The 72,089-nt window shown below is 46.2% G+C and overlaps 3 protein-coding genes across 3 annotated transcripts in view; 1 reads left to right on the forward strand and 2 right to left on the reverse strand.

Annotated features, from left to right (window-relative positions):
- Positions 1 to 32,039: 32,039 nt before the first annotated feature.
- Positions 32,040 to 42,764, reverse strand: LOC144729829 (opsin-3-like). Its single transcript, XM_078610344.1, has 5 exons — positions 41,921 to 42,764; positions 38,333 to 38,495; positions 36,467 to 36,792; positions 34,554 to 34,715; positions 32,040 to 32,318 (listed from the first exon to the last, which is right to left on the reverse strand). The coding sequence occupies exons 1-5, from the start codon at positions 42,128 to 42,130 to the stop codon at positions 32,040 to 32,042; spliced, it is 1,140 nt and encodes a 379-aa protein (XP_078466470.1). The 5' UTR covers positions 42,131 to 42,764.
- Positions 42,765 to 45,239: 2,475 nt separating this feature from the next.
- LOC144729619 (heterogeneous nuclear ribonucleoprotein L-like) lies at positions 45,240 to 59,838 on the reverse strand. Its single transcript, XM_078610017.1, has 14 exons — positions 59,675 to 59,838; positions 57,450 to 57,568; positions 56,549 to 56,789; positions 55,488 to 55,575; positions 55,277 to 55,371; positions 55,077 to 55,149; positions 52,522 to 52,596; positions 52,307 to 52,351; positions 51,659 to 51,951; positions 49,862 to 49,983; positions 49,150 to 49,351; positions 47,156 to 47,213; positions 46,592 to 46,687; positions 45,240 to 45,506 (listed from the first exon to the last, which is right to left on the reverse strand). Exons 1-14 carry the CDS (start codon positions 59,744 to 59,746, stop codon positions 45,430 to 45,432), a joined length of 1,656 nt encoding a protein of 551 aa, XP_078466143.1. The 5' UTR covers positions 59,747 to 59,838; the 3' UTR covers positions 45,240 to 45,429.
- A 4,753-nt stretch (positions 59,839 to 64,591) lies between these two features.
- Positions 64,592 to 72,089, forward strand: part of MRPS5 (mitochondrial ribosomal protein S5) — an 8,567-nt gene continuing 1,069 nt past the window's right edge. The window contains exons 1-9 of the mRNA XM_078610018.1: positions 64,592 to 64,694; positions 65,737 to 65,871; positions 67,295 to 67,420; positions 68,727 to 68,960; positions 69,086 to 69,120; positions 69,362 to 69,452; positions 69,906 to 69,952; positions 70,386 to 70,443; positions 71,377 to 71,439. Of these exons, the coding sequence (XP_078466144.1) occupies positions 64,592 to 64,694; positions 65,737 to 65,871; positions 67,295 to 67,420; positions 68,727 to 68,960; positions 69,086 to 69,120; positions 69,362 to 69,452; positions 69,906 to 69,952; positions 70,386 to 70,443; positions 71,377 to 71,439 (892 nt within the window). The remainder of the gene's footprint in view (positions 64,695 to 65,736; positions 65,872 to 67,294; positions 67,421 to 68,726; positions 68,961 to 69,085; positions 69,121 to 69,361; positions 69,453 to 69,905; positions 69,953 to 70,385; positions 70,444 to 71,376; positions 71,440 to 72,089) is intronic.

Genomic DNA, 72,089 nt, shown 5'->3' on the forward strand with positions numbered 1-72,089 from the left:
CCTTGCATCGCACGCGCACACACGAACGCGCACGCATGCACAAAAGGTGAGCGAGTGTCTTCCAACGAGGTTAAGCAAATGAACAAATAATTAATTAGGTTTTCCTATTTTTCTATAATTATCATTAGGATTCGCAGTGCGCGAGTCATTCTGAAGCACCACAGCCCATATCTGTTCGTGTGTCCATGTGGGTATGCTGCTGGTCACCCGCCCCATCGTGTGCCGTGCCAGCCTTCATGGAGGTGCTCGCCAACAGCACTTGCCCCGACAGCCTGTTAAACCCAATGCAAGCCTGGGTCACGCCGAAAAAAAAAAATCACGCCACCCATTCCGGACCACGGCAGCAGCCTCACTCGACGCCACAAAATACCAAAAGGGAAGGCGGAGGAGACGGAAGCGAGAGTCTGGACTACGGCCGATGTCCAAAAAAATATATAAAAATTTAAGAGAAAATCCAAACGTTGTCAACCTTCCACGCCGCCGGTGTCTCGACGGAACATCAACTGACACGTGGTCCGGGGCTTGGCCGACGGCGGCCACCTGATGCCACAAATGGCGCCGTCAAATAACACTGGTCAATAAAAAAAACGTTTTTTTTCTGGCCTGGACTTTTGCAGCTGTTTGACTAATTTCAGGGTGCCGATTCCAAATCTGATCTCAGATTTGCTCTATCACATCTCATTTTTATGCTATCGGCATACCCCATTTTCATTGATTTTACCCGAAATTAAAGCTGTAACTTATGATTGCAAGTTGTTGCGAGTCAGTGACTGCTTTAGTGTTAAAATATGGTGCTGTATTTTTAGGATAGTGTGTTTATAATATCATTTTATGTAGATATCCACATTTATTTAATATTTTTCTTCTGCAGTTTTTATTAAAAATGCAATATTTGATATCTCAAAAACCTGATGTGATAGACAAAAACCGATGCCAGATTTGGAATCGGCACCCCTAAATTACCTGCAAACCGTTGGAATACCTTATGCCAGAAAAAGTGTGTTGACCAGTGTATTCGGCCGCCTGCGAGTGACGTGGCACCGAATCCCAAACAGTCGACCGCGTCGTGAACACTCCCGCCGCTGCCGCTGCTGCTACCTTCACCCCCTTTAAAAACAGGTGGAATGGACGGGAACAGACAATTGAGTGGCTAACAAATTAAACATTACATGTTTAATCTGCTGCCATTAATCGTTACAAAATAAGAAGTATGTTAAGGCTATACGGAGGAATTGTTGCCTTTGTATATACACACACACACCAGTGCTGACACATACAGCATGTATATATACACACACACAGCAGTGTTGACACGTACAGCATGTATATATACACACACACACAGCATGTACTGGGAGGAACCACTTGGTTCCACCAGCCCACAGAGGATTATTGTGTCCGTCCGTCGTGCATCCAAAAATGGGAGGGGTGGGGCTGGGTGGGGAGGGGCTGGCTGGTCACCCCGTGGTGCCCTTATAAAACTCAACGTTTAACCTACTCACGCCGGCTTTTGCCCGCCATCACAGTCGGGCATATTTGCGGAATACACCACGCCGCCGTTGACCCTGGCCATTGACCGAGCAACTCAACGTTCCTACCAGCTCCCTCCGCAGGAATGTGTTATATACACACACACAGCATGTATATACACACACACACCAGTGTTGACACACAGCATGTATACACACACACCAGTGTTGACACGTACTGCATGTATATACACACACACACCAGTGTTGCCACGTACAGCGTGTATATACACACACACACACACCAGTGTTGCCACGTACAGCGTGTATATACACACACACACACACACCAGTGTTGACACGTACAGCGTGTATATACACACACACACACACACCAGTGTTGACACGTACAGCGTGTATATACACACACACACACACCAGTGTTGACACGTACAGCATACACACACACACACACCAGTGTTGACACGTACAGCATGTATACACACACACACGTGTTGACACGTACAGCATGTATATACACACACACACCAGTGTTGACACGTACAGCATGTATATACACACACACACCAGTGTTGACACGTACAGCATGTATACACACACACACACACACCAGTGTTGACACGTACAGCGTGCCCCAGGTAGTCATTAATGGTTGACTCGACCGAGGGGGAGGCCCAGAACAGGATCAGCTACCACGTGCTTCTGATGTTACCAATGACCAGTAAAAGACAAAGATCCCCCAGACAGCCTTAAACACACCGTTGGGGCAAGTGCCGTTGGCGAGCACCTGTGAAGGCTGGCACCGCCACACGAGGGGGTATGGGTGGCCAGCACCACACCCGGTCGCCTTTGTCTCCCTAGTGGCTCTGTTTACATATCGCAGCAAGTCCTCGTTTGCAGCAGAGTTGACCTAGGAAAGGGCCCGGGAGTTGAGAAATCTGACGTCACATCAAAATGCGCAACTTTTAATAAATATATACAAACACGTTCTACTTAATTAAATATACTTTTTATTAAATGTTTTCTCCTACATCAGAGTGCAGCGCCACATTAAATGCGCACTACAATGACAATAGTTAAGCGTTTTGAAGCACGTTTTATTTTTTTGTGGGGGGGGGGGGCAGAGCTGTGACGTCATTTGAGCGGGGGTCTGACTTTTTGTGACACCGTGTGACGACGGGGGGCGTCAAAAATCGCGTGACGTAATTTATGGACGGTCCCTTAAGACTGTTGGCGAGCACCTATGAAGGCCGGAACGACACACAAGGGGGTAGTGGGAGGCCAGCACCACGCTCGACCGCCTTTATCCCTCTAGTGGCGATGTTTGAGGCCGAGTCGACCGAGGGGACGCCCATGACCGGTTCAGATAATCGTCACCGGTGTTGGCCGTGAGTGGGAATCTAACGCGGGTCAACGGGTTCGTAGCGAGGCGCGCTAACCGCTGCACCACCGCTCCCGTCCCTCGGGCACACGAACACACACACACTGCCAGGGTGTTTTGTCCAGCCGCCTTTAAAAAACCATAAAATAAGATAATCCGCGTAGTCCATTTCCACCGCAAGGATTGAGAGCGTGCCTTTCTGCAAGGCCCCCTAATAATGTTTGGCAGACCTCAAATGCTCCATCTCAAGGTGCTCCAGGAAATATATAGGGGGCGTTCGAGCGGCGCGCACTCATCGAGTGTCAAGCGGTTTTTATTACATTTAATTTGTTCTCCCAACCCCCAACACCCGAAGGTAACAAGCCCTTCTTCCCTTATCTCGCCCGACCAAAGTGAGTGTACCGTGGGCATCTCACGAGAGGGCTCTTCAATATCACCAATCGGTGCAGGTGATAGATAACCTGATAATAGGAGAGCGCACCATCAAACATTCATTTTCGTCGAGTCGATTTTTTTTATTTATTTTTTTATCTCCCCACCCCCCCACCACCCACCCAAACCCATCCCTTCCCTTCCCCCCACCGCTCCGTGGCTCGCTCACGCGTCTCGAGCAGAGTCACCAATGAAACAATGTCGGCTTTTCATCACGGTGCTTTCAGGGCGAGGTCCTGGCCCTGGAAAATATGTCAGGCTTGCCGTCATCTTCAATAATCACCTTGGGTTCCGTTCGCTCTCTGCGAGTTGCCAAGGACAGCAAAAGATGCTGGGGGTGGGGGGGGGTGTGGGGGATAGGGGGAGGTGCTCGAACAAAAGACTAAACGGTCACACGGCGCGTATTTTCAAATACTGGAGTGCTTGAACAAAAATGTTACACTTCCGAGAATTTGCAACAATACCGATAGTTCCGTGTAAGTGTTAACATTTTTTTGAAGCAACCTGTATTTTTCAAAAAAACACACGGATCTCTAACTTAATTATTTCCAAAAAAGGCGTTGCTCATGTGGATGATAGAGAGTGAGAGAGAGAGAAATAAAATCAGAGACGTCCTTATTTCGCTCAAGAAATTCGCTTCTCCCCCCCCCCTTTCCAAGGAGCATTATTGCGCGCGCACGTGCCGATGCATTTTTTTGAAGAAGAAGGAAAAAAAAGGATGCAAACCCTCCCCAGTGCGTAAATCGTCTTCCTTGTTTATTTTCAATTACGAGTGGAAATTACCTTCCATAAACATGCCACTTATTTTGGGGCCGATCATTTTGTGCTGCGTTCGTCTTTTCTTTTTAAATCCACGTTTATTGCCACCCCAAAATCAAGACGATGCTAATCAACTAATTAGTAGAGTTTTATTTTTTAAGCACGTCGCGGAAGCTGGAAAAGTAATATATATATAGACGGAGCTTACGTATACCAACGCTTAAATATTTAATGCAATAAGAAAAAAATAATCACCACAATCGACGCCACGCTTATATATATATTCAACCCAAGCGCGCACGCTATTAGAAGATAAGGCGTTACTTTATTACGGAAAACAGATTCTGCGTTATTCCACGTAAACTATTATATTAACCGTGACATATCTGACAAATCGACGCCAGACAACTTCATTTGTTTAAAACGCGTAGTGGACTTTCGCTACCAATATCATCCATAAGAGTTTTTTTGGGTTAGATCGCGTAAATATATAAATGTTCTGTCGTTAAACCCGACACCACCTGACACAGCCAACTAGTAAGGGTTGTCAAGTAAACAGAACGTGGCTAATTCGTTACTAGTACAGCACAGTACTCAGATTGTAAATGTTGTGGCTTGGTACTCCAACACACCGGTGTGCTGTACTCGTGACGAATTGGCATGTTCTGTTTACGTGACAACCCTTACTAGTTGGCCGTGTCGGGTGGTGGCGGGTTTAACGACACAACATTAACAAATTCGCGTTGCATAACCTAAACAAAACGTATTGTAACCCCCTCCGCGCATGCAATCCTCATCGGCAACAGCATCATCGTTATCATAACGAGTGCTCCATTTGCCATGATCTACGTGCCAACATGCAACTGGAATGAAGAAAATAATTTGCAGCCCTGCCAAACAAAAACACGTTTCACCCTGTGACTAATATGCTCGAGAAATAGGCCATTAAAACATTACGCAATGACAAAGATCCCCCTTATAGCCTTTAACAGACTGTTGGGGCAAGAGCTATTCGCGAGCACCTATGAAATGGCCAGTACGGCACACGAGGGAGTGGGTGGTCAGCACCACGCCCGTCCGCCTTTGTCTCCCCGGTGGCGTTGTTTCCACACCGCACCGACTCGACCCGGTTTACCGGTTCGGATAACCGTCACCTGGGTGTTGACGGCCGTGGAACAGGTATCGAACTCTGGACGCCCGACTCGTGCTAACCGCTGCACCACCGCTCACCGCTGCACCACCGCACGCACAAACACTCACTTCTCGCTGAGCACCGTCGCCTCTCGCACCACCACGCACCTCCTCTGCCACCCACGGTGCATTCATTCCTTCGGTTGGTACTCAGACGTTCGTTCCGACCCACCAATTCCACCCCTCCTAAGGTGAATAAAATTAACGCTTTAGCGTTAGAAATCAATAGTGCTTGCTTAAATCGCATGCAGGAACAGTAAAAATGTTGAAATTTCAAACCACTGCCTAAACCTGGTCAGAGGCAAGGCACCACCCCATCGAGCACAAGCTTCAAATGTGACGTTGCCTTTTGTAATCAGGAGCAACGGAAAAAAATCCGCGGGCGAACTTCAATTCGTGCCGGAAAATCTGAGACTTGGTCGTGGCCACATTTCCTTGAAAATGTCCTACGTCGGTGCAGTGCCACGTGGCGGCCGCCATAGCCCGCGGCCTCGGCGTGCCCTCGGGAAGATTCCTGTGGGAGGTGGTGATGGTGGTGGGGGGGGGGAACGCCGGACGATTGCTGGCACACCGGCAGGTGCCGCGGCGTATGTTGCATAATGCTGCATTATAACGTAATGGCCTCTGATAAATCGAGTCGCAAGCTCAGATGGGGTGGGTGGGTGGGGGGACATTTATGCCAGCGGGCGAGCATGCTCGCTTAGTTAATGGCGCTGTTACTTAGAGTATGACAGTCCCAGAGAGTATTCGCAGCTGGGATGTAACCGGTAGAATAATGTTAAACATATAAAAGATCCACCAGGCCGGCCGACCTCTCGGATATAAAATAAAATAAAAAGGCGTGGCATGGGAGGAATTTGTCAAGCGGTCGTAAATTGTCGACTTATCTCGCCATACTGCACGGGGCGACGTTGCTTAATGGAGAAATGCATTATTGCGCGGGGGATAGCGCGGGCGGTGTGAGGCTTGGACGAGCAGCCAATGGGGGGTTGGGGGGGCTGCTCACGTGTCAGTTGGCCACGCGGGTTGCCGCATCTCGCGAAGCGAATCGAGTTGGCGGCGACGTCACAAAGAGCGGGACCCAAATCCGTCGGCGGCGTCGAGGCCGTCCACCCGCCCCTCACGTGCTTGGGTTTAGAAAAATGGTCACACGGGTTGGAAATTGCTCGCGAGCAAATAAGAAAAATTATAAATCGGAATATTTATTTATACCGGGAGGAATCCGATGAGCTGTCAAGCGATTTTTTCATAGCCTGACAGCGAGCCGTCCTATCCACAGAGAGGAACGCGCGGCTCGTTAAAAAAAAATAACAAATCTGTCGGATATAAGCACCCTCTGTCACATGTACCTAGACTTGCGTGGTGGGACAAAACAATACCAATCTGTGTTTTTGTAGAGCTTTATTACACATACATCTGGATATACAAAATCCACCCCCCCCCCCACTGTCCGACTTTGGCAAATAATAAAATTAAACAGAGAGAGCCACAGACAACAGATGTCGCCCTCAACGTTGATGACAAATAATTTTTTGTGCCCCCCCACGTAACATTCAGTTCACTGGTGAATCTGTAAACAAAGTGGTACCCATCTTAGTTAATTCATCCTAGGAGGAATGATGGGGCCGAGTCAGCCCCCGATCGGGATTCTTTTTTTGCATCAACTCTCGCACCTCCTATTAGCGCGCTTGGTTGGCTAAGTGCATCCATACAACATTCATCCATACACCCATACAACATACGTGGCATTCTTCGGATTCAGAATCGAGCTACCCTAACGCAGACACTCGCTGGTCGGATATTGGGTTGTTATTGCTGTTGTTGTTGTTGTTGTAGACATGACCATACAAATAACAGCGACAGCCACCGAGGTCCACTGCACTTAGCAATGCTTCACTCACGAGCCGTGCAGTGAAGGTGCAGTGCGCGGTGCCGTGATGCATTAGCTAATCTTCTACTCTATAAAGATGCCACGTGGCTAGAAAGCATCTCCGATTGATCAATGCCTCTCTGCTAGTCCCCTCTTTATCATCAGCTAATGGCAGTGGCTCTTAAAGGAAAGCTCTGTACCTTACGGGGGACGGGGTGGGGGGTGGGAGAAACTCCCCAAAAACAGCTCCCGGGGAGGTTTGAAAATTGTTCACAGCCAAATAAAAAGAAATGCGATTTTATCAGCGTCCGTTGATTTATATTGGTCTTGCTGGTTTGCTGGTGGTGGTGGTGGCGAGGGAGGTGATGAGTTGGATTTTTTTCTGCACCCAAAACCTCCATCCCCCCCCACACACCCACCCAAGATTAATTTTCTATTGTGTTTTGCATTGAGGTCTCTACAATGCGGGACCGACCTGTGTGTATCCGCACCTCCTATCAGCACGTGTTTATCCGCATCTCCCATCAGCGCGGTTGGCTGCGATGCGGTAGCGAATGAAGCTCAACATACGTACAAACTTCCGTCTTCAGGTGGAACCGTCACAGCACGCTAGCTGTATCAAGCGTGCTGTGACGGTTCCACCTGAAGACGGAAGCTTATGTTGCCTCCGAAACGTCGTGATTTTTATTTTATTTTACTTTTATTAATTAAAATAATTTTACCTACGTGACTTTACCGAAAAAAAACCCAAGAATAGGAATCCTTGCAGTCACGAAAGCTTAAAATCTAGAAATACGTACAAACGTCTGATATTTCAAAAAAAAAATGTTACACGTTACTAAATGTTAACGGTTGCAAGATCATCAAAAAGGTGTTGTATTTTGGTCGTGTAGTTCAATCTGTTAAATTAAAATCGAATTGCTGGTTGTGCAAACGTTTGCTCTGAAAGCAGTGTTCTTCATTGCAAGGCCCGCAGGCCATCGACGGGCCCCTAGTGGCCTTTAGTGCGGCCCCTGGCGTGGGCCCCCCTCCGACAATTGACAAAGAGTGAAGACGCCTCCCATCATCATCATCATCGTGCTGCTGGCAAGCCGAACAATGCTTTCAAAATGTGTGGCAGCCCTCACCACTGATGAGGTCTTATCTGGGAAAGTGGGCCCCCCGGTGAAAATTAGTGAAGAGCACTGGTATAAAAGGACTGAGCAATCAGGCACGCTTGTTATAAAAGACAGCAGGAGCCAGTGGTGAAAGCCCACGATGATTTACCTCCTTCAACGGTTGCTCGAAATATCCATTCCTTTAAAACAAAGGAGCTGAACATCGTCATTTACGCGACAATGCATTTTTTTTTTACCGTCAACGCAAATTGTCGCCCAAGTGTGCGTCTCGCATTGCCGTGTGTTGTAACTTTCGCTCACGATTAGCGTGGCTGAGTAGACTGGGAAAATGCATGGATTATGACGATCGATAACATTGGTCACACTTTTTCTGGCATAAGGTATTCCAACGGTTTTAATGTAATTTTGGGGTGCCGAGTCCAAATCTGGCATCATTTTTTTCCATCACATCATGTTGCGATCTCAAATATTGCATTTTCAATTAAAACTGCAGAAGAAAAATATTAAACAAACGTGGATATCTACATAAAATGATATTATAAAACACACCATCCTAAAAATACAGCATTATATTTTAACACTAAAGCAGTCACCGACTCGCAACAACTTGCAATCATAAGTGACAGAGTTAATTTCGGGTAAAATCAATTAAAATGGGGTATGCCGATAGCATAAAAATAAGATGTGACAGAGCAAATCTGAGATCAGATTTGGATTCAGCACCCTGAAATTAGTCTAAAACAGCTGAAAAATTCCAGGCCAGAAAAAAGTTTTTTTTTTGTTGACCAGTGTAATTGATAACTATTTCGGAGATCGTGGGTGGGTGGGTGGCTGGGTGAATTTAGAACCAGGGTATATCCCCCGCAGCTAGAACGCACGGGCCCAGTGGCAAATACTCGGGGTTTTAAAAAAAAATCGATGCAGTAAGGAGCCATTACTAATGAGACGTTCCACACTCAAGAGCAAAAGCCCACATTTACCACCGACTCAAGACCACTCGGTGTGTAATGCAAGAGCCGTTTTCAGCCTAACGATGAATGTTCGCGTGTCTGCGTGCGTTATATGCATTAATGTGTAGGCGTGTTGTACACGGGTACCCTCTATGCGTGTGCGTTTGCTTATTGTTATGCGTGCGTGTGATCGTCAGGTCGTGATCTATCCACTGCTGAATGAAGGTCTGCAATCACATCCATCGTGGTATCGCGATGCAACAATACATCTAGTACCTGTGCAAGAGCTTAGGTGGGGGAGGGGGGTGGTAGTGGTTGAGTAGGCGTGGCTTTGTACAAGTGGGCGGGGTTGGCTAGCGGAGGAGCTGCCGAATCGCGCCGCGTGTCCAAAAAGGCAACTTGAGGACAATGGTGGGCAGACAACATCAGGAGGTTCATACTCTTAGTTCTTTCGGTAAAGTCAAGTAGGTAAAAAATGAAATTAAAATTAATAAAAATAAAATAATAATCACGACGTTTCGGAGGCAACACAAGTCTCCGTCATCAGGTGGGACCGTCACATCTTTATGCAGCAAATCTGGCTGTGACGGTCCCACCTGATGACAGAGACTTGTGTTGCCTCCGAAACGTCGTGATTTTTATTTTATTTTATTTTTATTAATTTTAATTTCATTTTATACCTACGTGACTTTACCGAAAGAACTAAGAGTATGAATCCTTGCAGTCACGAAAGCTTCAAATCTAGAACATCAGGGGGCATGGAGCGCTACGTCAACCTGCTATGGCAAATGGCCCACAGTTTGTTGAAGAGAGTGTGATGAACTACGATTCTTCTGCCTGAACACACAACAACACCACAACCTCTGGTCAGGCCAATGCGATCTCCGTCTGTGATCCAATTCTAAGTTGCAATCCCAAGTTACCCGCTGGGAAGAGCAACGGATCAGATTTGTCCAAATTAGGCGCAAGCCAATTTTTTTTTCTCAAATGGTAAATTGGTAAACTTACTGCCGGTGACAATTTAACCAAAAACGGTTCGTGCGCATCACGTGACTTCGTGTCATCATCCGCTGCAATCTCGCGTGGACACATCCGTGATACCCTCAACGCACACGCTCAGACCAATCCATCGAATTGTGTTTTTTTTTTGGGGGGGGGTACCCTATAGCACGAGCACAGCCGCACACCAAACATCCGGGTGGGGAGAGCGAATCGCAGAGTAACACGGGCTACGCAGCGCCACTGGAGACGCGCAGATTACCTCTGCCAAAAAAAAAGCACTGTCGGGAAATCCAACAGCTTCCCAAGCCACCGACAACCTATTGGCGACCCAACATCACAGTCCACCGGCGCGCGCTCCACTCTCGTGCCCCCCCTCTCCCCCGCTTTCCCTGCTCTCCCACCCCTAACCCCGGGAGCAGATCAAAAACTATAGCCCTTGCCTTTTATTTTTGGGGGGGGGGGGCTCCGCAGGCGATGAATCGATGAGTCAAACTCAAAGCTCGAACCTTACGGACCAAATCGGTCGTTGAGCTTCCAGACTCTTCAGCTCGTTGTGTCGAGCACTCTTAACGATGATAGCTCACGCGCCGCCAAAAACGGAATGAGGATGGTGTGACTCTCGGCCTTGGCAGAAGAAACAAAAACACTTGCGCATTTCAATAAGAGCCCAGATTGCATTTCAATCTTTAGGTTATTTTTAAAACGCAACGCACATTAAGGTCGATCGCTTTTGAAGATTGTTTCATTATTCATTTTATACGTGTCCCGTTCTTCCCCCATTCCGAAATCAGATTAAAGCTTTGCAGTTGTTCCTGTTCTGCAAGAGAATAAATAAGGGACGTGTTTTAATTTGCTGGGATGTGGGAAGTGTTAACAAAATGACATCGAATAGCGATGTGCACTCCACACAAAAACCCCCGTATAGCCTTAACAGACTGTTGGGGCCAGTGCTGTTAGCAAGCACCTATGAAGGCCGGCACGGCACACGAGGGGGTGGGTGGCCAACACCACGCCCGGCCGCTTTCGTCTCTCCAGTGGCGATGTTTATACATCCCACCACGTACTCATTTGAGACCGAATCGACTTAGGAGAGGCCCAGAACCGAATCAGATAATCGTCACCGGTGTTGACCGTGAGCGGGAATCAAACCCGGATTGCCAGGTTCATAATCACAGCGCGTTAACCGCTACACTCCCGCTCCCTACTACACACAAACACACTCACACACCTGTACACAGATATAGAAGGTAACGCATACTCCCAAATCAAGGTGCATTACGTGGCGCAGGTTTGATGTCTGAATAAGCCACAAGACAAAAAAAAGATTGGTCGTAAAAAAAAGCTTTAAAATACCCGCATATCTGGGAAGCGTGTCAACTTGTTCATTCGCATTCCTTTGAAGTCAACGATTTTTTTTAGATAAATAAATTCCACAACCACTATTAACGCACCCATGCAACATGTTCCTATTATCACCGAGAGCGTAACCTAACATTCATGTCTATTTAAACATCAGATCATTAGAACATAATTCGAGGAAGATTCGTTTATAATAAATAGGAGGCTCGAGTATAAAAAGGGTTTTTTATTTATTTCCAAAACTCGTGAATTATCCTGGCTATCCACTGCTGGATGAGGGCCTCCTACCTAGGCCACGCGGGGTTTGTTTGGACATAATTCTAGATTTGAAGCTTTCGTGACTGCAAGGAATCGTCTTCTAAGGTTTTTTTCGGTAAAGTCACGTAGAAAGTAAAATAAAAAAAAATATTTTATTTTACTTTCTACGTGACTTTACCGAAAAAACCTAAGAAGTTGTTTGGACATACTTCACCACACCGCTGGTCCGTGTGGGGTGGTGAAGTGGGCGAGCGTAGACGAAGCATAGCACAGTACAACTATCAATGTTGCGGTACTGCCCCCGCTGGACAACGTGCCACATTAGATCCTGTTCCAATATTAAATCGTCGTTGGAAATTCATTTGACAACAGATTGAGAAAGCCCGCAAAAATCACTCGTAAATTTGGATAACGCTTAACAGTAAATGACTTCCCCCCCCCCACACACGGCGAAAACTTGGCAGGACCCTCCTGAAAAAAAAGTCACGAGACTCCGTGAGGTTTGCCCGAGGGAGACCAGTGTAATAAACAAACCAATAAAAAGCAAAGCGAAGGATGCCGATGTAGATGCAGAGGAACGACTTCAAATTCCACATTGGAGGCGGCCAAAGCCAGATAACCACGTCAAGGAGGAGCGGCGTGGCATCGCTGCGATGGTCTCCTTTGTGTTTGTGAATCGGGTCCGTGGGTCAGCTTTGAACAATCGTACGGGGGGGGGGGGGCGCAACGATTCAGCGTCGGTTCCCAAACAGAACATCCCATCGACGCTGCAAATGATCGGCCCCGAATAACATCCTCCATCTAAGCACGTGCTGGGTGCCGTGTGCGGAGCAACTGGACGGTCACAAGTTCAAAGCCCCCATTGCAAGGGTATATAGATATATTTATTTAAAAACTAAAAATTAAAACAGATCATTGAGATGTCAAGGAGTGTCTGTTCTACAGAGACACCGCGACCTCCGCTGCACGATTGTGGAATTTTCACCACGAACTCTGGGTCCATGAACGACAAATGGAGCAGCCCAATGCGTCCTCGAACGCAGAATCGCTTCGACAATCTCGGGTGCGATTATTGCTGCAGATGCACAGGCAGCTTAGCAGGTGGTGGCAGTAGCGAGTACACTGCGCCACCAATCTGGAGAGCTTGCGTGTGATTCCCATCCACAGCTGACATCAGTGGTAAGCAAATATCCCCCCCCGCCACACACACACACACAAAGCAAGGTATGTAATGCAACGTTACCGTTATTTTTAGGTTTTTTCGGTAAAGTCACGTAGGTAAAAAATTTAAATTAATAAAAGTAAAATAAAAATAAAATAAAAAAATCACGACGTTTCGGAGGCAACACAAGCTTCCGTCTTCAGGTGGAACCGTGTTGCCTCCGAAACGTCGTGATTTTTTATTTTATTTTACTTTTATTAATTTTAATGTTTTACCTACGTGACTTTACCGAAAAAACCTAAAAATATGAATCCTTGCAGTCACGAAAGCTTCAAATCTAGAGTTATTTATTTATTTATGTGTGTGACCGCGAGCAGGTGCAAAGTGTTACTGCCCGACAGTTAAATTACACCCCAACCACTCGTTTTCTTTCGGGATCCTTTATCGCGGGGGGCGCGCAGGGACCAACAGATGCAATGTAAATCAGAGGGCCCCATTTTTGGGTTTTTATCTCGGGCTCGGGATTCAATTGTCCGCCGCCCTACCACGTCGATCGCCAACACAAAAGGACACAGATTCCCCCACTAGTCCAGATGTATTGAACGCAGGGAGGGTGGGCGGGTGCGGTAAGAGAGAACGCATCTATTGAGGCCGGCACGACACACAACAACAGTGGACTTTGCAACCAGAGCCACACACCTGGCCGCCTTCGTCTGCCAAGCGCCGACGGATCACGAAATAAACTGCACCAGGTCCTTTCGTTTCTTTTTAAAGCCGGAGTTAATTTCGACGAGTACTCTTAGGTTTTTTTCGGTAAAGTCACGTAGGTAAAATAAAATAATAAATAATTTATGATTTTATTTTATTTCTATTATTACTTTTATTAACTTTTAATTTTATTTTTTACCTACGTGACTTTCCCGAAAAAACCTAAGAGTATGAATCATTGCAGTCACGACAGCTTCAAATCTAGAATGAATAAATATAGACGAGGTCTAGGACATGTTCAGATTTCTCCCGTTTACCGAATTACTCATAGCTGTACATTACAACAAAATAACGGCAATTGTTTGAAAATTCCATTAAGCTTCTTTCGTAAAATGGATTTTTGGGGATTGCCGTTGAATGATCCCATTGAAGCAGTCGGTTCACGAGTACGTGGCACGGTCGGAGATGGCGCACCAGTCACAAACTGGACTCTCGTTAATTTTCCCCATTTATGGGGAAAGTGTTCATAACTCTAAATGGTAGTGACCAGTCTACGAATATTAATAATAAAACACTTCACAGCCCACCGTCAATGCACTGATGGACGACGGCTTCCCCGATTTAACGCTTTCGTGACTGCAGGGATTCATCTTCTTGGTTCTTTCGGTAAAGTCACGTAGAATGGAAATAATAAAATAATAAAAATAAAACATTTAATAATTCTCACGACGTTTCGGCCACAACGCAAGCAGCCGTCCTCAGATGGAGAACAGGTCTGTCGAGAAGAGGTCTGACAGACCTGTTCTCCACCTGAAGACGGCTGCTTGCGTTGTGGCCGAAACGTCGTGAGAATTATTGCATTATGTTTTGTTTTTATTATTTTATTATTTCCATTCTACGTGACTTTACCGAAAGAACCAAGAAGATGGCTTCCCCATGCCACGCTATCATATGGATTGTTCGACCCATTATTCGCCGTACCCTCGAATAACAAAGGAATCGGTAAATGAAAGCACATGTAGTGGGTATTTTGGGCGGGGAGGAACTTTAATATAAGCGACGGGGACAGCCCTAGTATTGGGCAAATATTCTTACTCCCACTTCAAACATTGTGGCCTAGAGGCTTTTGGGGGAGACTTACTGGGTGCCAATGATGAAGGGTGGATTTAAACAAAAACAAAAACCGCCAGTCTTTGAAACAAGATGGGCCTTCATTAAACTTTCATGGTTCTCACACCGAGCAAACCAAAAAAAAACTTGGACAGACACCAATTGTGTACACGTGAGTCATTCACAAGGGTGTGGATAGAGCCCAAGTGGGCTCTGGTCATGGCACGGTTCAGGAAAGGGGCCGAGTTTGTATACGCGCTGGTCTCTTTACAACAATGCCTCCCCCCTCTCTCAAAATGTACTCGGGCGTTTTTGTTACCGAATCTCTATGGGGGGGGGGGGGGGGGGAGAAACAAATTGCATGCGTGGATACGCGCAACACTCTTTAGCTAATAGGTGTTCGTGGATCTCTGAATGCCGGGCCCTTGGGTGAACGCGGATGAAGTTTAAAAATGATAAAAACACAACACTGGGTGGCACAACATTATCTGGTTGATCGAAGTGGTGTAGTAACAACGTTATCAGTCTAGGGGGTGCGGTAATGGTTCACGGTGGGGAGGAGGGGGACCACAATATCTGATTTGTCTCGCACGGTCGCACTTAGGGATATTTATTATTATACATCGCGGACTCTTGCCTAAAAATCACGTCATCGTTACGCTCACGGTCTCGAACATTTAACGCTGTTAGGGGGCGCTACGTCTTGGCAAAATGCAGCCACGACAGCGCGGCAATAGTAGCTCGTTGCAATATAATTGGCGCGTCTCAGTGAAATTCACATCGCAGAAACGGAGTTCTATGTTCAATGTTATTTTACTCAATGTACACGGTGGTTGTCAAAGGGGGCCCAAATTCGTAGATTTGTCCAGCAGAGAGGGGGGGGGGCAAGGCACCCCCCTGCCCCCCCCACGCTGATTACGCAACCAGTTGATCGCAAAGACGCCGGGCACTGTCAAGGAGTAATGCGATCGATCGGCCAAGCAAGAGGCGGTGGGGGTGGATGGTCCAAGCAAACGGCTACGATCTCACGTGGCCACTGCTGTTAGCCGTGAGAGTCAGGAATCGAATTCAGGTCACCGCTGCATGCAAGTGGGTCTGCGAGAGTTCCAAAAACACGTGTTTGTCTCACTTACTACGACACTTGGAGTCCAAATCAGGATACAATTATGTGTGGGGGGGGGGGGGAGTTGAGATCCAATAATGGTGAAGTAACGTCACGGGCTAAGTAATGGACTTTTGTAAAACAATAATCTCCGTGTGCCCCTTCAAGACCGATGGAGCAAGAGCTGTCAGCGAGCACCTACGACAGGCTGGCACGGCGCACGAGGCGAGTGGCCAGCACCGCGCCCGGCCGCCTTTGTCTCCCCAGTGCCGACAGTTTGCACACCGCACCAGGTACTCATTTGAGACCGACTCGACCTGTGGAAGGGGAGGCCCAGATATTGGGTCACGAGCAAGAACCCAACGCAAGCTGCGGGATTTCGCAGCGCCGTACGCCAACCACGACACCACTGGCTTCACGTGCGCGCGTGTGTGTGTATGTATGTGTGCGCGCGCACACACACAGCAGAATTGAATAATGTAAAGAATTAGTGACCGGTCAAGTGTTGGTGGTAGTAGTAGTAATAATAGTATAAGGGTACGCGGGGTAGGGGAGGGTGTGGAAAGAGAGAGTGGGGGGGGGGGTAGACAATAAAAGCAGACTTCAGCTCAGGTTAATACAAGGGGAGATAAAGAACCCCACTAGCCTGAGAATTGAGGTCACAAGTGTCCCCAGGAATGGACACGCAACATCAATTGAAAAGCCCTCTAATCGAAATCGCTTGGCATCCTCACGGGCGGGCGGACGGACGGACGGGCGGGCGGGCGGGCGGACGGGCGGGCGGGCTCTTCATTCCATCAGGCACAGAATAACGCACGCGTCCCAGAGCCCACCTCGGCTCCGTGGCTCCGTGTTTCATCCCCCCCACCACCACCATCACCACCACTCGCGATGTCGCGTTTCATTCCTACCCCACCCCCCTCCCCCCCATGACGCAGCTTTCGTTCCTCGCCTCGCATAGCGCCGCATGTCATTCCTCGCCCCCACCCCACTCCCCCACGACGCCGCGTTTCATTCCTAGCCGCCCCCCCCCCCCGAAACAACTTTCGTTCCTCACCCCCGCATAGCGCCGCGTTTCATTCCTCGCGACGCCGCGTTTCATTCCTCGCTTCTAACGGGACGAACGCCGTTTCAAAGGAGAGACGTCACCGAGGAACGCGACGAGCAGAATCTCGAATTAATTTACATTTTAAAAAATATACACAAGCGACGATATTTGCACCCGAGGTTGGTGCAATATCCTGCGAGGAAGGGTGGCCTCAAATCCACTCGTTAATTCATCCCCCCCCCCCCCCCCCCTTTGGGTTTAAAAACTACCACCTCGACAGCACGGCGATAAATTCCTATCAACCACTCCGTTCATCATTCGTATCGTCTCGTCATCATTTCCCACCGGTCAACGGGGATTTAGATTTTTTTTCGTGTTAGCGATAATGTAAGACGACCTTCCGTGGGGGAAATATAAACAAAAAAATATTCCAGTACCAAAGTGCCCCGCACCCTCCTCCTACCCCGATCCCCCTCCCCCATCCTCCTCGCCCCCCCATGCGTACATCGAAGAGATAACTCATCTCTGGTGGCATCACCTTAGGACCCGGGTGGTGGAAATTCCACATTCCTGATCATAGAATAACCACTGCTCCCTAAAAACACAAAGAGAGAACGCGAGAGAGCCGGAATGATGATTGACATCAGAGCGCGTGTATCAACGAGAAATCTTTTTTTAAAGCCAGGGCAGGAGGACAAACCGGCTCCATCGTCTTGCAATAGACAGAGAAGGGCCGAGTTAGGGAGGTCAAAACGATTTCTCCGACTGCTGTACCTTTGCGAGATGGGAAATTGCTGGGCACATTTCTGTAGCCTAAACTGCATGCGGCGTTTTATGGGTTTGCGAGAGAAGAAAATTGCTGCGAGTTAAAAAGGCAAGAGACAACGCGTCTGGGGAGGCGGGATTATTCATCTGGCAATGTTTTATTTTCGAATATTATGAATGGATTTTTTTTTGGGTTGTGAATTTACCTTTGCAGGTATAGTTTGGGTGCCAACGGGCGGGAATGGTGAACATGTAATTAGAATGTTGTTCGTTGGCCACGTTCACCCACGTGGTTGCGGCGAGCGTTAAAACCCCCGACGGGAGATTCCCGTCGTGGCAGCCGAGCGACGCAGCCCTCCTCCGTATGGAGACGGAATTTTTGGTTTCTTTAAAAGGGAGTCACCAATGAATGACACGTGAAGTTCCACAAACCCTCCAACGTGGACGTCAGAGACGGTGGAATGAATATTAAAAAAAACATTACTCATATCTTCTTGGTTCTTTCGGTAAAGTCACGTAAAAGGGAAGATATGATTAATACCGTCCTGCTTGCGTTGTGGCCAAAACGTCGTGAGAATTATTTTATTATGTTTTATTTTTATTATTTTATTATTTCCCTTCTACGTGACTTTACCGAAAGAACCAAGAAGATGAATCCCTGCAGTCACGAAAGCTTTAAATTAAAAATTACTCATTTCGTTGGCTTTGTGCATACCGCTTAGTTTTTTTTACAAAAACTTTGAAGAATGTATAAAGAGAAAATAAAATATTTAAGAAGCCAAACATGTATATACAAAATCATAATAAAATGTGCGTTTAAAAATACAAGCTGGCCACTGTGAAACTGGAGAACTCGATTCACAAATCGCAAAATACCAAAGAAGTGTCGTCAACCTCGACCCCATCATCCCTGCTGGGTTGATAAAATAGGTACCCCCCTCCCCCCGCACCCTTTGCGAAAGGGGAATTGAAAGGTGAACGTCGTACGGACAGACTGGCCCTCGCCATACGAACGTGGAGTCGACCACCGCTACCCCGGGCTTGCCGGTTTAGACAATAATAATAATACAATTTATAACGCGCGCAAATTTGCGGACGTAACGGCCGCAACTCAGAGGCGCGGAGCCAAGCTCAGAGTCGCTCGAAAGCACGTGGTTGTAGAGGTGAGTTTTTAAGTCTCTCTTGAAGGAGGCGATTGAGGTGATGCTGCGAATGTGCAGAGGGATGATGGCGTTCCAGACTGTTGGGGCTGCCACCGAGAATCGGCGCGTAGACATGACCATCCTGGATCTTGGTATCAAGAGGAGGTCGTGAGTCATCTGCCGTGTGCCGAGCTGCAAGTTGTCAATAATGAAGAAAGGTACGGCGGGCAGGCAGCTGTGAAGGCATTGTGGCAATCACTGCCCCAACCGCTCTGTTGAACATCTCCACGCTTAGAGATCGTTACCTTTTGTAAATTGCCTCGCCAAAGTAAATTTACCAAAAAGTGGGGAAATGCACGTTAGGCGTTTGTCACGACCGCTGTGACGACGACGACAATAATACGGTCCATCTTCTTGGTTATTTCGGTAAAGTCACGTAGAAGGGAAATAATAAAATAATAAAAATAAAACATAATAAAATAATTCTCACGACGTTTCAGCCACAACGCAAGCAGCCGTCCTCAGGTGAAGAACAGGTCTGTCGGAAAGACAGCGTCTGAATGAACACCACCAGCTTAAATATACGCTACCAAGCTTGGTGGTGTTCATTCAGACGCTGTCTTTCCGACAGACCTGTTCTTCACCTGAGGACGGTTGCTTGCGTTGTGGCCGAAACGTCGTGAGAATGTTTTTATTATGTTTTATTTTTATTATTTATTATTTCCCTTCTACGTGACTTTACCGAAAGAACCAAGAAGATGAATCCCTGCAGTCACGAAAGCTTTAAATCGAAAAATAACACTGTCATTACACAACGGCGAGACACACAAAAAGCTTCCGAACAAAGACCACGCATTTTTAAATCCTTTATATTAAGTTCACTTGCTTGCACGCTTAAAAAAAAAATTAACCCGTAAAAACAAAGTTTCTCACTATAAATCATTTATATGCGTGGCGGCTACAGTCCTCTCGTCCTCTGGCTTGAGATGGCTGCCACATATGGGTCAGATGATTGCATTGCACCATTAAGCAATTGGTAATTAAATATAATATTTTTGTCCTAAAAAGTGTAAAATTTTAGAAAAAAAATTCACGAACATTAATTGTCACGCACAACGAGTCTGTGTGGAAAATGTCAGCTCGATTGGATCACGGGAAGTGGGTTAAAAAACGACCGAAAGATTTGCACGGTCGTAACCAAGCAAGCGAACTTAATATAAAGGATTTAAAAAGAGCTTTTTAATTTTGATAGTCATTCCAGAATTCTGGTCGCCCAGTTTTGGTGACCCGTCCCAATCGGACATCTGTGGAGAGCTTCGTAGGCTCAATGGATTCCTCCAGCCGAACTGAAGTTTCTGTATGAAATGGACACATCACAGCGATACCATCGGCGGGTCGCGTGTGGTGGGGTAAAATGTGGGTACTCACAACGCTTCTAGGGCGTCTGGTCAGCGTGGACTGGTCGGCCGATCAAACACACTCTCTCTCGAGAGAGAGGGGGGTTACCTGGAGCTCTCTGGCGAAGACCTTTCTACCGAGAGTGGCATTGCAAGAAAATGAAAGCTGCACATTATATAATATTACGACTTAATTTTATTTAAAAAAAAAAGGAATATCCTGATCTTCTTTGGGTCACACATCTACAGGTGTGACTTCATTCACGTTCTGCTCAGCTGCTCAGCGCGGGTTGATCAAGGCAAGTGCCGATGATCACCTCGCCACTGATGTCAGCCGTCGCTGGCATTGAAATTCGCATTGCCGAGGTTCATAGCGCAGTGCGCTAACCGCTGCACCACGAATCACTCCCCTTGCCACAACCTATAGAGCCTAACAAATCATTGCTTTGGTGTGGTGGCTAAAATGTGATAAATTTTCAGCTTCTACCGTCTATAACAAAGAAACAAATCTCAAATTAATTCATATAACGGTTAATTTAATGCACTTTTTAGAGCACGCATCAGCACACCCCCGTGCAGTTATCTAAATGTGTTTTAAATTAATTAGCCATTTGCTCTGCTTAAACTGTAAAAAGGATGATCCTAATTGAATGCGTAATATAGCCAGGCCGGAATTACTCCGATCACCTGGAAATGAGAGAGTCATTAGTGCAATCGTGCAAAATGTGACGCGTCAGCCCAAAAAAAAAAAAGCGCTGACCCTTGCAAGGTTGTGCGAGACATCGTGCACAGTAGTTGTGGCCGACTGCCTGCCTGCCCTTCCCTGCATTGCGGATGACAAAGCAGGAAAGAGTCGGGGCTCTCACACTGGGTCCGACACTGGCGCGTCGTGCAGTGTTATACTGCCCTCTGCAGACAGCCTAACATCGCACCGTCAACAACAATAACTAATCTATGTTTTGACTTAAAGCTTTCGTGACTGCAGGAATTCATATTTGTGGGTCTTTCGGTAAAGTCGCGTAGATAGGTTCAAAGAAAATAACAAAAAAAACTACGACGTTTCGATCGCAACACAAGCGGTCGTAAATTTCGATTTAAAGCTTTCGTGACTGCAGGGATTCATCTTCTTGGTTCTTTCGGTAAAGTCACGTAGAAGGGAAATAATAAAATAATAAAAATGAAACATTAAATAATTCTCACGACGTTTCGGCCACAACGCAAGCAGCCGTCCTCAGGTGAAGACCAGGTCTGTCGAGGAGACAGCGTCAGAAGACAAGCGGTCGTCTTCAGGAAAACGTGGTTCTCTTTTGTTTCAGAAGGGACCTGTCCCCCCACGCCCCTACTGTACGTGTTTGGCAGGGGGCGGGGGCGAGTTTCATAGCTCATTGGATTTCTCCAGGACTAAAACAAACAATGATGATTCTGGTGAGGTATCTTATGGCGAGCGCGTGCATCACCCGAACCTAAGCCGCTCCACTCCGGCAGAACTTCCAGCATCCACAAACAGCGCGTTGCCTTGCTAGCCGAGATGAGGGCCCACTTTTCACGAACTTTTGTTTTTATTTGACCAGGTAAGGCCCACCACCGAGCTGTATGGCTCTTTTTCAGGAGGCCATCTGGCCATCAGTGGGCTTATCAAATCACGTGCAAATTTATAGCAGCAGCTAAATTCTATTAAAAACGCGTAACGCTTATTCGAAATGGTGTGTGCTGAACTATCTGCCTGGTTCTTTCGGTAAAGTCACGTAGAATGGAAATAATAAAAAATAAAACAACAAAATAATTCTCACGACGTTTCGGCCACAACGCAAGTAGCCGTCCTCAGGTTGAGAACAGGTCTGTCGAGTCTGAACTCGTCACGAATTGGCATGTTCTGTTTACGTGGTGGCGAGTTTAACGACACATTTATATTTTCGCGATCTAACGAAAAAAAAAAAGCTGTGTTATGGATGATATTGATCGCGAAAGCCGACGTGTTAAACTGATGTAGTTTTATTAAGTAAGTAACGATTCAATGAGGATCATCAACAAGTCAATTTTTTACACTCATGATACGTGTGCGTGTGTGAGAGAGAGACTCGATTATAATTGATGTGCATTACATGCAAGCAATATTCCAATGTGATGTTTAGGATGATGTAGCGAACAAGACTGTACACATGAAACGAACAATACAAACAAATTGGCTTACACACACGAGACTACAATTATTTATTTCTTGAAAAGAAACGTGCTTCCGACTTGTGGGAAACCATCTAAAAAAAATCACTGGGGAGGAAGCACATTTACAACATTCCCATTAGTTTTGAAGCTTACACGTGACCAAGCGGAGGGAGTATCTCACCAGGATAAAGAAGTGTGGCCTGTACGGTGGTGTTGGTCGCACGAAGCACCGATTAATTTGGAGTCAAACGGGTCGCGGTTTCCATGGGATATCTACCAAGGGACTAAACGATGCATCATCGGGCTTAACCGTAACTTGACGTTCGCCAAATCTGCAGATGCCCCACAAAGCCTTCTGATCAAGTCCCAACAACAGAATTACTTGGACATTTATAAGAAGAATAAAACACACGTTTGTAAAAATAGCTAATAAGCATATAAAACATTACGACGATGAATGTAATGCCGCAGCTGACGAACAAGGCTGCCATGGGAGGTACAAAAAAACCCACTATTTATTAAACCTTCAGAAAGAATGAAAACGCAATAATGCTCGTCTGCATTATTGAAGATAACAAATGACCACGCTCTCAGCACTTCACAGGAGAGAGAGAGAAAAAAAATCCCTCAATTTATTATAGCATAAAATAGTTGTGGATCGGCACAATTACGAAACGCCCCGGTCGCGTTCCATGTATTCTTTGCGTCATTACCCAAGCAGTCGTAAAGCAGAACGAACGTGGGTGACTCAAAGCGTTTTAAGACCCCCAGGACAGCCCCCCCCCCTCCTTCTCAAAACAATCTTGGTTGTCAGTTCGACTGTGCCCCCCCCCCCTCTTCCCTCCACTTTGGAGGCAAGCGGCGCGGCTCTGCAAGACACACCGTGATCGGGTTATACATGGCGAGATGTTAACTACCTCGCCTGGTATACAGGAGGGCCATAGGCGCGATCCCGACGCCTGTAGATTTGGATCCTCTCCCCGTGGTCGTGTTGATTTTTCTCCGAGGCCTCCGGTTCCCCCCCCCCCCACCACATTAAGAATATTTGGCTGCTCTACATGTCAACGTGATAAGCCACTCGATTGAGTTATTTTTTTTTTGGCCAGTTCGCTTCTGAGAATAAGAGCCGAATCGCTCAGTGGGCCTTACCTGGTAAAATGAAAGTAGTTTAGGCGATTCTAGATTTGAAGCTTTCGTGACTGCAAGGATTCATATTCTTAGGGTTTTTTCGGTAAAGTCACGTAGATAAACAAATTAACATTTATAAAAGTGAAATAAAAATAAAATAAAAATCACGACGTTTCGGAGGCAACACAAGCTTCCGTCTTCAGGTGGAACCGTCACAGCACGCTTGCTGTATCAAGTAAATGAGAGATTCCAAGAGGTGTATATATACGGGGTAGTATCTCTTGGAATCTCTCATTTACTTGATACAGCAAGCGTGCTGTGACGGTTCCACCTGAATACGGAAAGCTTGTGTTGCCTCCGAAACGTCGTGATTTTTATTTTATTTTACTTTTATTAATTTTAAGTTTAATTTTTTACCTAAGAATAGTTTAGGTGATATATTTTTACACGATTTTTAGGTACAACCTCGATTTAAAAAAAAAAAACACGTTTGCTGACCATGCCGAAGCCTCACAATTGATGTGCGCAATTAAGGAGGTGGATTTAAAATTGGCAATTTAAAAGCCGACTGTTTCACAGGTCATAGAACGTCACGCAGCGTTGGCCGTGTTTATTTATTTATTTATGAAGACATCACCCCCCACCCTCCCCCAATATTTTTTTTAAGTCACCGTGTTTTACCACCTGGCATTGTAGTGGGGGGAAAAAAAATCTATTTTCTAATTATAGGTCGAAGGAGATGGGGGGGGATAAGACATTGCACATCGCGCGCGTGAACATGCGGGCAATCCAAAGCTCCATCTTAATTACAGCCCTGATTAATAGTCCTAAATCATCCCGTGTATACGACGTGCTAATAAAGCCGTTTGTTTTATCTCTTGTAAAATACTGATCTCATTTTTTTTGTTGTTACCTATATATAAAAAAAAGACGGGGATTGCAAAGAACGCGAGTGCACTCCCCATTTTTTGGGGTAAATAAATCATTCATGGGCAAAGGAGACATTTTTGGGGGTGGGGGCATGGGGGGGGGGAGTTGATTGTAGTGGTTGGTTCATCTTCAGGGAGATTTAATTCAATAAATCCACAACCCACCAGCACACCTATACTGAAAAATATACACACACACACAAAGTCAATGATCCCCCTTCCTCTATAACCTCAGACTGTTGGGGCAAGTGCTGTTAGTGCAGTGACACCTATCAAGGCTGGCCACGGGCACACGAGAGGGTGGGTGGCCAGCACCACGCCCGGCCGCCTTTGTCTCCCTACCAAAGACAGATCCCCCCCTATCGCCTTAACAAAATATTGGGGAAAGTGCCGTTAGCGAGTAGCAGCACCTATGAAGGCAGGCCACGGCACACGAGAGGGTGGGTGGCCAGCACGACGCCCGGCCGCCTTTGTCTCCCTACCACACGCATTACCCGCTTTAGAGCTACGTAGGCGATAAGCTAAAGCCAAAGAGAGTTCGCGCGCACATCGATGATGACTCGTCCGTAAATTCCTTTCGTGATCACAAAAAAAACATTTGCCAAGCCATTGCCACGCGAAATTGAACCGGGTTGCCTTGAATAAGAAAATAAAACCCGTTGAACGACGATAAACACGACGACTGCTTTGAGTGGGTTTGGTGGGAGAACAAACAAGCGATTTGCAGCACGGCAAAACGTTAATGCGTTTCCCTGAAGCGCTCAGCGATGCCATCTGCGGAGTACGCTCCGCACAGCAGGGGTAGCAGGAGGAAGGGCGGGGGGGGTTAACACACAGCAGAGGGTAACGATTGTCGCTGCGAAGCTTTGCTTTCGCGATTGCAATTATTGTGCGCGGACACCCTCGGCGCTTACCGGCGCCCCTCCGTGCAAAAAAATCGAATGCTCGAACACGCCCTTGCCGATGGTTCAGAAAGGTAACGGTGATAAATGCACTGTGATGTAGAAGTTTTCGTGACTGCATGAATCCATACTCTTTGGTTCTTTCGGTAAAGTCGCGTAGGTGTAAAATAAATCTAGATTGAACCACCTCTACGGGGAGGATTTCCACATATCTGTTAGAGCTTTTAACAGACAACGGGACAAGAAGGCTCAGGTGCATTGACAAATGTTGACACTCCGACAGATGCTCCTGCTGTTGTGGAGTGACTCATGCAGCCAGCTATGGCTGCAGAGTTTGGTAATACATGTTGTTTACGTCGTTTATTGTGAAAATTCGGTCACAGTTCCTATGATCACTGTTTCATTGCTTTTATGGCTTTATTTTGGTAATTTTTTAAAAGTTTTTCGGTTTGGCCATGTTTGTTTGTTGTAGTACAGAGTTAGACTGATGGCCTTAATCTAAGTTGTCTTGTGGTTGTTGTTTGAGTTGCATCCCACTGGGATTTTTGCACACAGTGTTGGTGTACGGTGCTTTTTCTGCAATATTTTGCTGTCTTTTCTTGGATTTTCTGTTTGCACATAGTCACTTTAAGATGTTTCTTGTTCATGTTTTTGTTTTTTTGTTTGTTGCGGTTGCACCCGATTCAAGAGCCGAATGGCTCACAGGGCTATACCTAATCAATGAAACTTGAAGCTAATTGTTTATTGCTGGGGTTGTTTCCACCTGATGACGGGCACTTGTGTTGCGCCCGAAACGTGATGATTTAATTTATTTTATATCTACGTGACTTTACCGAAAGAACCAAAGAGGATGTTGAAGTTGTGCACGGAAGAAATACGTTGAAAAAAAACACACACGCACACAAATGTCGTATTTCACGATAATGGTTTTGTCCATGAGGTTTTTGAGGGGGGTTTGATCGCGTAAATACAAGCGTGTCTTCTTGGTTCTTTCGGTAAAGTCACGTAGAATCGAGAAGACAGAGTCTCTTCTCGACAGACCTGTTCTCCACCGGAGGACGGCCGCTTGCGCTTGTGGCCGAAACGTCGTGAGAATAATTTTATTATGTTTTATTTTTATTATTTTATTATTTCCATTCTACGTGACTTTACCGAAAGAACCAAGAAGATGAATCCCTGCAGTCACGAAAGCTTTAAATCGAAATTTACAAGCGTGTCGTTAACCCCTGCCACCATCCGACACAGTCAACGACTCGGGTTTGTCACGTAAACAGAACGTGCCAATTCGCGACTCGTACAGCACGCCGATGTGTATTGGAGAGGAAACCCACAACATTTACAAGATTGTAAATGCACTCGGATTCATTTGCTCTCCAACACACCGGTGTGCTGTACTCGTAACGAATTGGCGTGTTCTGTTTACGTGACAAACCTTACTAATTGGTCGTGTCGGGTGGTGGCGGATACCACGACACATTTATATTTACGCGATCTAACCCCCCCCCCCCAAATAAAACAGTGTTATGGATGAGATTGTTCGCAAAAGCCTACTGCGTGTTATATTAAACCAACAACATTAACAACTCGAGTACGACGTTTTTTGCCGCTAATTACAACCAGCATCATCAGGCGGACAGCCCGAATTGTGGAAAAATCCTCCTCCGGTTTCGGTCTTAAATTGACAGCAGATAAACGAGATGCTCGTCACTGGTGAGATGATCACGTGTGAAGACCAGAGGGGGAGGGGTGGGGGGGTTAATGTATTCATATAAATTACGATGGATATTATTTTCCAGTGATTTTTGTTCGCAACTTGGGAATTCCGCCGCAGTTCCTGGCAGCAGCACGTCGCGTTTCAAACCCGACGTTCACAACGCGTTCGCTAGAAACTACTAAAGCATTCCACTTTAAATGCCCTTTTTCGTTTCCACGGCATCGTGCCGTGCTTCCAATTGGCATTTGCAAGGCCGCATGAGAGCCGCTGTTACTCCGAAGCGGGCTGTCGGTATGACCGCGATCTTCAATCTCGAAGGCAGTTCACCAAATACAAAAAAAAGTTCATTTCAGGATACCGTTCCACCGGAGTGGATATACGTGCTAGTTTGCACGCGTGTCAGGGGCTATAGCACACGTGGCTATCGTTCACGTTTAAGCATTACACCTTCATTGCCTTTATATATTTTTTTTTACACAAATGGTCAGAGAATAAATATCACTTGTCACCGATTGTTTTTTAAATCCTTTATATCAAGTTCACTTGCTTGCGCGCTTACGACCGTGCAAATCTTTCAGTCGTTTTTTAACCCACTTCCCGTGATCCAATAGAGCTGGCATTTTGCACAGACTCGTTGTGCGTGACAATTTATTTTCGTGAAAATTGTTTTCAAAAATTTTCCACTTTTTAGGAATTTTTTTTTTATATTTCATTTAAAATACCAATGTGATAAAAAATGAAACTCTTACTCAAGAAAAAACAGAAATGAATAATAAAATAAAACCGATGCCACGCATATAAAGGATTTATAGTGAAAAACTTTGTTTTTACGGGTTATTTTTTTTTTTGCCTTGGGGCCGGGAATTGGCAGAGGGAGCGCCGAAAGAAAGGGGGTTGGGGTGGAAGGAAAAAAAACGCCCGCCTGCTCTCGACAAGCCACGTCAATCGTTGCGCATCTGGACCAGGAGTGCAACGACCTCGATTCAGCTCTGCAAATCGGACGACGAGCTTACGTGCATCTAATGGTCGCACGCGTTTCGTTCAAAGCACGATCAATTGAAGGAATTAAGGGCCGGCTTCTCAATAATACAAACAAGAGAGGCATGTCGTCCGTGAGGCGGAAGGGGGGGGGGGTCCCAGGGCAAAAATCACGCCGTGGGCTCCCCCAAGGCGCGGGGCCTGGGGCGGTCACCCCGATTCGCCGTGTACTCTAGACGCGCTGTGTTTGCATGCTGGTTATGCAGATGTAAGCAAGCGTCTTATACTGCGGTAGATGTTTCGAGGCTGCATTACTCTCACCCGCACCAGAAGTCACACACACACACACATTTCTATCGTCTACAGAGGAAACTTACCTTCGCCGACGGTCCAAAATTGTACAATTCATTCTCGGACGATGTCTTCGTTGTGTAGTTTCGTTTATTGCGGTATGAATAATCTTGCCAACAAGGTAAGCAATGCGCTCAGCGCACACACATCACGTTGCGGTCCTCCATGATGACGATTGTTTTTTTTGCACATGGTACGAAACGTGTATTTCTAGTCGTATAACAATTACATTCAATTAATACACGTGCGTGTGTGTGCGTGTGCGTGTATATCCGTGCGCGTGTGTGTTCAATGAGCGGGAGTGTAGCGGTTATCGCGCTGCGCTAAGAACCCGGCCACCTGAGTTCGATTCCCGCTCACAGACAACACAGAACAGTTCCTGGGCCTCCCCTAGGTCGACTCAGCCTCAAAACAAGTACCTAGCGCGGTGTGTAAACATCGCCGCTGGGGAGACAAAGGCGGCCGGGCGTGGCGCTGGCCACCCACCCCCCCCTCGTGTGCCGTGCCGGCCTTCATAGGTGCTCGCTTACAGCACTTGCCCCAACAGTCTGTTACGGCTATACGGGGGATCTTCGTCTTTTTTTAAATCCTTTATATTAAGTTCACTTGCTTGCTTGCTTAGGACCGTGCAAATCTTTCGGTCGTTTTTAACCCACTTCCCGTGATCCAATCGAGCTGACATTTTCCACACAGACTCGTTGTGCGTGACAATTAATGTTCGTGAAATATTTTTTCCAAAATGTTACACTTTTTAGAGCAAAAATATTATATTTAATTACCAATTGCTTAATACTGCCATGCAATCATCTGACCCATAGGTGGCAGCCATCTCAAGCCAGAGGACGAGAGGACTCTAGCCGCCACGCATATAAAGGATTTATAGTGAAAAACTTTGTTTTTACGGGTTATACTTGTTAATGACCGAAATCTCTCTGGCGATTGGCAGTGTGACTCATCGTGTTCCTGATTCAATGAGAGGCACGTGGTTAAGACGGTTAGCTCGATGATTAATTCGAAACGGCATTCTTTCTTTCAAACACAACATGATATCGTCACGAGATGGATAAATGCATCCAATATTTTTCTTGCGTATTGCTCACATTCTCGATCTCAGGTTTTTTCGGTAAATTCACGAAGGTAAAAAATTTAAATTAATAAAAGTAAAATAAAATAAAAAATAAAATAAAAATCACGACGTTTCGGAGGCAACACAAGCTTCCGTCTTCAGGTGGAACCGTCACAGCACGCTTGCTGTATCAAGTAAATGAGAGATTCCAAGAAATACTACCCCGTATACATACTGGTTGAGGGGGGGGGGATGGGCCAGGACAGGCCCCCTTTTTATTATTATGGTAAGGTGCGGCTTGAGACTACGGCTAGTCTACATAACAAAGGACTGAGCCTTTGTTATGTAGACTGGCTGAGAGGGGGGAGGGGCCAGAGTTGTTAAAGTGCAACTGCTGACTTTACCGGAAAAAACCTAAGAATATGAATCCTTGCAGTCACGAAAGCTTCAAATCTAGAATTGTCGATCTCGTCAGATCTCGGCCGCTCTTCGTATACGATTGAGTCTGGATAATTAGCGATTGGTAGGGTGACCACCTTGGGTATAACAGTTGTTGCGTAGGCCGCTGTTTCAGGGTAACAAAGGTCAGACACAGTACGCCGCTTAAGTGCTGACATTTATTTTTTAAACTCTAAACAGGAATGAGTTAGTGACAAACGATATGTACAGATGCGCCCACGTGTACACAACATACTGTGTGTACCGTCTACACAGCAGTGCTTAAATTGGGGTGCGAGACGGGGCCAGATTTGTTTGGAAGGTAAATCATCGAAACACAAATTAAACACGGGCACGTAAAAAACAAATACTTTGTTTAATAAAACCCTTATGTATTTATTCTAGATTTGAAGCTTTCGTGACTGCAATGATTCATACTCTTAGTTCTTTCGGTAAAGTCACGTAGGTAAAAAATGAAATAAAATTTTATAAAAAAACATTTTCATTTAATTTTTTACCTACGTGACCCTATGTATTTATTAACATTAAAAATACTGTAGTGAAGGTTTAGAACCACTGGTCTAGAGTGTGGCATTTACAGACGCATCCTCTTGAAATCCCGTGGAGAAATTCTAGAGGCAATAACATGTTTCTACGAAGGGCTTTCACGACCAATTTTACGATTCATAATTCGTTTATTTTGGAGTTTGATGGTCGTGTATGTACAATGCCAATTCAACTCTAATCGTTCACATAGCTAATCGAATCAAGTTGTCACCTCATTGGCAAACGTGCCAGCTGATTTGGTTTTTCAGATGTAAACACACGTGTAAAAAAATATCAACCACTTTTTAAAAACTAAAGGAAATAAATACAGCGTACAATACCTTGCATTAATGTTGTATATGAAACATTTTCACATTCTGTATATGTACAATGTGCATATTTTAAAAAGGGGCATCAGTCATGAAAGTAGCTGCCAAGAGTTCAAATGACTGGATTTAAGATTTGCCTTTTGCGTCTTTACAGTTATTATTGGTGTACCGCAAAAAATGGAGAATATTCAAGAATAATTCTGATTTTAAATAGATTGTACATTTCCAAATGTATTCATCCAGAAATATCGTAAAACCTCGTACATACATGCACGCACGCACGTGTCTTTGAACACCAAGTGAGTTCACTCCCGACAGACGAGCTCACACTAATTAGGGTCGTTGAATGATTTTAAACCGGTCAAACCTGTCGACGTTTTCAGAATCAACGACCTCGTTTCGAAGCCAAGAAAAAACGCGGTCATCGTCTCCCGGTCGGAATTCAAGTCACGAATGCACTGATTGGCTCGCGCGCGGACGTACAAACCGCATGGAGGATATCGTCACCGCGTGGTATGCGTTTTCTCTCGCGCTGGTATTTTCACAACCTTGGGGTGTCTGTGCATGCAGATCCTTTCAGAATATGGCGACTTGCTATCGCATCGTTTGACTCCACGTGTACTATCCCGCACCTCCAATCAGCACGGTTGGCTACGTACGGTGCGAAAGAAGTTCAACGTACATGCATGCATGCGTACGTGTAGGCTACCTGTTGACATGTAAATATAAAAGGCGCAGTCCTGAGAAAGGTCGCTCACGCTACTGCCGGCGGAAGAGCCTCCACGAGACGGAGATCTCGAGCTTTCCCTCCCATCGGATGTTTCGGCCTACTCTTTAACCTCGGAAGAGGTGGAAGTGCCCCACGCTTCACCCCACCGCACGCGACCTGCAGGTCGATCGCGGCGCGCACGTGTTCGTACTGCCGGCTGGGGTAGGGGGAATGTCAAAGTGATTTCTCGCCGCTCAAATGAACAACTGGGTTGGCGGCTCGTCCGTTGACAGCCCTGAGCCATTGGCGAGAAATCCACATTGCTATGGCACAGATGAAAGAACAAAAAAACACTGGCGCCGACTCAACCACCCGGGCATAACTTCGAGCGGCTCGCTCCACGTGGACAGAGGCGAGGAGGGGTCGTTGGGCGCAAGCAACATCTTCCCCGGATCGTTGCGACGGTCCGACTCGTGCTCCGCGTGCGTGCCCTGAAAACGCCCCGCGGTCCAAGCGAACGCGCGAGCCCACGTTCTCGCTCGTCACGTGGGCTTCACGTGAACGACGCACGTGTCCGCCGGGACTGCGAGCGCGGCGGCACTGTTCTCTCCCTCGGCGTCGGCGGGCTCAGCGGGGTCCTCCTCCTCGCTCGACGAGATGATGAAGACGATGGAGCTGGAGCTGAAGGTGACCTTCTTCTTGGGTCGCGTGACCTCGCGCTGCCGCGGTTGGCGCTGCGACTGCGGGCACACGATGCCCACTCGGCTGAGGTTGGACCTCCAGCGCAGCGTGAAGAACATCGTCCGCAGGCACCGGCAGAACTGTGGGTGGAGCGGTGGGACGGCGGGTTAGCAACGAGAGCCGCCGGGAGAGCCGAGTTCGATTCCCGCTCACGGCCACCAACAGCGGTGACGATTTCTCCGCCTAGGTCGACTCGGTCTCAAATGAGTACCTGGAGCGATGCGTCAATGTTGCAACGAGGGAGACAAAGGCGGCCGGGTGTGGTGCTGGCCACTATAATTGGCTACGGTCGGGAACCGAAACTGCACGCATACAGCAGCATGGACAGGTGGTGCTTTTTTCTGTAGTATTTCATTGTTTATGTACGTGATGTTTGGATTTGTGTACAATGAATTTTAGGTGTATCTTGTAATGTTATTGGTTGTTGCGGTTGCACCCAAATCAAGAGCCGAATGGCTCACAGGGTAAATCCTAATGAATGAAACTGAAACAACAACTGTGCGCACTATGACATTTTTCATACGTGTGTCTAGTTGATCAAGTAGGGACCACACAATTTTAATACGTGCATCATTGTGATTGAGCAGTGATCGAGCAGTGATCGAGCTATGACATGAAGCAGTGATCAAGCAGAGGCAATGTTTTATTCAGCAGATGCGATCTTATTTTCATATATATATCGGCAACAGAGATTCCTATCACACGATTTGTGGATCGAAACAGTCCATTTGGTGGAATTTTGGGCTGTTAGCCGACCCACTGACGACCATTGGCTTCCCTGAGCATGCCCACAATGCATCAGTCATTCTGTCGCGGCCAACGAGCGCTTTTAACGAAACCGGCGTTCTGCAGCGTCGCTCTACAGCAGGCATCTCCAAAGTCCGGCCCGCGGGCCAATCACGGCCCGCGGGCAGATTTCATACAGCCCGCAGCTTCGGTCTTATAATGTGTTAGTTATGGCTCGCCAGCTCTGTCAGAATAAATACATCATGAAACTCATGGAAATTTAAGGTATTCTATACAGTTTGTTCAATGTTATCTGACGGAATGAAAGGCAGAATTGCGTTTGTAGAGTTGTTCCCGTCTGCCTGAGTGGCTTATATTTGGTTACATTGTCATTTGAAAAATAAAGATAATTGTGACAATGAAAATTGTTTTGTAACAGTGTGTGTATTTCCACGTAACTTTTGTGGTTAAAAAAAATGTCAAAAGGAACTATTGGCCCCCGGGCATCTTCACTTTATCAAATGTGGCCCTCTTTGCAAAAAGTTTGGACACCCCTGCTCTAGGCAAAGTCGATCTACAGAGCTGTCCTTGGGGTGCGGCGAATCGGTGTGACAGCCCCTGGCCCCGCGCTTAGACGCGCGACGGTGCCAGATGTAATACTTGTGGTTTATCGTCTTGGTTCTTTCGGTAAAGTCACCTAGAAGGGAAATAATAAAATAATAAAAATAATTCTCACGACGTTTCGGCCACAACGCAAGCAGCCGTCCTCAGGTGAAGAACAGGTCTGTCGGAAAGACAGCGTCTGAAATCTGAGGACGGCTGCTTGCGTTGTGGCCGAAACGTCGTGCGAATTATTTTATTATGTTTTAGGTTAATTATTTTATTATTTCCCTTCTACGTGACTTTACCGAATGAACCAAGAAGATGAATCCCTGCAGTCACGAAAGCTTTAAATCGAAACTTGTGGTTTAGTTTGAAGGCGTCAAGGGGCCCACACAGTGCGAATTGCCTCGGGGCCCCCAACCCTCCATGGGACAGCCCTGTCTGCCTGTATCCTGTAACAGCGCAGATGTGCGTACGGTAACACGCAGATTTACGTCCCCCTCCCACCCCGCAACCCCCCACCCCGCCACGCCCACCCAGCCACCCCCCCTACCCCGCCACCCCCCCACACCCCGCCACCCCCCCCCACACCCCGCCACCCCCCCCCACACCCCGCCACCCCCCCCCACACCCCGCCACCCCCCCCCACACCCCGCCACCCTTTTAAATCGTTTCGCAAATACGTCATCACTTTATGAATACCACTCCCCGATTTGCGTCGCCTCTCAACTCGCGCTCACGTCGCCGACAGCATCGTCCGTTCTCGTGCCCCTAAGCCCTCGAAGCCCTCGGGCCTCCACCCACCCTGCACATCGCTTTGATGTTACGTCGTTTCGATATACGTCATCGTCGCAAACAACAACAACAACAACAAAACGTTGCCGCACGCACGTACATTGCCGCTCATGAGCAGGAAGAGCAGAGGGTTGCACACCGCGTTGGACTTGGCGAGCAGGGAGGGCACGATGGAGACGGGGGGGGGGCACCAGGTGCTCGAGCCCAGAGGCCACGAGCAATGAGGCGACGGCGTAGGGCGACCAGCATAGCAGGAAGAGCAGCATCATGAGCAGGCACACGGCGGACACTTTCCTCTCGGAGCACCGAGCCTTGAGCACCTGAGGTGCCTCCAGGACCTCCAGCTTGCGGAACTGCGCGGTAGGGCACAGCGGGCGGGGGAGGGGGGCGGAGAGGGCATGGAGTTTCTTTTTTTTTTTGCACGAACACTGCAATCGGCGACACGATGTGTTTTTGGCTGCGGTTGGTGTCGTTGTTTTAGGCGAATTCAAGGATTTACACCATTGGAACCTCATTTGCCAGTAAAAATATGATAATTATTTTTTTACCCTTCTATCTGGCAACAAAACTGACACCTTTTTTACAAGGAGTCATGTTTGCATAGACCACAATACCTGCAGTCAGATGACGCCTTTTGGCGTCATCTGGTCCAACCCATGTGAGACTAGGCTCTAAGGAAAGCTGTCTCGGGTGTGGACCAATCAACTTCAAGGACAGTGCATACATTATCAGAGTTATGTTTTTGTTTGCATTATGACTGCAGGTATTGTGGTCTATGTAAACATGACTCCTTGTAAAAAAAGATGTCAGTTTTATTGCCAGATAGAAGGGTAAAAAAAACAATGATCGAGTTCAAGGATGCCAAAAGGAGTCTCGACCGCTGTGCATCGGCCCCTCCCAGTGAGGTGTTCAGCCCAAGTGCACGGTCACTCGGAGTCGTTGCGATGTCTTTAACTTGAGTTCAATTCGCGCCTTTGCCCTTATTTCCCTGGCTCTCAAGGGTCGTCCCGGGCGTACAACTTCGCAAAGCCTCTCTGTGCACTCTTCAGCCTTCTCTCTCTCTCTCTCTGTGAAATGTTTCCAATCAACAAATCTTCGACAACCGCAGATCGTCTTATCGATACGAGGTGCGCCTATGCAAGCGCACATATCAGGATGATTAGAGGCTAAAACACAAACATGGGATCAGTTCCAGGAATTACAAACCTTCACCCCCCTCCTGCGTCTTGTAGTCTTTTTTGGGGGGGGGGGTTAGATCGCATAATTGTAAAATGTGTCGTAAACACACTTACACCCGACACAGGCAATAACTAAGTTTTGCCACGTGGAGTAAAACGTGCCAATTCGTCGCTACTTCAGCACCACACCGGTTCTGTGTTAGACGGCAAATCCACAAGATTAACAATTTGATGACGCCTGATGCAGCCGGTTGTAATCACCAGCGAAACGTCGTACCCAAATGGTAAATGTCCATGTGGGTTTGCTCTCTGACACACACCACCGGTGTGTAGCAACGAATTGGCACGTTCTGTACCAATTAGGTTTGTCAAACAGACAAACCTTACTAAATGTGTTTGTCAGGTGGAGGTGGGCTTGCGATACATTTCACATTTATGCGATCTAACCCAACAACAACAAGAACAACGAAAAACACAATATTAGTCGCGAAAGCCTTAGGGGCCGTCCATAAATGACGTCACGCGATTTTGGACGATTTTTTACCCCCCCCCCCCTAGTCACACGGCGTCACAAAAAGTCAGACCCCCCCTCAAATATGACGTCACAAAGCTCTGCCCCCCCCCCCCCCCAAAAATAAAACATGCTTCAAATCGCATTAAACTATTGTCATTGTAGTGCGTATTTAATGTGGCGCTGCACTCTGATGTTGTAGGAGAAAACATTTAGCAAAAAGTCTATTTAATTAAGTAGAACGTGTTGTCTATTTATTTAAAGTTGCGCATTTTGATGTGAAGTGACATTTCTCAACCCCCCCCCCTCGTCACACATCGTCACAAATGTCTAACCCCCCCCCCCCCCCGGTGCGTGACGTCATTCATGTACGGCCCCTTACGTGTTAATTTTTTTTTTAAAGACCCCCACCCACCCTGCGAACGGTCAAGACGATGTTGCCGTAGCAGTAGGTCATGAGCAGCACGGGCATCGCCAAGCAGCACAGGAACAGCATCAGCGTGTAGGCGCAGTCCGCGCGCCTCCTGGAGCGCCAGTCCACCGAGCAGCCGAGGCGATGCGCCTCCAGCGAGTAGCGGTTCCAGCCCACGGTGGGCGGCGAGGCCCAGGCGAGGGCGTACATCCAGGTGCCGAGGGCGGCGCGGAAGCTCCATGAGAGGTCGAAGGTCGCGTCGTCCGAGTTGGTGAAGCGCGTGTTGCGCTCCCACGCCAGCGCGCTCAGAGACGCGATTGAGACGAGACCTGGCGACAAACGAAACGGAGCGCGTCCCCCCCGAAGGGTTTCACAGTGGCCGTCGGCTGTGGCGACCGATTGAGTGTGATGGGGAGGAGGAGGGGGGTGGAGAGGTGGGTGGGTGGTGGTGGTTCCCGGGTCCCCCCTCTTTGTCGATTTTAATCCCTTACCCTCGACTGTCTTACCAGACAACCCGTGCCCGATGCCAAACGCTACACTCTTATTCACCTTGGTTATTTCACACTTTTGGATGGGGTTTTTTTTCTCTCCTTTTAATAGAATTAACAATTTGTAAATGAACACGTTGCGATTCTATGTGTTTGTTTGACACACGACTGGTAGTAATACACACAGCTGTCACGTGACCTGCCGGAGCCTACGTTTAATTACCTACAGCATTCATCATCGTGTTCGAGTAGGCATTTTAACTGTTAGAGAACATATTCTTGGTTCTTTCGGTAAAGTCACGTAGAAGGGAAATAATAAAATAATAAAAATAAAGCATAATAAAATAATTCTCACGACGTTTCGATTGCAACGCAAGCAATCATCATCAGGTGTGAAAATCACAGCAAGAAAATCTGAAAAAAGTGGCGTTTTTTTCTTAACGGTAGAACCACGGACAGCAACTGGCGGTTGTTCAGACGGACGAGTCCATCTTTGCTCGGAACGGAGGAGGGGGGAGAGAAAGAGAATACGTGACTTTACCGAAACAAACAAGAAGATGAATCCCTGCAGTCACGAAAGCTTTAAATCGAAATGTTAGAGAACAATATATAAGTTTAGGGTGGGGTGTGGGGGTGGGGGGTGGGGGGCATCACAATCCGAGGCCTCGGGTTGTAACCCCTCAAGAAACAAAACCGTCGAACAAAGAGGGTCACGGCATCGCGCGCTTTCAGGTGCGCTTCTGTGACCGTCTGGAACGCTCTCTTCCTTCCGATATTGGCAAGCCACCGTGGAGCTCCGGCACTTTGAAATCATCTCGAGCGAAAAATCCATGCCATCAGAACTGCTTTTTGTGTTTACTTTGATTTGTCCTTCCCCGGCGCGGCTGGCTACGTACGGCGCGAAAGAAGTTCAACACAGCATGCATTCGTACAAGGAACTGCGTTATACCAGCGCAGGTGATGGGCAAAGTACTGTTGGCAAACCACCATGAGGGTCAGGGTAGAGCATCGGAGTGGGCAGCAACTCCCCCACCCCCTGTTGTACCCCCCCCCCCCCAGCGCCGATGTTGACATTCCACAGCAGGCGTCGTATGCACTCAACGCGTGTTCAGAACTTCTTTCGCACCGTTCGTAGCCAACCGTGCCAATCGGAGGTGCGGGGGAATTTCGAACGACCCGAACACACAAAAGCAGTTGTAACGAAATGAGTTTTCAATTTAGACGATTTAAAAAGTACGTGGCTCCCAGTGACTGCCCTAAAATCGGAAGTAAGGGCAGCAGTGATGACGCTTCAACTTTGACGCACGACGATGCTAACGTCTACAAACATCCGCGCGGCAACGGCGGCTGACTTTGAAGACACGCACGGCGAATATCACACCGAACAAAGTGTTGGCGAATCCGTCCCAGATGCAGGCGAGGGGCCCCCAGTTCCAGCCGTGCCCCACGCAGGCCCCCAGCGAGAGACCGCTGCCTAACAACGACACCAGCAGGTCGCTCAGGCTCATGTTGGCCACCAGGAGGTTGGCGGGCGTCCGGAGCCTCTGTAGGAAGACGGCGTTTGGGAGGGGAGGGGGATGGGGAAGGGGATGGGGATGAGACGCGCACACGGGACGCACGGGACACCGCATCGACGCATCGAAGGGGAAGTTAGGGGGCCGTCCATAAATGACGTCACGACATCATTTATGGAGTCAGACATTTGTGACGATGTGTGACGAGGAGAGGGGGGGGGTGAGAAATGTGACGTCACATCAAAATGCGCAACTATAAATAGAGACAACACGTTTTACTTAACTAAATAGACGTTTTAATAAATGTTTTCTCCTACAACATCAGAGTGCAGCGCCACATTAAATACGCACTACAATGACAATAGTTTAAAGCGATTTGAAGCATGTTTTTTTTTTTGGGGGGGGGGGCATAGTTTGGTGACGCCGTGTGACGAAGGGGGGGGGGGGAGTCAAAAATCGTCCAAAATCGCGTGACGTCATTTATGAACCCCTCGTGTGCCGTACTGGCCTTCACTATAGGTGCTACTCCCTTTGTACGTTGAACTTGTATGCTGAAACTTATTTCGCACCATACGTAGCCAAAAGTGCTATTGAAAATAATGAAATAACCATTTTCTGGCTATGACATAGGAGGTGTTAAGACACCTTTTATCGCAAGGCATCAAAAAGTCTGCATTAACCACATACTGTGCTTGTGGTAAAACGTACACACACACAAACAGCGCCGGATTAAGCTAGTTCGGGTGCTGTAGCATATGTTAGAAAGGGGCCCTAAAAACACTTAAATATGAAGAAAAAAAATTACTTGCATTGTAAAGTAATTTTATTGTTTCATTTGCTATACTGCCAGATAATACGACACATCTCTAACCTTAAACACGCAGTCGTTCATAAAAGTTGAAGGCAGTATAGTACTATAGTAATAGAGCAAGTGCAGAATCACTTCAACGGAATTGATATCTTGAAAGCGTTCAGCGCGGGGCCCTTGAAAGTGCGGGGCCCCGAGCATTTGTAGCTACTTTTGCTCGTAGGATAATCCGGCACTGCACACAAACCGTGCACTGATAACATATGCATCATCATCACGGGACCCCCTTTGCCAGTACCAAAATACACTAATAGGGGTTTTCCCCTTTTTTCTTGCAACAAAACTGACACCTTTTGCATGGAATCATGTTTACATTAACCACAATACTTGCAGTCAAATGCAAACAAAAAACAATACTCTGATCATTTATGCATTGTCCTTGAAACTGATTGGTCCACACCACAGACAGCTTTCTTTAGAGCCTAGTCTCATATGGTGTTCGACCAGATGACGCCAAAAGGCGCACATTAACATATGCATCGTCTTTGAAACCGATCGGCGTTTGGCATTGCCTGCTCGCCCGAGGCGTCGTTCCGTGGCCCAGCACCAGAGGTCGCAACCGGGTACCCGATACCCGTACCCTACCCGATACCCGGCTACCCGTACCAGGCCGGGTACGGGTAGCCGTTTGCGACCCTGGTGCGGCCGGGTACGGGTACGGGTAGGCAGTGAGTCACTGGTGAGTAACCGTTTGTCACTCATTTCGGGTAGGGTACGGGTACCCATTTACGACCCTGATGCGGCCGGGTACGGGTACGGGTAAGGAATCAAAACCCGTTTGCGACCTCTGCCCAGCACCGACGGTGCGGGACGAGGCCACACAGGGGAGGCTGGCATCGTGGCCTTCCGTGTGCGCGAGCGGTGGGACAACGGCAGGCCTTGAAGGGCGGGATCCATCATCGTTCTCAATAAAGCGGTCTCCTTCGCTCGTAAATTGGATTACACGAATGCCCCCACCCCCGCCCGCCCGCCCGCCGCCCTTCGTCTGTTTAATTGGGCGACATTGATTCATGGGGACTGCGCACGACTCGCAAGGCTTAGGAGGGGGCTGGGGGGGGGCTTTCACCTCCCTGATGTAGGTCAAAGCAAAACGTGCGTTTCCTAAAGCACGTCCGCAGCGTTAATCCACCTGTGACGTCTGCCCCGTGTTTACGTGGTTTCGCAAATACGTCGTCACTATTAATTCGCTGCAGATGTGTTAGGTTTTTACCCTTTCAACTGGTACAAAAGCTGACACCTTTATACAAGGCATCATGTTTGCAATAACCACAACACAAGCAGTCAAAATGCAAACAAAAAGAAACAACTCTGATAATGATATGCACTGTCCTTGAAGTTGATTGGTCCACACCCGAGAAAGCTTTTTTTAGAGCCTCGTCTCCATTGGTGTTGGATCAGATGACGCCAAAAGGCGTACAACTCAAAAACAGTGCACTATCAGAGTATTGAGAACGCGGGGTAAGCATTTACACTATGAGACCTCCTTTACCAGTGGCAAAATATAGTAATCGGTACAGTTGTGTTTTTGGTTTATGAGTGAAGCTGATAGTTATAATGCTCCATGTATATGTATGCCTTCGTGTAATAATTTGTTCATTATATTCAAGTGGTAATAACACGGACGTGGAATAACTATCAGCTGATTAGTCCCTCATCACACGGACGTATACGGTAGATCCCCTCTTAACGACGGCAATTGGATCCACGATGCCGCACGTTCAGTCATTTTGTCGTTGAGCGAGTATATGAGACACACGTGATAGGCTTAATTCGTTCCGATAGCAACGAAAGTTACCCTTTATCACCCAAAAAGTACTTTATAATATTTAAACAATGGATATGAATACATAAATATGCTAACATTATAAACAGATTAAAAAAAACATGGTTAACCAATGCATTCGTCGTTAACAGGGGAATGGTCGGTAAGCGAACACATTTGGCTCTATTGAGGCACTACAATACACTACATTATACACTACACTATACACTACACTACTATACACTACACTATACACTACACATTGGGCTCTGTGGAGGCCGGTCGTTAAGCTATTAGTCGTTAACAGGGGTGGTCGTTAAGAGGGGCTCTACTCTATACAGAATTGTTTAAAATTAAAAACTAAAATTGTCACAACACATATAAAATGTAGAGGGCAACCAATCACATGCGCACGATGGGTTTAGGAAAGGTTTATATACCATCGACCACACGCATACATTCAATAAGAATCTGAAAAAATACAAATTCATATAAATCACCATTACTCGCTGCCTTTTGCAAACTATGAAACGATATTTTAATCTGCAGAGATTATTGCAGGTATTCCATAGAAAAAAGTTTTAAAAACCGTACACATTTACAATTAAAACGACTAGAAAACTTGGCCTGCCTAAAACATCAACATGCGCATCAGCAGCGGGCTCTGAAAGACGACACGAGCTTCCAACATCTAATCGCGTGACATTCCAGCCGACCGATCCACCACCCCGCTTGCTTCCTTCCAGCGTTGGATTTACAAGCACCCACCCACCCACGCACGTTGACGAACCATCGATTGTACAAGACAGACACCCGTCACCGTACCTTGAACTTGACGAAGAGCGTTAGCACAAGCGCATTGCAGCAGACGCCCAGCAGCGCGATTGTCGCCATCGCGAACGTGAGCGCGGTGTACGCCTCCGGGCTGAACGGACCAGCCTTGTCCAGAGGGCCCTCTACCCCCGCGAGACCGAGCAGCATCGGCGGAGTCGCGTTCACAAAGTGTCCCCTCGTCGCAACCATCGCGGACGGCATCGTAGCCGGGTGTTCCAGGCGGGTGGGAGGGTTGGGCACAGGCCGTCAAAGCGATGTACCGACGGGGAAGTGGTTGGACCGAGAGGCCAGGCGATGCGAATATTCAAGAGCCAGTTTGCCCAAACCAATTCCTAGGGCCGTGTGTGTGTGTATTTAGAAGTGAGCGTTTCTACTCTACGGAAATGGCAAGTTGAGAAAACACCGCGGTAGAATGGCACCATGAAGCTAGATCAGAATCAATTAATAAGGTTAACAGGGTACCCCTGCAGAGTAAAAGTTGACGTGTCAAGTCAAGGAATGTTTTGTGTGTCAATGAGCATCGCAGGCTCGCTACTACTGCCTTAATAAGCGAGGAAAAGGCACGTAGGCGAGACGCGTCGGCACGGATTGTCACATCAAATCCTTTTAGCAGCAACGTAATGTTTTGAGCGGCATTAATCCAGTGACGATAGAGGTGGTGGGGGGGGGGGATTAGGGTGCACGCTTGGAAAATAAAATCATATTAACGGCGGCATAAATCCTATTGGAACCTAATAATAAATGGGGGGGGGGGGTAGTGTGTGTACGTCTTAATGTATTCGGTGCACAAAAATAGGGGTTTTCAGACAGTCCTGTAACACGCGATTTTACATCAAATGTTTTATTTTCCTACGAGGCCCAACTGTCCAAAGAGTGGAGGTAGAAGGCGCGTGAAATCACATTCGTACCCCGAACACTTGAAGAAATCCGTGTTGGGATGTATAGACCAGGAGATTCAACATATCCGAGATACAAAACCAGCAAAACTTTAGCAATTTGCAAAAAAAACACAAATGACAGCGGTCTTGTCTGTGTCTACCGCAGTAACTAGTCACACCAACCCATCTGGCAACTACCAACGCATTAGCTACATGCTCATTCATTACACTTATGAGTATAAACAGAAGCATCAGCATTTCCTGCAAAAAATCCACTTGTCTTAAAAAAAAAGGAAAACGGATCTACTCAGAATGTGGAATTTCCTCTACTCACTCGGGACAGCCAAAGCAGCACTGCCCACATCACTCGAATAAAAACAGGGAGACAACTTTTAACATTTCACAAACTTATTTCGAGGTTTAAAATGCTATTGTTATAAGTTGTTATACGTGTCCAGGTTACAAGGTGTAAAACGAATCGCCGATGGCCCTCGGTGCTAATCACGTCCGACACTAAATGCGCACACGAGTCACCATCCAGTCTGGGGATTTCGAGGCCCACAATAGACTGGGTGAGGAAACAGATGGGACTCAAGTGCCGTCTGCTACAGCTTAGTGGGATCAAGGCGGCACATTAGCACGATTTAGGTTTTCCTCCTGTGCCCTACATTCAGATCCACGGAAATTATAAACAGTGAAATGCACAAAAACTGACCGAAAAGTAAAACCCCGTTTCCGAATGCCTTCCTCAAAACAAGTGTGGAACAGCACTCACAATTTGCAGCTTTGACAAAGTGGAGGAAATTCAATTTGTATAGCAACTAATCTCACTGTTTACCTGTACACCGCTTTCGGACCTAAAGTTAACGAATCCCCGAAAAATTGTGGACTTTCACATCAGAGACTTGAACTTTCAACATTTTGGTCGCAAGTCAGGAACCGTAACCACATTGATAGGACTCGTAAAAGACCAAAGCAAGCAAATGCCATCACACTGCTGACAATCTTCAGTGCTTGCGTGTTTCTCTTCACGATGGTGGTGTGTTGGTAGAGATATAGCCATGTACATGTTCGTATTGTAAATATTTTAAGGTTGCTTTTCAACGTTGAATCTCTCCAAAGCAAACCACCAACAATGTTGAACCTTTCCAAAGCAAACCGATGGGCCATTGGTCACCAGAGGACTCATGATACCAGTCTTGGTTAATTCTAACACTGCAGGGTCACGTGATTATGCTTGTACGATAAGTTTCTCCACCGCTTGCCAAAAGCCATTTAAACGGACAGTAATGCAATTACAGTGAGCTACACGAATCCCAGTGTGGCATTTAGACAAAGAACAGACAGAAAGAACGAGGAAACAGATGCTTTGTAATTTATACATATACTTAAAAAGTATGAAACATGTCAGCATTTGAGTGATCTTTCCATAAACATCAAAAAGTTCATTTAATATAATTTATAGATCGCGATCACTCAACACGCTCGAGAAAGATAACAGGAGGCAGAATGATTTGGATGGTGGTGGTGGGGGGGGCATGCAAGGATCGGGGAATGAGAGCGAGCTATAAAGACATGCTTCAGGATCACGAATAGGAAGGGGAGCGATGGGAACGAGTGGAGGGGGTGAGGGAAGGGAATAGAACTGGCCAGAGGAGAGGTGAGGTCTTAAAAGAGGGGAACAAGAGGCCGAGGGGGGACTTCATTACGTACAAGTTTATTGTAGGAAGGGTGGAAAGATGACCAAAAACATGATTGGATACAAGGAGAGAGTAAACTAGTAAAGAGGGATGGGGGGCAAGGAAGATGAGGCAAGATAAGGTGGGGCAAGGCCTTTAAGAGCTCTAAAGGTTGACGGGGGTCAAGTATTTGAGAAAAGTTAATGGGAAACCAGTGCAAAGGCCGAGTGAGAATTATAGGGGGGAGATTGAAAATAATTCGTGGAGAAGCATTTATTTTTTTATTTGTTGGGAGGGAAGAGAGGGCAGAGGCAGGGAGAGCACCATGAAGAGAATTACAGAATCACAGATGGGTAGAGATCAGAGAATGCATATTAGACCTTCTTTCGCACCGTACGATGCCAACCGTGCTCATCGGAGCCAACCGTACTAATCGAACGAGCCAGGAGAGTTTGGCGGCGTTTACGGACGTCCAATTGGTGAAAGCGGCAGAAGCTAGTAGCGGCGGCGATGTGGGGTGGGAAAAAGCGAGTGAAGAGTAAGAAGGTGACACCACCAAGGAGGCTGTGAGCAGAGGACACAGGAGGGAGATCGAGGGAAGGAGATGGTGGGGACAGATGAGGAGCAGAGGACCAGTATTAATGGGGGGAATAAGCTGTGCAGGCAGAGGGGAGGTCCTGGTTGTTGATGGATGCAATGATTCGGCATAACGAAACACTAAAAAGGTTAAAGAAATGAAGCTGACAATGTAACTAAAACCTAAGTATGCATTTTATTTGCTTGTCTAGTTCTTCAGCAATCTGACAAACATTACATCAATAAAAAAGTGGGGACAATTGTCTCAATGTCTGCATATCAGCTTAAACACAAAGCACATTTTAAATCACTGTTCAACAGTCACCATAAACAGAAAGCAATGATTAACGGTGGGCTGCGGGCTCCTTTAACGCTCCTTGGCATGGTCAGCGTTGTGCTGCGATGTAGAAAAGCACAGCTTCAGTGTGTACGGGAACTGTCCAGCTGCACCACACACACACACGCACACAGATACAAGTTAGAGAACCGATGTGGCAATGGGCCACCATATGGCAAGTACGGCACATCCTCGCTTAACGCATGTTCACACGCACACAACGCGTTTTTGCTATGCGGTTCCATCCATTCTGGAATACTTTTTGCTGAACACACAACGTTATAACACGGAACGCGCACCGTTATAACGCTGTTTGTGAGCAGTGGACGACGAACTACTTTCTTGAGCTGCGCGGCCGAACGGTGCAGTGATACGGTACATGGAACGATACGGTACGTGGAACGATAGGGTACGTGGAACGATAGGGTACGTGGAACGATAGGGTACGCGGAACGATAGGGTACGCGGAACGATAGGGTACGCGGAACGATAGGGTAACGCCGCTCAGTCATATGTACCCACCATCTTACTGCGTGTGCGCACAACACACATCGGATCTCGGCAATCTTTATCGTTGCGATACTTCTGGGGAAATAGTGCGCTTAATGCGGAACTTTTCAGGGAAGACACTGATCGCGTGAAACGAGGACTCGGGGTTATTCCCCAAATTCCGAGTCCTTGAAACCCACCGTTGGTCATGACGGAGCTCCGCAACAACAAACCTTTCCAAGAAGTCATGACGTGCCACAATCACAATAAAATTTCGATTTAAAGCTTTCGTGACTGCAGGGATTCATCTTCTTGGTTCTTTCGGTGAAGTCACGTAGAAGGGAAAAAATAAAATAATAAAAATAAAACATAATAAAATAATTCTCACGTTTCGGCCACAACGCAAACAGCCGTCCTCAGGTGAAGACCAGGTCTGTCGGACACAGCTGCTTGCGTCGTGAGAATTATTTTATTATGTTTTATTTTTATTATTTTATTATTTCCCTTCTATGTGACTTTACCGAAAGAACCAAGACAATAAAATTGCTAAACATGTCTCAACATGATCGGACATCTCCAGTTGTAATTAAAAACAGGATCTTAATCTGGAGTAATTTTTATTATTTCTTCAACAAGACAGGGTATACGCGGCGTGTTCCATGCGTGACATACACACACGCATGGTGTATCAATCAGGACTTACTGGGGTTCTTCATCTGATAGTGGTTGATGAGAGCCAGGGCCTCCATTGCATCATTCTTATCATCCCACTCAAGCAGGCCAGATGCACTCTTGTCACCTGAAAAAGTTAAGCACTTTGCTGTCACAATGCTTCAAATGTTCACATATTAAAGTTATAGAGTAAGCAACTGCATATGCAACTTTTCCAGTATAGAATTATGTTAGTAACTCTGTAATTGAAAAAAATAGCCAGAGGTAAACAACTTACCCGCAGAGGTTAAAATGACTGTTCCACAGAAATCAAACTTGTAATTAGTTAAAAGTGCTAAGATTCATTGTTGTGGAAAAACGGTCAAAAGTTAAGCATATATCCCATAATAACGGGATGCTGAGAATACTCAAATAACCATAATATCGATATAAACATATTTTTCAGCCAACGCAGAAGTCAGGAACCACTAGTGGATATTCCACGTTTGTATTGCTCCACCGCATGACCAATGTTAAACTCTTACAAAACGGTACTACCATCGTGTTAAAACACACATTTATTAGGTAGGATAAGAACTACTGCATTGTGACTTACTCTTTCCAGCAAACATCTTAAAAGACATGGGCCTCTTCACTTCAAATTCATCACACATCTGTTAAATAAAAACAATAAAGACGTGGTTAAAAGAATCAACTACAACACAACTCCAAGTCTTTTACGACAAACCACAATTCCAATAATCAGATGTTAAGCACTCGTAAAAAAAATATACATCTTCCACGCAACTAAACATATAGCTAAGCATTGGGTGGAGGAGTGGTGATGCGGTGGTTGCCACTTGAGTTTGACTCTCAGCCACCAAAACCATACGACTGGAAGTGTGGGGGAGGCCTTCATCTGCGTTTGATATTTAATACCACAAAATATAACAAAAAATTGGAAATGTAGGCAAAAGCAAGGTTTCATTAAACCAGGAAAAGCCTTAACAACACATCAGGAATGCCCCACTGTAGCTAGACTCGCTTATTTGAAAATATAGATTGGGGGGGAAATACAGCTCGCAACATAATTAAAAAATATTCGTGGGCTACACATTTTAAACATTCCGCAAAATAATGTCTGTCGCTGCAAACATCAAAGCCACGAATAAAGAGGAACATTTGAGCTGGCAAGTGTGTTTCTAATTTTACTTTAGTCACTGCAAGGGGCTCTCCCCCCCTCTTGCTATGGCTGCAGGGTTTTGGTAGTACATGTTGTTTATAACATTGATTGTGAAAATTCCATCACAGTTCCTATGATCACTGTTTCATGGCTTTATTTTGGTGATTTCGAAAAGTGTATTGGTTTAGCCATGTTCGTTTGTTGTAGTACAGTTAGACTGATGACCTTAATCTAAGTTGTCTTGTGGTTGTTGTTGGTTGTTTGACTTGCATCCCACTGGGATTTTTGCACACAGCATTGGTGTACGGTGTTTCTTTCTGCAATATTTTGCTGTCTTTTCTTGGATTTTCTGTTTGCACTCAGTCACATATTCACTTTAAGATTTTTTTTTGTTCATGTTTTTTGTTTGTTGCGGTTGCACCCGATTCAAGAGCCGAATGGCTCACAGGGCTATACCTAATAAATGAACTTGAACTGCACAATATCTACCAACAATTTGGCCCTCGGTAAATAAAAGGTTTCTTCGCGCCCAATAAACCCTCGTTTAAATGAATCCTCTGGCTTGTACAAAGAGAGACTGAAAACTAATTTCTATAAAACTGCTTTTTGTGTTTAGTTTGTTGTCCTTCCAACACACCTCCGATTAGCACGCTTGGCTACGCACGGTGCGAAAGAACTTCAACATAAATTTCGATTTAAAGCTTTCGTGACTGCAGGGATTCATCTCCTTGGTACTTTCGGTAAAGTCACGTAGAAGGGAAATAATAAAATAATAAGACATAATAAAATACAATTCTCACGACGTTTCGGCCACAATGCAAGCAGCCGTCCTCAGGTGAAGAACAGGTCTGTCTTTCATTCAGACGCTGTCTTTCCGACAGACCTGTTCTTCACCTGAGGACGGCTGCTTGCGTTGTGGCCGAAACGTTGTGAGAATTGTATTTTATTATGTTTTATTATTTCCCTTCTATCTCAATTTCGGAGCTTTCATGACTGCAGGAATTATTCTTTGGTTCTTTCGGTAAAGTCACGTATAAAGATAAAATAATAAATTAAATAATAGCATACTACGACGTTTCGATTGCAACACAAGCAATCATCATCAGGTATAAAAGAAATAGCAACAAAAATCTAACCAGAAAACTATAGACAGACATACAAGCAGACAGACATCACAAAGACACACAGAGAGAGAGAGAACACGTATCAGCACAAAGAGAGAGGTCGTTTCTGTGACGAGGCCTTAAATATAGAGAGGGGGCGGAGAGAGGGAGGGGGCAGAGATCTTTATACGTGACTTTACCGAAAGAACCAAAGAATATTTCCCTTCTACGTGACTTTACCGAAAGAACCAACCTAGAAGAACTTCACCATACACATGTATACATTGAGAGGCCAGACCACGCAGCAGGAGACCCACAACACACCTCGTTGAACCGCTCCTCGCTGACATCGGGCGCGGCGTTGAAGAAGTGAAGGATGTTGGACGGCAGCTGGATGCGGTTCTTGGCCGCCTTCTCGGGGTTGCTGAAGCGATTGTTGCGTGACGCCGTGTAGTCCTTGAAGCTGCACGTGCCGTCACACAGGTCGTACGACTGGCTGGGCATGATGGCCTGCTGCTTGGACACGCTGCCGGAAGCACCGAAACACAAAACACGCGGATGTTGGAAGAGCAAACCGTGTAAAGATCTGCAGAACGCCAACGAGGTAAGTGGATCCCCATGAGTGCGGTCCCCAGTCCCACAACGCTCCTCCAGGTGGTCCCGTGGGGCTCTGATGCAAATGCAGGTTTATCCGGAAACAATTACGTTCATGCTTTGTTTCAGACGTTAATATTTTACCTATATTTAATGAAAAATTTTTGTTAGGCGAACCACCCTGATTAAACTATCCTAACCCTCGGATATAAATGACCCCCACCTAATAAAACCTTTATTATAGCTGTTTCAATAATATTAATAATTTTGCATTACAAGAATTTATGTATGTTGAACTTCTTTCGTACCATACGTTGCCGACCTTTGCTCATAGGAGGTGCGGAGGACAAGAGAATGCATGTTCACCGAATGTGGGGGCACTGAATGGTCCGCAGAATTGTCCGCATCAGCCGAGTGGTCGGCAAAACACTGGCACACTTACCAAAGGTTTATCTTCTTCTGGAAGATGGAGGCCTGGTTAAGGTGGTGAATGGCTCTGTCCACAGCAAATGGGTCACTCATCTCCACCATCACCGCGCCAGGCTTGCTCTTCATGAACTTAATCTGAGCACGCGTGCATGGCACCACAAGACAAGAGTCAATTAGCTCGAAAAACACCAGCGCACATGGAAACCTAGCACGATTGATGGTAATTAAAATCACACGAACACAGGTCAAAACATCCTTGGAACACGAGACAAAAATTTGTAATTGTTCATCTACAAATGAAAAAGTTAAACATAACATGAATGTCTTCTTGGTTCTTTCGGTAAAGTCACGTAAAAGGGAAGTAATAAAATAATAAATAATAAACCATAATAATATAATATATAACATGAATGATAATAGGTTTTTCCTTTTTTTTCTGGCAACAAAACAGCTGTGTTAAGATGTTAAAACACCAAACTGAAACCTTTTACAAGGAATCATGTCAGCATTTACCACAACACTTGTGGTCAGAATGCAAAATAAAAACACTGTAGACCAATCCGTTTCAAGGACAATGCATATATTATCAAAGTATGCTTTTGGTTTGCATTCTGACCACAAGTGTTGTGGTTAATGCAGACATGATTCCTTGTAAAAGGTTTCAGTTTGGTGTTTTAACATCTTAACACAGCTGTTTCGTTGCCATAAAAAAGTGGAAAAACCTATTACCAAATTTTGGTACTGGCAAAGGAGGTCCCATTATAACATGAATTATGAATGTAATAATATTCCATTTACTATTATTACGAACTGGGAAATTACCACGTGTTAAGAACGCTATGCAATGGCCAGAAAAGGGACGACTTCGCAAGCAAGCAAGCAATGCAACAACAACCAGGCATAACCGAGAAAAGGTGAAATTGCCATGTCGGTTAGAGAAAGGTCATGCAAAACAAGTTCTACTCGTCGGTGACCTCAAGGATTTTCACTTGCACCGTCAATACCCTCTTGGGCTAATTCTCAGCGCAAAAGACATAATATAATGCAAAAGATACAGCGAGTGACAAATTGGTGCAATGATGCAACCGGTTGACATTTTACTTCTTAAAAGGAAATGCCAATGTTTTTACAGCACCCAACCAGCTGCAAAATTACTTGTTGAATGCCAATGCAAACAATCGAATGATTGTAGTGCACTTGTCAACATCAGAACCAAATTGGTCCGATCATTGCCAAATATAGCTTTGATTCTTGTATTCCACACTAGAACAATTTAGCAAAGGTCATAAGAGGTTTGAGCAGCTATTAGACTGGAACATAAAAAAAGTTTAAATGCTTTGCTAGGTGAACATTGTACCCAACGCATACCCCAACCACATTCATCATGAACACCACCACAGTAAAAGGCAGCTTTAATTACAAACTTGGGTGTTTATATATATATGCTTATGCATCAAGCCAAAGTATTAACTTGTTTTTTTACACTAACCAGATTTTTTTACCACCATGTAATAAAGTGGATTATCTTGAAGCACCCATCCATCTACAAAACAAGGTGTTTGCACGGATTGTAAAACGCAAGGCTTCACACCACTTTGTCCAATACGAAACTTGACGCAAACATTTAAAAGGATCTCAATCAAAAACTACAAATCTTATATAAAAGCTAATTTGACAAACCTAAAAAAAGGTAACAGATATCATCCGTTACAAGCACACACAACCCTCGAATTAACACGCAAATATTTCCAAATCACCCAAGTTTGCCGAACGGAGAGAGACGCAATTTAAAAGACGGCCGCCCATTCACCTTCTCCACGTTGCCGTAGAGGCAGAGGATGTTGAAGACTTTGTCGCAGTTGATGCGTTCCGGGTCAAACCCGTACACCATGAGCACCTTGCTGGTGGCCTGAGCCGACTGCTGGTGGTGCATGGGGGGAGGGCCGACACGACCCATGCGGTTGGCGCCCATCCGTGCCGGTGCCCCCATTTCCTCCTGGCCGTAGCCCTGGTAGCCCTGGTAGGCACCACCGCCGCCACCGCCGCCGCCGCCGCCACCACCACCACCAACACCACCACCACCCTGATGCTGCCCTGAGTAGTCTGCAATGGACATGAACACAGGCCATATTAATTAGAGATCTCAACCCCCCAGACACCCGCCTTAGCCTTATTGACCCTTCGGTGGTCAGTTATCAGAGCAAGGTGTCCATTCTCAATCGGACATGACACAGAAAGGGTGCAATCAGTTCTATGCCCAGCTATAATTTTAACCCCAGTGCGAATTTACATTAGTTGACTTCGCATACAACACTGTGCATGTACTACACTTGTCATTCACCCTCATATGATCCAAGTACATGGGAGAAGGCCTAACAATCTGCAAAACAACAATTTGTGCCAAACGACTTCAAGTAGGAGATACATCAATAGCAGGAAAAGATTAAAACAAACTCACCATATCCAGTCCCAGGAGGGTATTCCTCCGTTTGGTACCCTTGATCTGAAAAAAGAAATGCAGTCATTAAAAAAACAACGCTTGGTTTAATTTGTAAAGGTGGAGCCTAAGAGCTCTAATAAAGAGTCTATAAACGGCAAAGCAACAAAAACATGTATGGTAAAGTAGGGCGAGATGTCAAGAGATATCAAACGTGCAACAAAATGTCTCCGTACTGTATTCTGCGTAATCTCCATAAGCGTTGTTGGGATGGTCTCCAAGGAGCGCTGGCGTTCTCTGCCGTTTGTCATCTACGTCGAGAAACACACGTGGCGTTACACAAGGCCACTGGGTCAAACTATACTAGTTCAGATGATTTAACTTGCAAACGAAACCCATATAATGTTCGTGCACAGGAGATGTTCTTTTGCTCAACAAAAATGAAATTCACTTTTTTTTTTAGAAATACCGATTAGAAAAAACAAAGTGCAAACAGAGTGGGGGTGCATCTGGCGCAAAGGTCAGAAATACGACGGTTTACACTGCGCACATAACGGGTGGCAGTGTGCGGTTTAAAAGAGACGCGACAAAGTTGGTCATCTTTTATTGGTATATACATGATATATGAAGGTGTACAGTGGCGATTGCATACAGGTCCGCTTTTAAGTAGCGCTCTATGGACAAAGGGGGTTTTCCCATATCTGGTGGTGGAATGCGTATGCACTACTTACGCAGGGATTGTGCATGACCATCCACAAATGGTATATCTGCGACAGTGCCTTACCCAGCTAGGCCTCAACAGCAAGATAATGTGGCTGAAAGGGCGGTCCCCCAGCACAAACAGATTGGCGGTAGCCCATTCTCTCCTGCGTCACACCAGCAACACTTATTATACAGACCCTGCTCGGCAACCACCCGGAAAAAAACTAGCTATCAAAATACTATTTTCAGAAATAAGACACTGCACAACAACAAAGGATCTGCAGAATGGCTGCCTTGGCAGTAAAAGATGAACAACTGGATGCACTAGTACCAAATCATGTTGCTAAACAATACCCAATGCAATTCTACAGTTAGGTATCAAGCTACATTTTAACTGTACATGTAAAAAATACATTAAATTTAAGGGAAATCAAGGTAGGTTCAAAGTCAGCAAAACTGCACATCCTTTAAGACTAAGACTCAAATATTCAACGTAATTTCTACTCAAATTTAAACAAGTTGTTTTAATTATTATTCTAACAGACTTTGTAATTTTAAAGCATTTCTACACAAGATTAAGGTCTGAATATTAAGCAAACAATGCAAATATATTAATCTAAACAAAAATAATTTGCTTCAGACTGCTTACAGATTATAAAAGTCGGACATATTGTAAGATTTACAATTTAACTCATTAAACTCTTACGTAACCTAAAAACACAAGAACAACGAAATAATAATAATAAAATGTTCCATGCGTCATCAGTACTTGATGTTCTGCAGTCAGTTTCTGCTTGGCAGTCAGTCCCACTCTGGGATGTGATGTCCCCTCTCTCTCTGCGTGAGTGTGGCTCCCCCGCTTGTGGTGACGTGGCCCGGAAGGGGTGACTGAGGCTTGAGCGAGCTCTTTAAGCGGTGTTTCGGGTGCGCTGCCGTCATGTCACATGCCTTCTCCACGAGGAAAAATAACAAACGGACAGTCCTGCGCGTGGACCACGCAGGAAGCTGTGCACTTTGTAGTGGATGTTGAGCCTGAGAAAGGATTTCTCTAGCTTCACGCGATAGCGCTCCTCTCGTATGTGCCATGTGCAGCCTAGTGGTGGTCTTCGGTGTACGCAGATGCCAAGAAGCATTAGGAGGAAGAATGCCATCAGTGAGGTTTTTATTTTAAAAACCTGAAAGCTTCATGGAAGACAAGATGTGATGAAATACTGTGCAGCACCAGTGCACATTGTGCCAGCTTAGTATGCAAGTAGTGCACGTATGCAGGCGGATCTTAGTCTCTTGGAGTCTCAGTGCGGGCTGTGAAGAATGTATCCTGTTGAAGTGCAGATGTTCTCGTGGTTCCTCCACAGCCCGGGCGTGGTTGTTTAAAACGTGAACGTTACGACAGCGATAGCGCGTCTCCTCCATCTTCTGTGGTGCTGTGTTTCAGGGCGCCTTACACCCACCCGTGCAGCCGTGCGCCCCCATGTTTTTTTCTGCCAGTGTTTACGGCACGCGGGGTGGTGTTGCCGCCCCCATTCAAGAGCATGAGAGACTGTGCGTCTGCCCTTCTCGCTATCTTCAGGTAAGTGCAGGTGTAGGCTGTGAGGGGGGGGCAGAGAGGTGTAGGGCCGGGCTCCAGGTGCAGATCTGTAACCCCCTTCCCCTCCTGCTTGAAGGTGCGAACCTGTGACTCAGGAAGTGCCAGCTATTGAAGTGAGGACTAAAGATTAAAAGGTGGCAGCAATGCATCCCACTCAAGTGGTTCCTCCATGTACATCTGGTGTGAAAACCTCAGTGGATCTGTGATTTGGAAACAACTTAAAAGGCAAGCCATAAAAGCAGCAGTTAGATGTAAATGTTTTTTTTAACTCCCAGCAGATCACCCCACATAGTATACCTCTAATTAGCAACTGAGGTTTATTGTGCTACTGCTGGACTAAATAACATTTACCAAAACATTAAAAACTTTGTGTTGAACCATTTAAAAATGTTATACATATAAATTTTGGTATGCAGAGTGATTGCTGGGAGCCCAAGTCATGATGAATAGCATTTTAATGAAAATGTGTTTTATTGTAGTTATGACATTGCTAAGTCTCACCTTGCCTTCCCAGGTTTGCATTGGTGTAGTCCCAGGTCTCGCTGTCATTCTTGAACACATTAAGGCGTGTCGGCTGTTGCAAAAGACATTAAAATGACATTCAAATACCGGGTACAGAATGCCACTGCTCCATGCAATGTAGTGTCAAGTTACAAAAATATTCAACAAAAACAAAACACGTGGTCATGTGAATTCCAAACCTTTGCATATTCGATCTTCAAAGTACAGCAGCCTGAGTAGATGTCAGCACCATTAAGAGAGGCCTTTGCCCTCTGTGCACTCTGCACCGAGTCAAATGTGGGATATGTTAAGGAAAACTTTTCACACACGCACTGGACATTTCACTCCCACATTCATTGACAAAGGTACAAAACCACACAGCCAAGCACTCGTGAGAGCGCAAAAAAGGATATTCAACCATGGCCTGCAGCCCATTCTTGCGGAAGATGACTATACGTTGCACAGGGCCACACGGGTTGCAAATGGTGTACAGCACATCCTGGAACAAAAATAACAAGCGGTTATTGTGCGAGTGTGTGCAAGAATCACATTCAAGTTTGCCATCACAAAAGTGTGAACCAGTCATCTTTGATATGGAACGAGAGGCAACTTGGAGATTTAAGAAACGAGATAAAAATGTCTTCCATAGAAACTTTGCGAAAATAAATATTGCAAAAATGGTGTTTAAATGGATAACGAAAAATAAAATATCTCCTTTAAAACTCAATTTCTGAGTTGGGTTTATCATTACTCAACACCCATAACTATATAAAGCCCAAGAATCCAACCAGGAATTTAAACATTATGTATGTTAAACCCTCAAATTTTTGTATGCATCGACCTAAGATAACAAAATACAGCAATACAAGAAATGTGCCAACTTTGTCAGTTGTTCTATAGATGGGTAAAAATTAACAGTACAATGTCAACATACATTTTTCATTTTTACAATGATTCAATATATGTTGCTACCGGCTGTTCACACAAACCCCCAGAAAACATACCAACCTATCAAAACAGGAGTATAAAAGCATAATAAAAATTTTGAAGTTTAGTTAACTGCACCACAACTTGTTGCATTTACATCACTGGCATGCATTTTGAAACACCATTAGTGAGGAAACTAAGACGACCAGCCTAAAAATAACTTTCCATGTTTTCTTCTGTGCAACAAAGCTTCAAGCCAATTTTAAAATAACCCAAAATGTTTAATAGTTTGAAAAAAAAATTCACGTCTTGACTTAAATCTTTCGCGACTGCAGTAACTCATTCTTTCTGTCTTTCGGTAAAGTATTTTTTTTCTTTTTTCAGCCTGATCTATGTGACTTTACCGAAAGACCCAATGAATATTTTTTTTACGGTTGCACCTTCCCTTAATGAGCAGCTTTAGTCACCATGGACACCTAAAAATCACTCGCACAAGACATCACATGTTCGTGAGGAATGTGTTGCAACCTGCCACGCAAACTTACAGTAGTGATGGGGTAAGCCGGGTTAATGATGGTGAATAGCAAGATGTGGTTGGCAGAGGATGCTCTATCTTCGCCACCGCCTGGGCGAGAGATCTTCTGGCTCGTGGAGTAGTTGAAGTAGGCCGGCTGGCCGCTCACATAGATGGGGTTGCCCACGGTGAACGTGACGCAGCTGCGAGCACTCTCCAGGTCCTCAAACTCTACCAGGGCCTGCCTCTTCTTGGGCATGATCACCACGTACCTGTGACCACAGAGGAAGTGACACCAGAGTTGTATAATAAGAAACACGTCACTCTAAATTACATAGTGCACTGAATGGGCCCCCCGTCGTATAAATGGAGTATTTTTAGTCTTTGACATAAAAAAACCCAGCAATGCTTGTAGAATGGGCCACACCCTGTGAATGTGACCCAAAGTAGTCAAACCAGTAAAACTTTTACCTGCAACAACAAAAGCTGCTGTAAAAAACAGTGTTCAAATAGGCCCTTGGTTGATATAGTTGAGTTATATTTTTTTGGCACAGAAAGAGGGCCTTTCCTGTTAAGTGTATTTAGAAAGTCATGCCGACCTGCTCAAATAAGCGATGGGAGTGGTTGGTGCTCGTACTTGATTGAGCCAGTGGTGGAAATTCCATATTTACATGTAGGAAGCCAGTGTCCAAAGAACACCCACGACAAACCCCAGAGGATCAACACCAAGTGATGCCCCTGCCAGGGATTTAAACTTTCAATCTTCCAATTGTGCGTCAGACTCTTGCCACAATGTCACCCAGTTTAAAACACACACACACCCACATTCTTTAAGAAGAAACAAAACCCACAAGTTAACACTGGGCCTAGTGTGCAACACTACAAAGTTCAAGAACAACGAGAAAATGGAAAGTGTGATGTCACGGACGTACCCGATGGGCCCAAAGTGCTGAAGAGCCTCGACAAGGTCGGTCTCTACAGCATGCTCCGCCAGGCCACGAACGTGCACCACGGGGGAGGGGGATGGCTTTAACGGGTCTTCATAGCTCTCCTGCACGCGCAAACACGAGCACCAAGAGTTAAACCTCACACGGAACAGCAGCTGCTCTAATACACACACACATAGCTTTCGTGCATGTGGACACGGGCATGGTGGAGAAACTTAGTCGCTCGTTAAATAGCCACAGGCCGCAAAAACATGCCGGAATGTTTTCGCTTTGTTTGTTACATATGACTTGCGTATTTATATTAACAAAATGATGTACCTCGATACTATTAATGTCTTCAGGTTAAATATATAATGCACAGTAGAGCAATGTACAAGCCATTAAATAAATGTTAACTATCCTGGCCAAGATTAGAGGTTTTGCAATTTTCCACTTTAAACAATACTCACTCTTGCTTTTTTATTTGTGCGGGCACTTTGGACCTGTAGTGTTAACACATTTTCCAAATGCACGGCACTTTCCATATGTAAATATTGGGTGCACGTTTTTCGTGTTATTCCTTATCGATACACGTGTTATCTTAACCGCGTCTTGCACGTTCAAACAGTTTTACCAATGCGAACTAATCTTAACCAGCCTTGCATAAACGCAAATTGTTTACACAGTACGGTATATACGCGTTTGTCCCCAAACAGGAACAAAAAAAACCTATTCGGCACCAGATTCCAAGTACCGATTATATTCAAAAATAACTCTTTGCATCGTTTTTACACTCACGTGAACTCTTAATTTTTCCAACCTGTTGCGTTCGATATTATAATCACGTGCATGTGAACTACATATATCCTTACAAAGCATCACTAGGTACACACACAACCGGCAATTCTGTTACAAGTGTGCGACCTACGCCGAACTTAATACGGTTTTTTTTATTATTATAGGAATCCTCAAAGACTAGCGGCCAAAGATATCTCTAATCCTCGCCGAGCCGCACCCCAGCAACGACCGGGCCCCGTGATCAGAAAGAGCAACTTTTTGGTTACGCTCAGAGTAACTAAAAGTCTTACAATTGTGGGGAAACTTTGCCAGCGACGGACATTCATAGTGGAACTGAAGATTCGTTAACTTTTGTTCACATTAAAAGTACTTCATCACATTCAGCCATTCAACGCATATCGTCAAATCTACCCAAATGTGTGCTTTACGGAATTACTTAATTACTACTCTTTGGTTCGTTTGGTAAAGTCACGTAGGTAGAAAAATAAAATACTCAATTACTGCCTTTCCACAAAGGATACACTCGATCGGAATTGCCATATTTAATTCACACGAGTCTAGTGATATCTGAAGGATTTCTCTCATAGCCCATGTAGATGGAGTGATTTTATATATGTTCACAGTATGCTCCCCATTAGCTGTGCAGTTTATGCCTTTTCACTCATTCAGTGCGTCTTAAAACAGATTTGTAAATATACAGAGCATGTTTCACCATTAGTATGAAGGTTGCTTTCGACATATGTTGAGCCCTGACCTATTTTCCAATTAAAATTACATAATTTAAAGTTCCGAGACTGATCGCGGCGAACAGGCGCTAGAATCGATGATTGCTGAAAAACACATTATATTAGAGCTAATATCTTATATTAGAGCAAAGTTAGGGCGATCTGCGATTCCTTACGATCTCTGCAGTCCTACCACAATTATATGACCCGAACAAACGTAAGATTCCGCTGTCTGCCATCGCATGAGTATTAATAACCACGGTCCACGGCGCGATACGCTACATGGCCCGTCACTGCAGTCAAATAATAGTGTTTGTACGATGCGATGCCAAATGTACGATTAAAAAAAAGGTTAAGTTGTTTAACAATCGTATATTCTCCGCTGCTGCATCAACACGTGTTACGGAGCGCGGCCTGGTCCGATTCAAGTCCTTCACCACACCCGAGGCTTGCCCACACACAAAAAAACCTCACTCATTTACCGTCCCACGTACACAAGGATAATAAAAAATGCAATTACACGTAGATATATCAACATTTACACGATGGCAAAGGCAAGCGCGTATAATCTTTCTCTCGTATCCGTCCCGCCAAACAATGCAGGCCTGACCCTAAGAGAAGCCTGAGGTAGGCCGCGGCGTGACGGACCGCGGAAAATGAAACACAATTAAAACATTTTTTTCATATATATGAAATAAAAATAGGCACCCGTCCGTTGTGGCCGTCGTCGGTGCGTTGGCGCTTGGCCTGGTGGCCCTCGTAGTAGCGCGAAGAAGACATTTGTCCTGGAAATCGACACTTAGGCGATCGCAACACTACCCCGGGTGGTGAAGACGGAGAAATGGCGGACACACCACGTGACCCTGCGAGATCTCTTCGAATATAATTTGCATACGGGTCCCCGCACGTCTCAAATGGGCGACTGCGATTGGCCAATCCACCTTCTAATTAGCATAACTTTACATAAGACGCGGGAAATTCGAAAACGGCCATTGCGAAAAGCAGCATTGGTGGCGATTACTGCCGATTAGTCTTCATAAGGACGCTTACTCATCAATCATTATGAGTCGCCTACTTTATTACAGAGCAATTCAGACCTTATTGGTCAGCCCGTGCAAATATCAAATTTCATGTTCCAATGGTGTAAATGCTTACCCCGAGCTCTCATATACTGATGGTGGATTGTCCTTGAGTTGTGCGAAATCCAAAAGACAAGATCTTGAATCTGACTGCCACATTTAGATAAGCCCCTCCTCCCTCCCCTTAACCAGTATTTAAGAGCTTGTCTTGGATTTCTCTTCACTTGATACAGTAAATTTAGCTGTGACGGTCCCACCTGAAGACGGAGACTTGTGTTGCCTCCGAAACATCGTGATTTAATTGATTTATTTTCATTTATTATCTTTTTTACCGACATGACTTTACCGAAAAAAACCTAAGGGTATGAATGAGGACAACCGGCGTATACTGCCTTTGTTTCTGCGGTTCCGACCACATGCCAACATTTGCCCAAGGTTGCATGATTTTACTGGGTGGCACGCCCAGGTTGTCGATGCCTGGCTATTTATTTTAATTTTTTACCTACGCGACTTTACCGAAAACAAAAAAAGTATGAATCCTTGCAGTCACGAAAACTTCAAATCTAGAATTGATGCCTGGCTAGCCACGAAGAGAGGAGGGCTCGTGTCGTTTTGCTATTCCTCCTCCGTTGAAGGAACGCAGACCCCAGTGGTTCACCGTATGGTCCATATAGTGTGAGTATAGCGTGGCCACAATTGCTCGTCTTTTATTATCCATTCGTGATGGAGATGTGGCCATCTGCATGTCGAGGTGTGTAACGTTCTGACCACGTGCCACCCTGCTGGACATCTGTGAAGTAGAGCGTTGTAGCTCATCGGATTCCTCTAGAGTCTAGTATTAATGCATATTCTGATGTATGGTGAACTTTTTTCGCCACCGTACGTAGCCAACCGTGCTAATCGGAGGTTGACGGTCACACCAGTGTCTTCGATACGTCAATCTCATAAGCAATAATCAATCCACTATTGGATGCAGTAATCCCCCCCACAACTCGAACTGATACGGTCGTTGAAGATGTCACGGCGGATACTTTAAGCACAGAGTCAGATGAAGCAGCCGCACTCAATTTTCGAGTTCACCACCTGATGAAGCTCAAAGCGATTTGAAAAGACTTAAGCCAGCGGCGAGAGGAGCTGTATCGATCAGAAATTGATCGATCAGAATTTGATCGATACCATGGCACGTACAAATAACGTCGTTGTACAATCTTGTCGGGTGGTGGAGGGTGAGTTTAAAAACAATTGGCAAGCTACCACGTGGCCTATCCAAAGACAAATATGGATCATAGTACTGTAACGCATTGCGGCTTAAACGTCCAATGGTAAGTGAAATTCGATGTTGATAATAATCGTGCAAATAAATAAATCAACAAAACCGCTTTAAATAGCAAATGTAACGTTTAGCTTCCTGAAATAGCACTTGTACATAATTGTTCCGGTGAAAGGGTTGACATTTGAGTATTTAAAGCACACCAGCACATCCTTTTCGCTTTAGACAAAATAACCACGTGGCGCATGGCAAGGTGAAAACAAAAAAACGCAACATCAGTAGCACACAAGCGAAGAGACACGAGGTGGCGTGCACCTGAGGAAATGCGCCGAGTGAAATGTCATCCAAAAACCATCGGGCATTTTAAAACACAGGAAATCCTTTAACCTTGTTCAGGGTGCATGCAAGGATGTGAAATTATGTAATTTTTTTAAAGTTTAAATGTAGAATTGTGCCATAGTGCCACGTTGATTTACAGATATAATTAAGGCCTATTTATATTCAGATGCATTTGCAAATGTCACCTTAAAGCTGGCTAAATGCCCTCCCTGTGAAGATATACAGCTGTAAAGTGTTGCATTGCATTTTTTTTGCTTGGTTGTAAATTCTAGATTTGAAGCTTTCGTGACTGCAAGGATTCATATTCTTAGGTTTTTTCGGTAAAGTCACGTAGGTAAAACATTAAAATTAATGAAAGTAAAATAAAATAAAAATCACGACGTTTCGGAGGCAACACAAGTCTCCGTCATCAGGTGGGACCGTCACAGCCAGTTTTGCTGCATCAAGGTGCAGCAAATCATTAATTTTAATGTTTTACCTACGTGACTTTACCGAAAAAACCTAAGAATATGGTTGTAAATTCTCTGGGAACGTACTATGAAATCTGACACAAGACCCAGCTTACGTGATCTACTGTGGTTTTTAAACATATACTGTATGGCAGTGAGGGACAGCTGGTTCATTTTATTGCTGTGCACAATGGATGATTTCAATGCAGTGCAGTAATTAATAATTGCATAAACTAGTGAATTACTCGTGCGAGGACAGAAAGGCTTGTGTATGTTGACTGCCAGTTATATTTTTGCGTATGGCCGCAATATGTTCAGGAGTTAAGTGCTAATGTCGAGCTCTGCCTAGCAGTTTTTTTTATTATTTCACAAGAGGGATGGGTGCTTAATTCAATGACAAAAATACCCACGAGAAACACATTGCTCGAATTTCCTGTTGCCGTCATTGATCGTGTGACTGTGGCGCATCCATAACCGGCACGTGGATCGTGACAGGGCTTGCTTTACGAGGCAGAACAGATGCTGGAGTCATAAAGTGCTGTAGCATTTCATCAACATAATTACGTTAGGAACGATGCCAGGCTTCGAGCGCAGATGGCGAAGTGTTAGAAATCTACCTTTCAAATGATTCACTCCGAGGTGTAATTCGCACCCCCAGTTTCTTATGGCATCCGTTTTCAAGCAGCCTCCGTCTGGCATCGTCACACTCGATATCTATGGGCAATGCCTGTCCATTGTATGAGCATCATCATCAGCAGCAGCAGCCATGATTAATTCACTGCTGGATGAAGTCCTTCCCAAGTTGTCACCATCTCTCATGATCCTGCGATGGAATAATGGATTTGTACGCGTGTTGAACTTCTTTCGCACCGTACGTAGCCAACCGTGTTAATCGGAGATGTGATTTCATTGCTCCATCTCCTGGGTAGACGGAAACTCTTCGACACATTCCGTTCTTTGGCTGGCACGGATATTTCTCCACCACCGGTCATCGACCCTTGCATGAACGCCTCTGTAAACCATATAACAATTTACAGCCCTTTTACGTGAAGTTATTTGAAATTGCTGTCACCACTACCAACGTTTAAACCGATGTAAACAAATACAAATTGGGCAAAAGTTAGTTAATAAAAAACTAATAATACTAAAACGTTTCCAGCCTAATTAGAAGCATTTAGATCAAATATGGAAAGTAATGTTCAAGTATAGCACAGGCTGAAAATTCGATACCAACATTTAGATTCAAATCGCTGCTTCGTTGAAACAATACTATACTGCTTCGTTTAATTGCATGCTTCCTCAGACTATCATATGTTGATTAACTGTGACTAACCCAACCGCTAATAGGCATTGCATATTCTCAGATTAATGTATACGATTATATATTAAGGGCCGTCCATAAATGACGTCACGCACCTAGGGGGGGGGGGTCAGACATTTGTGACGATGTGTGACGAGGGGGGGGGTGAGAAATGTGACGTCACATCAAAATGCGCAACTTTAAATATAGACAACACGTTCTACTTAATGAAATAGACTTTTCAATACATGTTTTCTCCTACAACATCAGAGTGCAGCGCCACATTAAATACGCGCTACAATAACAATAGTTTAAAACGATTTGAAGCATGGTTTTTTTTGGGGGGGGGGGGGGGGCAGAGCTTTGTGACGTCATATTTGAGGGGAGGGGGGGTCTGACATCTTGTGACGCCGTGTGACGAAGGGGGGGGAGTCAGAAATCGTCAAAAATCGCGTGACGTCATTTATGGACGGCCCCTTAATGCCCCTCTGATATTCGCGCCTGATCGGCTCACAGGGATAACATCACCGTGGTCTCTTTAAGACCAACAACGGGAAGACTTCTTCACAATCCTGACATATCGCCTGATGAATCTGGTTGTGGTAATCACCAGCGAAACGTCGTACTCAAATTGCAAACGTTGTGGGTTTTGTTGAAATGGCGGTGGGTTAACGACACATTCATATTGACACGATCTAACCCCCAACACCTTTATTATGAGCAATACATTAACCTTACCCCGAGCGGCTCCAATCCGCTCTCAATAATGAATTGTGCGCCTATACTTATCAGTTGTATGGAAACTAAACCGCGCCGCGAGTGGCTCCAATCCGCACTAGGGAATAAATTGTACATCCATACTTATCAGTTGTATGAAAACCAAACAATGTCCCTTGTGGCTCCTGTCTGCATTAGGGAATGTATTGCATAGCAATACTTATCAGTTGTATGGAAACTAACCCGTTCCCCCTAGTGGCTCCTATCCGCACTAGGGAATTAATTGTACATTGATACTGATCAGTTGTATGAAAACTAAACTACCCGTAGCGGCTCCTATCCACACTAGAGAATACAATGCACATCCATACTTATAAGTTGTATGAAAACTAAACAGTGCCCCCTAGCGGCTCTTATCCGCACTAGATAATTTACCGCGCGCATACCTATCCGCTCTATGGAAACCAAACGATGCCCCCTACCCGCACTAGGGAATGCAATCACGGCTCTGAGCTCAGCATGGCGGCCTCCTGGCGGCTGGGCTCGTGTCTGCTGAGGGCGGTCGCTCTGCGGGGTGAGTCGAAGTCGTCCTTCTTCACAGCCACTCCGCATCTCTTCCCTCCGAGTCTCTCGCTCTCCCCTCGCGGCCGAGGGAGAAGACGGCGCGGCCATCGTCAGTGGCAGCGGCTGCGGCCACCGAATAAGGCCTCTCCCTATCCGCGGGTCCCCCCCTTCTCATCCTCCACGCCTTCGTTTGACCCCTTGGCGTGCTGAATGATTCTAGATTTGCTGAATGATTGTAGACCTTGATACAGCAATCGTGCTGTGACGGTTCCACCTGAAGACGGAAGCTTGTGTTGCATCCGAAACGTCGTGATTTTTATTTTATTTTACTTTTTATTAATTTTTTACCTACGTGACTTTACCGAAAAAAAACCTAAGAATGTGCTGAATGATTTTAATTAAAATGAGACGCATTTGGAAAACAATTGTATCAATTCGCAGATGCGAAGGCTAGTTACGGAGCGTTATTGTTTCTGCGACTTGCGATGAAATGTTTGATAAACTCTTTTTGCATGCGAGGTGTTAAAGGTACCAGCAACGGCTTCATTCAGCAGTGGATTGATCACGGCTCATGATGACTAGCGATAGGCGTGTGGCCGACTGCTGCGGTGAACGCGTGTGTCGAGTGCCAGTCAAACGAGCTCCGCTTGTCCTGAGCCACTGGTGGAAATTCCACGTTCCTATGGCGGGAGACTGACCCCCCTCTTTTGACAATCACAGTTGACATCCCACCCAGCGAGCCGACTTGCAGTTGGAGATGCATTGGGACTCGTGGGGCATAGGGGGGCATGGGCTCTGAGTGCGAATTCAAACAGGGGTCCCCATTTCATTTCTTCCTCAAACAGGGGTCCCCATTTCATTTCTTCCTCAAACAGGGGTCCCCATTTCATTTCTTCCTCAAACAGGGGTCCCCATTTCATTCCTTGCATCAAGAGCCCATGCCAAACACGCGCTACACCACTATGGTAGCTCAGGGTTTTAAAAAATATATAAATTAACATTTGAATTGTCGTTCGTTAACATTGATTGCCATTTCATTGTTTCGTTCACAGAGGGCGTCTGTGCGGCTCAGCGATGCCCCAGGTCGCTCTTCTCCACCGTGACCCTGGGGACCCTGACCCCTCGGGGTGCAGCGGTTGCCCCCATCGTCACTCAGCCACGGCGTCACGGCAGCTTTTTCAACAAACGTGAGCGAGAGTTGCAGCAGCAGCAGCAGGGGACGACTGGTGTAGTTGTGGTCAATTCTAGATTTGAAGCTTTCGTGACTGCAAGGATTCATACTCTTAGTTCTTTCGGTACAGTCACGTAGGTAAAAAATGAAATTAAAATTAATAAAAATTAAATAATAAAATCACGACGTTTCGGAGGCAACACAAGTCTCCATCATCAGGTGGGACCGTCAGCCAGATTTGCTGCATCAAGTGAGGCAGGGATTCCAAGATGCAAGCTCTTAAATACAAGTTAAGGGGGAGGAGAGGGAGGAGGGGGAGCTTATCAGAATGTGGTAGCCAATGAATGGAACGTATCGGGAGGGGGCGGGGCTAAAAGAGAGCACGAGGTGCTCGTAGACGTCGACGTGTTTGTGCGCAAGTCCCTGTTGGTGCACATGATAACGTATTGGAAGGGGGGGGGCTAAAAGAGAGCACGGGGTGCACGAGTACGTGGACATGCCTGTTGGTGCACATGATAGAAGAGAACGAAAATGCCCATGTTTATACCAGTGTTGGCTGACAGTTGTGGTCAACCGGGGGAGGGTGGGGGGCCGAGAGGACTGAACATTATCTACGAGCTGTTATTGCAGTGCTTTCCTAAATTGACCTTGTGTTTATGCGAGAGCCCCGGCTCTAGGCATAAACATATTATAATGTAAACAAAAACTTTGCTCTTTTTCACCGGTGGTTTTGAAGGATGGTGGCAAGTGTGTTGTCTTGTTAAACTACGCCTTTAAAACTGAAAACTACTTACCTGCAGTACCTCTATTTATATGCACTATCGCAAAGTAATTTACGCCCCTCTGTCAATCATCGTGTTACTTAGTGTGGATTTGTCAACACATTTTGTAAACAGTACATGAAATTGTATGTATTTTCAATGCGCTGTTCATATTGTAACAAGCGTTTATACCAGTCTACAGAGTAGTGGGTATGGCAGTTTACAATTGTATCGTACGATCTAAAATTTAATAAGAGAAGATGGATCTTAAGTCACAGTACATATGGGTGTCAGGGCTTCCAATTACAGGAGACCATTTTTCCAATTGTATGTGACTAGGCTTCTTGTTATATGAATGGCTTTCTGGCGTGAAAAAACTGGGTATCCCTCTACGCGAGATTGGGTTTCTAGATGCAGATCACCACCTTTCTGACGTGTTTTCGAGTTGTACCGTGTGTTATCCAGCACACTGTCCGACATCATGCCCAACTACACGCCCTACAACACGAACACACATCATACAACTACGCAGCACCACCGCAAAACAACCTACGTAGTTGCAGATTACTAAGTTTGCAAGAGACCGGGTTTCTGACTGCGGGGTGACCAGGTTTCCGATTGCAAGACACTTTGCGTTGCCGCCGTTGTGGTTTCACGCTCTTGTCCGCTGGGGTGCAGTGACGGCTGACGAGCTGTGGAAAGGCGTCGTGGCCAATTCGGGGTCGGCGATGCGCAAGGGTCGAGGAAAGAGGGCTAAGCGCAAGTTCAAGAAGAACCTCAACTTTGGACAGACCATCGGGGAAGGTATGCAGTGACTCGCTCGTGCACCGGTGTGTCGCGCTTGCGCGCCATGGGAGCATTGCCACAGCGTTCATTGTTGGGCGCCGCGGTTGCGAGATGTTAACCACCTCGCCTGGTTATGTAGAAGTTCGTGGGTTCATTCCTAACCCCGACTCTTGTATATTTGTGGAGTTTGCGTGGATTTTTCTCTGGGTCCTCCGATTTTTCCCTCCCAATTTGGAATCAACATGCGTTTAGAGTATTTGGTTGCTATAAATATCCAGGTGATAAGCCACTTCATTGAGCTATAATTCATGGCCATGTCACTACGGTCAATACACTGTTGGATGAAGGCCTCTGCAAACCGCCACCATCTCAAATGACCCACGTGACGGACGTGGTGTGAGGAGGGACTTAATTCAGCAGTGGATTGAGAAATGGCAGTAAATTATACATCATTTCATTTGTTAAGTTATTGAGCCAGCTGGCCAGGATTGGGCAAAACCTAGCCCACTTTTTACCCAGGCAACTGGAGAGCACAGACTTAAGTGTTACTAACCTAACATTACAACAAAGAATAACATTTAAGAATCACAGTAAAGAGAAACGTATACATTATCATTATCAGCCACTGCTGGATGAAAACCTCCCCAAGCCATCGCCATATTTCATGAACCTGCAATGCGATATTCCACCTAGCACCGGCACATGACCTGATTTCATCACTTCATCTCTTTAGCAGATGATCCACAGGATTACAACTGTCAGAAGGGACGGTCGGAGACCGTTGTTCTTGTGCTACTTTGTTTTCATTATTTTGTTGTCCTTTCCCCAATTTTATTCCAATTGTGCTATTGTCAGCATGTCATACGATTAAGTATCCCTGAGGAACTCTCGCAGTAAACACTGCATCATCCTGTTTGTTAAACAATTGTCTGATGAAGGAGATCACAACTACTTCTGAGATCCGTTCAAGTGATTTTTTGTAATCCAAACACGAGGGGGCGCTGCACTTTTCCACATCTCTTTAAAATTAAAATATTTCATCTGGGAAAACGCTTGGTGTGGAACATCTTCCCTGCAGGGATGTCTAGGGTGTCAATTGACACACACACACATAGCGCACGCCCTGCGATTCGGGTAATGTTTTTCGCTCACATTGCAGTCAATTTATGCATACTTAAATTTTCAGAGCCGGCGTTTCGTTGAACGAATTGCAAAACTTTATTTTGGTTTCTCCTCGATGAGCTGTCACCTGGTTGCGAGTCAACTATGACGGGTCAATGAAACGAGTGCCGAACGATTGAAAGAACGAGCGATTTGATCGCAGGTCAGGGCGGCTTCTTGTGGCCGGGCCTGAACATGCCGATCCGTCTGGAGGACGGCGTCCAGAAGCCGAGTCGGCGCAGCGCGGCGGAGCAGCTGGAGATGCAGGCCAACATGCTCCTCAAGCGGGACGAGTGGGACAAGAAGAAGCGCTTCCGCGTGAAGACGGAGCGTGGCTGGTCCGGACGCAACTGGGGTGGCATCAGCCTCGGCCCACCCGATCCCAGCCCCAACGGAGGTGGGTGGTGGTGGTGGTGATGATGGGGGGGTTCGAAAGAGTTGTGTATGAGAATGACTGTTAAAAACTCTTCCCGTGTTTGAGATCCTAACGTTTCCTTTTGAATGTCTTTTTTTTCTTTTCAGACACTTACGAAGACTTTGATTCCAGGGTTATCGAGGTGAGTTCTTTGCATAACGCTGCACCCTGCAGTCCGTCGTCTGGAACTCCCATTTCCTAGCTGTTGACTCCCTGCCTCTCTTCAAGCTCTCAATACCTTCTTTATTTCCTTTGCCTGTGATGGCCTCTTTCTGCCAATAAAGTAACATGGCCTATTGGTTCCATGTCTTGGGATTCCCACCGTTTGTGTGTGTGCGCGCGTGTGCATATCTCTGCGTGTGCATCTCTGTGTGCTTGCGTAGGTGAGAAACGTGTTTCACATGACGGGCAAGGAAGGGCGCAAGAAGTCGTGCCGGGCTCTCGTGGTCGTAGGCAACAAGAAGGGCGCAGCTGGTACGTTCTGACGGCAACACACAAGATAAAGATCCCACAGGTAGCCTTTAACTTGAGTTGGGAAAGTGCTGTTGGCGACCACCTATGGAGGCCAACACGGCACACACGAGGGGTGGTGTGACTAGCACCACGCCCGGCCGCCTTTGTCCCTGCAGTGCTAATGTTTACACAGCACCAGGTCCTCATTTAAGGCTTGAGTCGATCTAGCGTAAGCACTGGACCGGTTCAGATAGTCGACACCGACGTTGGCCGTAAGTGGGAATATTAACTCGGGTCGCTTGGTTCTTCGTGCAGGGTGCCAATCACCGTGCCACCGCTGCCCACAAAGATGCACGCGCACGCGCCCGTCATCACAGAGCAGCACAACAGCCACACTCGCACTGGGTGTTCGTGCCCAACGGCTCGCCATGGTGGATTGTTACTCGCAGCATTCTAAAATGTTTTCCTCTGCAGGGTTCGCGATCGGAAAAGCTCCGGAAAGGACAGCGGCGCTGAGAAAGGTAAAACGGGTGGAATGCTGGGAGAATGAGTGAGTGGACGAGTGAGTTGCTGCATGGGTGATTTGAGCGGGTGGGTGAATGGGTGAGTAAGTGGTCGCTGGGATACGATTAACACTCCCCCCCCCCCCAAGTTGTTTTTGACTGGTATCTGGTATGTACCTGACAGGTAACGATGCATAGATTAATCAAATTGATTCTAATTTTCGCAAATTGGTATGCTCACGTCACTTGAAGGCTTACTGGGTCGGACAAAACGATAGAAGCGAGTCGAAAACTAACGAGGCGGATTGAGAGGATGCATTGGCGACCACCGATTTGTCTCAAATCACCGCATCCCTGGGGAGGAGTATCTTTGCATGCATTGCGTTACGAGCTCGCTTGCTCGCTCACTCGATTCACCGAAGCACTCCTCACCGCCGTGTGCCTTGTGCAGGCGAAGAACATGGCGATCCACTACCTCTATTTCATCGAGCGCTACAACGACCACACAGGTAAGGCCACGCGCTTCGTTGGTATGCATGAACGTACGATAGTATGTTAGTACGTATGTTGAACTTCTTTTGCACCGTACGTAGCCGACCGTTCTAATCGGAGGCGCTCGTCAAGAGAACAACGCAACCCCAGCTGCAGTGCCACGATTTTGAATGCTACGTTTAAGGCGCTTTAAGCGAGTTTTCTAATTGGTGAAGCGTCCAAAACTATTGTCAGACATCACAACACACCCACAGCCTCGGTGTGTATCGAACATAATTAATAATGCCTTCATTTATCCGGAAACACCTCTCCCGAGTCCCAAGACTCTTATTTCATTGAGGATGTTTGGCCAATTTTCACCAACTAGTATTTTTGACACGTGGTAGAAAAACGGGGGGTAGCCGGAGCAAACCCGCTCGCACGAGGGGGGTAAAGTTTTTGCACAGATGGATTCGTGAGTCTGTTGCCCGAATGCCACGTCAGAGCCCCACGTCTATAACACCTGGTATTCCCTGGCAAGTCTCTCACCCAAACATAATTACCTGTACAAGATGGGAGCCGTTCGTTTCTTCGGTTGTGTTTACAACACTTTATGTAGCAAGGGGGCACGTGGAAGGTGGTCAAGTATGAACAGAAAGTTAGCGGCGTAAAGCTGCGTCGCTGTTCGGGACTCGCCCTGAAGGATACCAGCCACGTTAATAAAAAGCTTTGCCCGTTTCCTCCCTATCCAAAGCTTCCCCCACCCCTCACCGTGGTTTCACCGCAGCCTAACGTGCCTTACTGCGTAGCGCCACGCTCCGCGGCATGATATTTCTCTCTTGTTGTTCACACGCTGCCCACCGTCACTGCCTCGTTGTGCAAGTTGATTGCTGCACGTTGTGGTGGTGGTGGTGATGTCGTCGTTGTTGTCATTTTGAGTCGAGCGTTTGACCCGTCCGTCTGTGCTGCAGTTTACGAAAACTTCAACACGACGTACCGACACACGGCCATCACGGTGAAGAAAATGCCGCGCGGTACGACACCGGTTCCTGTGTGCGCGTACATTTTTGTGTGTGTGTGTGTGTCTGTGAATGTTAGTGGGGAGCGGTGGAGCAGTGGTTAGTGCGCTGCGCTACGAACCTGGCAGAGACACGAGATCAATTCCCGCTCACGGCCACCAACACCACTGACTTATCTGAATTGGTCCTGGGCCTCGCCTAGGTCGACTCAGCCCCAATTGTGTAGCTGGTGCAGGCGGTCAGGCGTGGTGCTGGCCACCCACGCCCTCATGTGACGTTCCGGCCTTCATAGGTATTGCTCGCTAAGAGCACTTGCCCCAGCAGTCTGTTCAGGCTATACGGGGGGATCTTTGTCTTTATCTGTGAATGGGAGAAGGGTATTGTATTGTAGGAGATTAATTAGCAAAATAACCAATGACCAAATCACCCGGAATGCACTCCAATCTCGTTAGATCCGTGACCAAATCCCAAACCAGGATTGATCCTGAACACTGCTTGCACGGGTGACTAGCAGGTTGTCGTAGGCTGCTGCGGGGCCTACGTTACAGGCAGCAGAGGTCAGTGCGGCCAAATCCTTTGCCGTGTTGTACGTCTATGCTGGTCCAGTAACCTCTAGGAGCCGCAGCACGGCATGGAGGGACAGCCTCATCCAGCAGTGCATCGGC

The sequence above is a fragment of the Lampetra planeri genome, chromosome 33 (assembly GCF_965212315.1).
Source record: "Lampetra planeri chromosome 33, kcLamPlan1.2.h2, whole genome shotgun sequence".
NCBI classification, from domain to species: Eukaryota; Metazoa; Chordata; class Hyperoartia; order Petromyzontiformes; family Petromyzontidae; genus Lampetra; species Lampetra planeri.

Excerpts from the sequence above, each read along its gene's own strand:
- LOC144729829 (XM_078610344.1), bottom strand. The coding sequence starts at position 42,130 with ATGCCGTCCGCGATGGTTGCGACGAGGGGACACTTTGTGAACGCGACT. Across the intron at positions 38,496-41,920 it reads CGCTCTTCGTCAAGTTCAAG|AGGCTCCGGACGCCCGCCAA; the intron begins GTACGGTGACGG and ends GTCTTCCTACAG. Across the intron at positions 34,716-36,466 it reads TCGTCTTGACCGTTCGCAGG|TTCCGCAAGCTGGAGGTCCT; the intron begins GTGGGTGGGGGT and ends CCTACCGCGCAG.
- LOC144729619 (XM_078610017.1), bottom strand. The coding sequence starts at position 59,746 with ATGTCTTCTTCGCGCTACTACGAGGGCCACCAGGCCAAGCGCCAACGC. Across the intron at positions 52,597-55,076 it reads TGCAAACCTGGGAAGGCAAG|ATGACAAACGGCAGAGAACG; the intron begins GTGAGACTTAGC and ends TTCTCGACGTAG. Across the intron at positions 49,984-51,658 it reads TCTACGGCAACGTGGAGAAG|ATTAAGTTCATGAAGAGCAA; the intron begins GTGAATGGGCGG and ends ACGCGTGCTCAG.